Source organism: Cibotium barometz, chromosome 25 (genome assembly GCF_041138505.1).
Source record: "Cibotium barometz isolate CiBa-2024 chromosome 25, ASM4113850v1, whole genome shotgun sequence".
NCBI classification, from domain to species: domain Eukaryota; kingdom Viridiplantae; phylum Streptophyta; class Polypodiopsida; order Cyatheales; family Cibotiaceae; genus Cibotium; species Cibotium barometz.
Genome location: NC_141070.1, coordinates 16,718,053 through 16,790,141, shown reverse-complemented (window position 1 = coordinate 16,790,141; position 72,089 = coordinate 16,718,053). Strand labels below are relative to the sequence as shown.

The 72,089-nt window shown below is 42.7% G+C and overlaps 1 protein-coding gene across 5 annotated transcripts; it reads left to right on the top strand.

Annotated features, from left to right (window-relative positions):
- The first annotated feature begins 18,975 nt into the window (after positions 1-18,975).
- Positions 18,976-61,041, top strand: LOC147624310 (phosphatidylinositol-3-phosphatase myotubularin-1-like). 5 transcript variants are annotated; one of them, XM_086819295.1, is made up of 19 exons: positions 18,976-19,353; positions 19,784-19,852; positions 34,989-35,063; positions 35,158-35,229; positions 35,359-35,428; positions 35,509-35,558; positions 36,190-36,485; positions 36,619-36,692; positions 36,781-36,844; positions 42,474-42,536; positions 43,222-43,321; positions 43,405-43,518; positions 43,604-43,773; positions 50,211-50,295; positions 59,241-59,474; positions 59,571-59,630; positions 59,737-59,801; positions 59,992-60,304; positions 60,452-61,041. In XM_086819295.1, exons 1-19 carry the CDS (start codon positions 19,303-19,305, stop codon positions 60,989-60,991), a joined length of 2,565 nt encoding a protein of 854 aa, XP_086675421.1. In that variant the 5' UTR covers positions 18,976-19,302; the 3' UTR covers positions 60,992-61,041. The 5 variants fall into 5 exon arrangements, with proteins under 5 accessions (XP_086675421.1, XP_086675420.1, XP_086675422.1 ...); XM_086819294.1 differs by having other exon boundaries at positions 35,353-35,428; XM_086819296.1 differs by lacking the exons at positions 18,976-19,353; positions 19,784-19,852 and adding an exon at positions 32,314-34,692 and having other exon boundaries at positions 35,353-35,428.
- The last annotated feature ends 11,048 nt before the right edge of the window (positions 61,042-72,089 follow it).

Here is a 72,089-nt window from a genome sequence, read left to right as displayed (position 1 = left end):
GTGATCCAATAAGTAAAAAGAATATCTTGGGTGACCCAAGTGTGATTAATTTGGTTTGTGAGTGAATCCAACCAAGTGTGACATGTGTGACTCATGTAAGAAATGTGTGAGTTTGATTGTAAGTGAATCCAATCAACTCTTTTGAATTAATGAGGGTGACCCTAGTTGGTTGTGAGTGAATCCAACCAGCTGTGACACGTGTGAAACGTGTGGTATACTTTGTGAATACGTGTGACACATATGAAAACATTGTGAGTGAATCCAATGTAGGAGTTTGATTATGAGTGAGTCCGATCAACTCTAAGACACGTGTGATGCATGTAAAAGTTTTGTGAATTTGATTGTGAGTGAATCTGATCAACTCTAAGGCATATGTGATACGTGTGAGGATATGTAGAAGTAAATCCACTTAAATACATAATGACATTGTGAGTGAATCCAATGTGGGAACATTTAATGTGTTTGATCACTCATGTGTGCTAATAGTTATAACCGAGGATGGTTGTCTTGTCAAACGGGAGGACTACACGAGAGTGAGATTTTTCAGAATATTTTATCATGGGAGTGAATCCAATTAATTATGTGTGATGCATGGTTCATATGTGAAGCATGGTAGTGAATGATTTCCATTTGTTAAAATTAATTTTTATGAGTGATTCCAAAGTAATTGTGATCTAACATTGTGGATTATGTTGAGTATAGATCATGAGTTTGGGACGACCAAGGTGGACATTGGACGAGATTTTCTAGCCAAGCACATGTGTGCTAAATATTTAATTTTGTATGGTTTGGCCCATTGTACATATGTTGGGCAAGGTTTATTTTTGATGAGATGCTTTAAAAGCATTGGACTAAGGTTCAATTTTGTAAAAAGCCCAATTTTGGAAAAGCTATGTTATTTATGGCTCCAAGGGCTAAATTTATGAACATGATTTAAAAACTGCATGTGGGAGTGAAACCACACACGTTGGGGGAGGAGATTGCACCCAATCGTGTGTTCTTTGATCTTTCATGCTCTTGATTTATGCTATGATGTTATGGTTAATTTCTTTTATCATTTAATTTTGTGGAATAATCTAATCTCCATGTACCATGGTCCTGTAACAGTGGTATCAGAGCACGGTAAATTCAAGAATTAAATTTGGGTAATGGAGAGTTGAAGAAAAATTAAGAAATTGATTTTTTCTCAAAGGCTATTGGCTTGGAGCAAATTTGAAGACTTTTCAACAAATTAAAAATACTTACACAGGAAGTGGAGAATCGGACAGAAAGCCTGCAAAGGTACTTACATGAAGGTCAAGCTCAAAAATTGAAGAAGAAGCAATAAGATATGAGAAGTTGCATTTCTTTTATCCAAAGGATAAGAAAATTACTAGTGGTTATTGACCAAAGGAGGGCAAAGAAGGGTGGAAAACCACTCTACAAATCCACCTCTTCTCAAGCAGTTTTTTGAACCTCTCATCTTCTCCCTAATCCAACCGTACGGATGGAATCAGCAGAGGAGGAGCATTAGAACCCATAACAAGATTGCCAAACCAGTAGGAGTGTCTGAATTCCATAATCAATGGTGGGAGATTAAAATTTTCCTTATTTTCTCTTCAACTAATAAAAGTGCTAAAAGACTCTGCAGGGAGAAACAAAAACCATATATGTATCCCTTTTTTCTTCATTGTTTGGCCAGTGGTGGGCAGTGAAAATTCGAAAAATTCAGGAACCCTCGCACTGCATGAGATGTGCGAGGGTACCGATTGAGGTGTCATGGTTGGTGGATTGAGAGGTGGTGTGAAGATGATGATCATTTTTCTTTTGTATTAAACTTTTGTACATGTTATTTTTTATTTGATAATCAATGTGACGATCACCAATTTTGGTGTCGCATGAGTTTTCTTGTTAGTTTCCATTTCCATAATAAGAACCTCTGAGCCATGTTTGGACCTCTGAGTTTACCTTATGGGTTATGACATCAACAATCTTGTTCTCTCAGCATTTTTCTTATGCAACTAAGGATAGTTTCTTCCTCAAACGGGAGGACTGTTATTACAGGTATATATTTTATCATATTTTTGATGAATTAATAATCATACAAAAATATGTTTAATTTAATTTGTGCAGGATTCGTCTTAATGGAATGTGCAAGTGAGCACAAGATTAATATATATGTGCAAATGTGCACAAAGTCATTTTATGTAACAAGGCCTAGTACTAATTTTATTTGGGCAAAGGTTTTTATATGTACAAACCTTAGGGATTTTGGTATGATTAAAAATATATAAAGCAATACCCCAAAAGTGGGAAAAGCAAGCCCAATTTGTACGCTCATCTATTCTTAGCTCCTTGGGCTATTTTTATGAATAAAATTCTCTAAATACTCTAGTTGTGAAGTGGAGCTACACGCTTGACGGGGGAGATTACACCCAATCTAGTTTATTGTGTGGTATTGTCTATCCTTTACTTTTGATAGTGATGTTATTCTAATTCTTTTGCCTTGTGTTATGCTAAATTATTTAATCATCAATTTCAATTCAAGTCTTATATAAAGCAATACCCCAAAAGTGGGAAAAGCAAGCCCAATTTGTACGCTCATCTATTCTTAGCTCCTTGGGCTAATTTTATAAATAAAATTCTCTAAATACTCAAGCCATGGAAGTGGAGCTACACGTTGGAGGGGGGAGATTGCACCCAATCTGGTTTACTGTGTGGTATTATCTATCCTTTACTTTTGATGGTGATGTTATTCTAATTCTTTTACCTTGTGTTATGCTAAATTATTTAATCATCAATTTCAATTCAAGTCTTTGTTTCAATTATGATATAATTTGTGAGATTTTTAATTAATTCTTCCTCAAGAAGTACAAAAGGATCTCATGACAGATGATTTGCCTATGATCTTTGTCGGCATAATGTTTAGCACGGTCTTGTTCTCTCTTAACATTATCTTTTGCAATTTTCGTCATCTTCTGGAGATCTTGAAGAAAATCTATAACCTTTTGTATCTTTTCTTTCTCGAGTCTCATGGCCACTGGGGCTCGCGACGGTTGAAAACCATACATCAACATAAATGGACTAAATCCTGTTGTTGAATGTTTGGCACTATTATAAGCAAAATCCAATATGGGTAAATATTCTTCCCAATTGGTTTGCTTTTTGCTTACAGATGCTCGTAGCATATCTTCTACTAAGACTTGGTTGACTCTCTCGGTTTGACCATCACTTTTGAGGATGATCAGTTGTACTCATACTTAGCATGGTGTCCAATCTCTTGAACACAGCACACCAAAAATGACTATTAAAATTTGTATCTCTATCACTAAGTATGTTGGTAAGGTAAGCCATATAGTCAATAGATATTCTCAATGACAAGCCGTGCGCTAACTTAGGCATAGTCATTGTTGTTTTGGTCAGAATAAACCAACATATTTTAGTCAACCTATCCCCACGACCACCCAAACCAAATCATGGCCTCTGTTCATTTAAGGTAATCCAACTATAAAGTCCATTGAGATACTCTCCCACTTGCCATTTGGGATCTCTAGTGGACTTAGTAAACCACATATCTTTAGGCGTTTTGCTTTATTGAACTGGCACTTTTGGCATTTAAAGACATAGTCCTGGACGTCCTTAGTTAAGTTAGACCAATAAAATTGTCTCTTAACTAGTGCATATGTCTTCCGTATTCTAGGATGACTAGCACTCAGACTATCATGACATTCATATAAAATACAGTGTCTAATGTCGGAGTCTGAAGGTATACATACTCTACCTTTGTAAAGTAAGTAACCATTATCGATGGAAAATTTCTTCTAATGATTTCTTTCATCACTTGGAAGTGACATGTCTCCTTGAGACATCTCTTGAGACTTACTGCTAGTGGGAGTGTCTATCTAGTTAACGGGGCTATCTTTATTTATAGTCAAGGGATCCCTCTTCTCTATGACACTCCACACGTGGGCATAATGCAGATCATCAACGCACTTCCTTTTAAGTGATTCCAAAAAAACACTCTTAATTTGAGTAAAACTCAACTCATTAACTATGGGCATAATGCAGATCATCAACGCACTTCCTCTTAAGTGATTCCAAAAAAACACTCTTAATTTGAGTAAAACTCAACTCATTAACTATGGGCATGCAACTCAATGAATTAGCTACACATTGTAATGTCCTTTTCTATATCTCGGTTGAAAGTCAAACTCCTGGAGCAACTCTGCCCATCGAGCTTTACGTCCTTTCAACTCTCTTTAACTAGATAGCCATTTGATACTCTCATGATTAAAGACTATCTCAAATCTGGCACCATATAAATAATTCCTCCACTTCTTTAAGGCATGAATTATAGCATATAACTCCCTTTCATAAGCTAAATAATTTTGTTGAGCTCTGTCCAACTTTTTACTTTCAAATGCAATAGGTTTCCCCCCTTGTAGAAGGATTGTGCCTAGTGCTGCATCATTACTAGCATCCATCTCTACCACAAAGGGTTGATTCAGATCAACAACTTGGAGAACGGGAGTTGTAGCTATAGCTACCTTAAGTTTTTCAAAACTTCTTTACTGGGAATCCCCCCAAACAAAGGTCTTTCCCTTTCCCTTAAGCCGATCCGTCATTGGAACAACTATCTTAACATAATCTCGAACATACTTTCTATAGAATCCAGACAAACCAGAGAAAGATTTGTAATTCTTTTAAGTTTGTGGGATGTGGCAACAATGCTTCCTGAGTAACTCAAATACTTTCTGTAAGTGTTTGAGATGTCCTTTCTTAGTATGACTATAGATCAGGATATCGTCTAGGAAAACCACGACAAATTTCATAAATAAGGCTTCAAGACACTATCCAAATGAGTGTCATGAATGTGGCCGAAGCATTAGTCAAACCGAAGGGCATAACTAAAAACTCATAGTGACCAAACTTAGTTTGAAAAGCAGTCTTTTGGACATTCGCTTCTTGAATTCTCACTTGATGATATCTGGATCGTAAATCGATTTTCATAAAGTACTTTGCCCCTTGAAATTGATCAAACAACTCATCTATTTGTGGCAAAGGGTACTTATTCTTAATCGTGATTGTGTTTAAACCACGGTAGTCTACGAATAGTTACATAGACCCATCTTTTTTCTTCACCAATAGAATTGGTGAAGTCCAAGGCAAAGTGATTGGTTGAATGAATCCACTTTTAAGGTATTCCTTTATCTGTCGTTCTACTTCTTGTGCTTCCTTAAAACTAAGCCAAGAAGGAATCTCACTTTTACTGGCTTTGAGCTAGGTATTACTTCGATTGGATGCACAACATCGCGGACAGGAGGTAATCCTTCTAGTAATTCATTTGGAAACACATCTTTAAATTGTTGTAACAATTGCTTTAAGGATTCATTAACCTTTTTGTTGTTAACATGCTTTGATTGAAAAGAAGTCATGTAAACACTGTGCTCACTCAAACCACTTATGTTTTCACATGCAGAAAAGGAAGAATCATGTAGCATGAAAAGCTATTTTCTACTTCATTAGCTTGTACAAGGCAATTGAGTTCCATAGAGCATATAAGAGGTGAGGAGGGTACATTATGTTCACCTTGCAAACACACTTTCTTGCCATCTACTTCAAACTCAAAAGAATTATGTAAACAACTTCTAGACAAAGATGGACCAATGTCATATAACCACTCACGACCTAGAATAACATCTGCTTAAGTGATATGCATAACTTGAAAATCCAAATGCATCTCATGACCTTGAATGAATAATGGGACATCATGAACTACTGTATCCCAGACATCTTTACCATAGCCATTAATCATAGAAACCACATACTTATGGTCACTTGGTCTTTCTGGAAACTTTAATTTCTTGACTAAAGTATAGCTCAAGAAATTGTGTGTGGCCCTATCATCAATCATAACTCGTACCTTGTGACCCTTAATGTGACCATACATTTGAACCAACTCATGTGGTCTAAATGTTGACACCCACATTGATGACGTGACACAACACGCATGAGTAGAATCAGCATGATAAACTTGAACCTCTTTAAACTTACGAGAAGTCTCTACGTGAGCACTTGAATAGTGTGCACTTGTTTATCTTTAATTTGATCACTCTTATTTTTCTCATTTTCTTTAAGTTTAGGACACTGTAGTTTACTATGACCCTTTCCCATGCAATGAAAACATAAATTTTCTTTTTTAGCTCTTTTAAAATCTTCATGCTTCAGAAATTTGTGTGGTCCTTTAGACTGGTCATTCTTTTGGTTAAGTCCCTTTCTTTTATTTTGACCTTACTACTTTGCAACCCTAGGACACACTAGATGTCTGTTGTGCATTCTGCGCACGCTTTTTCTTACTGATAGTGTCATCAAAAATCTGAACAAACTTAATTGCTTCTTCTAAAGTTTTCGGCTCATTTTGCTTAACTTGATTCTTATAGTCCGAGTATAATCCACGAATCTTTTGAAAGTCATCCATTCCTTTCAACTTGAGAATGATTTCTCTATATTGGAGATATACTGAGTCAATGTGAGATTTCTCATCTCACAATTCTCCCACTCTTCCCAATTACGATCCATCTCATTCTCATGAAGAAATTCCTTCATGAACGCACTTTCAAATTCAGCCCACATAGGAGGCCGAGTTCCAGACTCCAAGCTCATCCACCACTTGTATGCTTTACCTCCTAGAGTTAAGCTTGCTTCAAGCACGCATATCTCCTCTGGAGTTTGGTGCAATCAATGCAAATCCTACCACTTTTATAAAAAAGTGTTAACCGCATCCTTATTGTTGTGTTCGTTCTCCTCCCCATTAAAAGTCGAAGGTTTCAAATCTTTTAGAATAGCAGCAGCATCTCTAGGATGAGATGTACTGACATTCATATGGCCCCCTTGGGCGGGAGCTACTGGCGTCCCTCCCACTGAAGCACTTACAGTGGTAGAAGCTTGCATCTTATCCTTTAACTTCTGAAGAAAGAGAAGTATCTTGTTGTACTTGGCCTCAATGTCCAAAGTATGGGACTCTAGAGCCTTAAACTGTTTAGTGCTGACCAAATTATTATCAAGGAGGTCATCGTCTGTCATTGTGACATTAGGATCGGCCACTACCTTTTCCATGTCCAACAAATGACTGGGATCTCCACTCATAGACTCATTAGGGTTATTAGATTCCATATGGACTCTCTAAATGCGATGCACGAGAATGATCACAGGAACCAACCTCAAGTCCAAGCTCTTGGAAATCAATCAAATTGTTAACTTGAAGAAGTGAAATCATTGGTGGGAGATAAAATCTGAGAGTTGCATTGAGAAGCACCTTCCAATCTTCAAAGAATAACCTCGAAACTCCACTTGAAAACTCCATCAAGGGAACAGCCCCTTAGGTACAAAGGTATAAACCTTTGGAAGAATATTTGATATTCTTTTATTTTTTGTTAAAAAAAACATGATTCTTGCAACGCTTACAACGTGGCATTTTTTCCAAATCCTGCAACTCGGCTTTGGGATGGCAATCGCTATCTTGTAGCCTAGATGGAGGAAATAAATAGAGGTAAGTTCTCAGAATGCTCATACTTAGAATGCTCATACTCTATTGAGATTAACTAATTGATTAAGTTATAATAAATCAAGATTGTGTCCAATTAGCATTTAAATAGAAAGCAGAGTACCACCCTTGTGTGGATACAATTCTCCTAGACATACAGGGAGAGAATGAGGGAGAGATTCTCTCACTTATAGCTAGATTGAATTGGTATGCCATTGTTTGTTTATAATCTATATTGCTGCTATTGTTATTTGTAACTCAAGTAATGCCACTTTTATAGAGTAAATGAGGTGGGTTATATTCCCTCAACACCAATCGATAAGATCTGTCTTAGGGAGGACAACAAAAATAAGGAAACCATAGGTACACATACTCAGAGTTAAAATAATCAATGAGTGTAGAGGTTTTTACAGAAGCAGAAACAAAGGGGACAACCTTCTTGGTATAATTGTTCTCTTCCGATCATGCCACAAATCATAGTCCAGGTAATAGTATGGCAATTTCTAAAGTATAAAGCTATATAGCAATGCAAGATAAGCATAATACTTATTGCTCAATATGTAAAATGAGTACCTTTCTGCCACTAGAGAGATATAAATATTAAAGAGTTCTATCAACAGCAGTGAAGAATTTAAAGGTAGGTAGAGGAAAGCTTACTATAAAAACAATCCCATATTGAAGATACATCTAAGGAAAATGGTTGTGGTAGCAAATCCAGAAATAGGGAAAGATTGGTTTAGGTAAAGTCTCTCGTTTTATGTGACATATGTATATTAATTCTTACTTTTAAACTCGTATTAATGTGATATTTGAATGATGATGTAGTCTAGTAGCTCAAATTAATTGGATGAGAAGCCAAATTACATTAATGAGGAGAGACTCTATACCCTAGCTACTTGCACATTGCCTAAAGAGCACGATGTTAGTATTTTGTCAAGAATGGTGTCCGCTTAGAAGAAGAGGCTACAATTGGTAAAACTTATGGAATGTAAGATGTTAACGCTATGCTATATATTATTTAACCACATTTGCGATCTATTAGGTTTGATCCAATGCTAGCACTGATCGATTGCATGTCTGGCTAGAAATTGAGATTCTGTGGCATCTGATTATGGAGTACGGCATGAAGCTCATCATAGAACTAGAGGATGTTTACAAGGTGAGGTTTCCTCATTCATACACTATGGACACTATGGAGCTAAAGCGCTTGCATTATGGTAGCTTGTTTAAGGAGTATGTCGGGAAAATAAAAAGTATCCAATCAATCAAACAGCATCCTTGGGTTAAACTGGCTACCAAACGAGTTGGATACAAGTGCATGTGTAAATTTATACGGTAATTGCATTAAAATTTAATGCATAACTATTTTCTTATATAATATGTAGACATTCACAGATGGATATGTAAATGCATAACATAAAAAAGCATACAACACACACCTATTGTATAGGAATGGCGGGACCTTGATCATGAAAACACCATGTCTTAAAAGTGATATGTGTGGATTTAACTAAATATATTCCTTGACCACTATTCCTTAACTAACCCAAGGATGAGTATCCACCAAAAGATGAGAAGAAAAGATAAAGATATCTACAGGCATTGCCAAAAAAACAGGCAAGAGTGGTAAGTTGTATTTTAATGATTTGCTATATTGGTAAAATAAGACGAAATTGCTATATGGGGTTTATATCCTTATATGAAAATAAGAATCATTTGTTTATATTAAATTAGACATTGTTATTTTATGTGAAAGGAAAAATGCTAAGGAGTCAGTAAGGAAAAATGCTAAGGAGTCAGTCCGTGGCTCTTGGAGACAACGGCAAAGACAAGCTACCTTTGAGTGAGGAGGGAGAGGAAAAAGATAACAAAGATGCCAAGGATCAAGACAAAGATGAGGAAGATGGCGGGGATCAAGAAGATAAGGAAAAAGTTATTACCAGTGGGTATGAATCAGATGAAGATAGTAGTGATGGTAACCCACAATCTCCCTCTCAATGCGTAGCACATAGATCACAGATCCCTACATAGGCAAGAGAAAAAAAATCGCATTTATCGCTCATAGTCGCAATAACATGATTCTAAGTAAGAATGATAGTTAATAAGAATGCTTTGTATACAAAGAAGTAATGTAGTAAGTTGCAAACGGGTAAACCTCCTATGGCTCTGTTTGCGAGTGAAGCTACTTTCATCATTGAAGCCTTTGACACCAATCAAGTTCAAAATCCCAGGTATTCACATATGAACTTCAATAGTCAGTGGAGAGAGAGAGAGAGAGAGAGAGAGAGAGAGAGAGAGAGAGAGAGAGAGAGAGAGGAGCTTGGTTGGAGGGGAGGAGCTAGGAGGTGGTGGTGGAGGGAGTTAGAAAGAGTGTTCAAAGTAGAAAGAGAGAGAGGTAGCCAAGAAAAGCTCCCTTATAAAGTTCTCTCTACTCCCTCATTGATAATCCCTATGGTGGTGAAACGATTGTCGAGTCTTTTGGCCTTGATAATTGTGGAAAAGATCTTGAAAGTAGAGATGTTGGTGGTGAAACAGTTGCTAGAGTCTTTTGGCCTAGACACTTCAACCTACCTCTACACACCCACAAACAAATTCGACCTCTTATCTTGACTATTGCTACAACCTTGACTTAGTGGGCACTTAGCCTTGGCAAGTAGATGCTTCCTACCCACTCAAACTTTACCCACAAATAGTCATGGTGAGAGAGCGGCACAATGTCACCCCGTACTCAAGGTTGTGTGGGTATGAAAAATGACCCTCCCTAATCAATAGATAGGAGGCAAACACTTCTTACCAACACCCTCTCTTCTTGGTATATATGTATGTAGCATGAATATATATATTAAGTATAGTTTAAATAATTATTTAAATAATAAAATAGGTTCATAAAAAGTAATTAATCAAGAGTGTACTTTTATTATTAGTATTTATTAAAAGTTATTATATTAACATGTTTATTAAATTATTTAATTTATTATATTTATATTAATATATATTTTATCACATGGTTGATTGTAAAAGAAAAGTTTTAAAGATTTTCTTTTTAGTTAAGGTTTTATTTTGTTAAGAATATGAGATGATATACTTTTTTTAATGATGTCAATTATGGATATGGATTAAAGGTTAGAAGGAGATTGTGTTGCGGGTTTTATTCATAATAAAGTAAAAGTGGGCAAAGGTATGGTTCTATAAACGTAGGTAGAAGGGATTTGGTTCATGGTGTTAAACTTCCTCACAATCATGTGGGTGTTACTTGTGACTTCTTGTGAGGAAAAAACTATGCCACTTCTATTTCCTATAGAGAATGGAGAGATTGTGTATCTTCATGATGCAATGAAAAGCTTTATCATTCGGCCTATAAAAGTTCTAGTAAGATTTCATCATTCACTTCAATACTATATTATTTTACGAAAAATTGTGAAAAGGTAACATTTTTATGAATTGTGCTTAGGTATTAATACAAGGATCAAGAAATTCTTCGAATGTTGAAGTATGGGAGAAAGAAACTCTGAATGTATCTATTTGCGTTGAAGGATAAAGAAACTATGAATGCATCTATTGCACCTCAAGAAAAAGTCAAATCGAAGATACCCAAAAGGAGTTTAGAAGTATCAATCAACAACACACATAGAAAGCGCAAGGCCGCCAACGATGAAGATAAAGACTAGGTGCCTCTACAATGACGCTAACAAAGAAGGCCTAAAAAACAAACTGCCCACAAAGAAGAGGATGAAGAAGAAGAAATTATGTTGAGGCCAAAAAAGAAGACCCCAAAGGAGGTGATGCAAGAAGACAAAGATGAGTCGGATGTACAGAAAGATGCTGATGAGGTCCACTTTGTCACCTAGTTTTAGTAACCCTACAGTAAGAAGGGTTCACTATAGGTACCAAAGGTTATGTGTAGACTATTTCATGCATGGATAGAGAAAATTTTATTTGCTCTCTCAAATCATCCTAGTATACTATTAATGTAGACAAGCATAGCTAGGATGATATATAAAAAGCAAAGAATTAAAAAAAATGAAGCTAAAATATGAGAATCTGAGTATACCCACACAGATAGTCAAGGTGAGAGATCGTCACAATATCAATCTCCACTCAAGTGTGTGGGAGATGAAAAATGACACGCTCTGATCAATAAATGCCCCGTCTCTTAATAAATCTGAATGTATTCCCGTGCGTGAACCTATTGAAATTCCACAACCATGCTATGTACATCAAACTGAACCCCATGACCTTTCATGGCATCCTTGTTGACTAACTTAGACATAGAGGCCCCCCTACCCCCCTTAGTGCCCCTCCCCCCAAATCTAGCTTGAATCCATCATGTGAATTGATGTTGTTGGTTTGTACAAAACCTTGGGCAATTGTAGTCATGGAACCAATTGAAATAGTTGACTAAATCATAAATTATTCACTCTCTTGAGTTTAAATGCCCATTTAGCTCCAATAGGATGGTTTGAAATGTGTAGATTTCTAAAAGGAAAACCAGCCAAGGTCAAGATGTCTCTTTGTTAGAAAAATGTTTTTTTCTAACATTGCCATGGCTTTGGCAGTGAGCACTGTTAAGGGCTTTATAACTCACATGATAATGAACCTGCTAGCATTACTTTGATCGCATGCAGTTATACAATAGATATTATTACAGAATGATTAATGTCACTGTATGCTTGTATTTATGTACAATAGATATTAAGAATGATTAATGTTATTGTATGCTTGTATTTATATAAAAATAATTCATTAATTTAAACACTGAAATTGAAATATAAAACTATAACCAAGCTAAGTATTAAGCTTAGTCAAAATTTGAGATCAACTTTGAGATTTATCTCTTAAAAATTCAAGATTAAGTTTATCTAGGAGTATTTTCATTGACGAAATATTGTGATAATCCACCTAATTTTCTAATCAAAAAATTAATCTAGATGGAACTAGATTAGATTTTCTTAGTAAAGGATTTAAGCATGCCAATTAGATTAGTAAACAAAATGTACCAAAGCTCTTTAATGACACATCTAACGAACTATTAAATGACACTTTAATCCTTGTTGGTGAATTGTAATATGGGTATAGACAAAGCAAATGAATATTAATAAAAAAGAAATATTATGATTACGTTACATAATAGATTAACACTGGGAAAGAGTGTGGAGGCACAAACCTCTATGTTATGCCCATTGCAAGAAACTAAGCACATTAACACCTTTGCTAAAGCTATCTCAAAAGAAGACAAATCAAAACATGCAAACCCGAAGAGACATCTCTAAAGCTCTTTAATGACACATATAACCAATTATTAAATGACACTTTTTTTTCAATAATGGCATTTTTATTATTGAAGAAAATCGAGACAAGTTACAAAAGTCGGGCAGACATCAAATAGCGGTCAAGGCCATTCAGGCCGAGACTTCTCTCACTATCCTAGGCAATCAGCAAAGAGCAATGACCCTCTGGGTCTCTATCCTAGGCTTTAGAGGTATTGGAGCTTCAGCACATAGCTTAGATCCACGTTTACAAGATATTCTCTCTTCTCTTGAAGCTGAAGAATCTTGACCTTATCTGTGACATTCTTTGGAGTGCTTCCAATAGGGCCTACCAGTTTTGAAATTCTGGCCCAATGTCAGTGATCTTCCTCAAGTAGAACCTCTCCCCTGCAATGATAAGGAGACTTTTGAGGGAACAGGTATTCCGGGTATCACCGTTGTGTAGGGCTGCTAGTCTTTCAATCCAGAAGAACTAGAGGATTTCTGTTCTTAATACTGTCCATAGTTCAGTAGAGCAGCCTATGGGTTCCCCAATGAGCAGATGCTTCCAGGATAAGCAAGTTTTCCCCCAACTGGCCACATACTCATTGAGTTTCTTTACCATTGGTTCTATGTTAGGGCACAGTAGAAAAATGTGGACGTCATCTTCTTCCTTGAGGCATCTGGCACATGATCCATTTCCCTTGCCAAAGACTAGAGCTTTTTTCTATGTCCAAATGGCCCTGTACATGATAAGCCAAGCAAGACAAGCTTTCTTAGGTTCCACATGTATGCCCCAAAGTGATTTGAAGAGGAAATACCACTGGCTCCTATCTTTGAGGATATTCCATCTTTGATTTAGAATACAATGGATTGGAGGGGTATTCCACCTGGGAGGAATAGGCCAGATGCTTGTTTGGTTAATCCACTAGAATGCCTTCAGCTTAGGGGGGTCTTCAATTGTCATTAGCCACCAGTCTTCTCGATGCCATAGCCTTTTGCCAATAATGTCCAGTTGAGAATCTGAGAGGTTGTACTTAGAGATCAACCCTTGATATCCAGGTTTTTTTATCCCAGTCCCAAAGGTTACTCCATGTCTTAATGCCACCTAAATGAAGCTTCAGTGCCTCTTCCACATCTTGTGTATCTACTTGAGGCAAGTCAAGAGCAGGCCACCAAATGGAATCGATGGGGTGGATGCCCAGCGTGTCCTTGTAGTCTGGGGATGGCATCAGCTGGGCTTTTACTTTAAACCAAGCCTTCCATAGAGAGATCAATAGCTCTGATCCTTTAGGGGTTATCTGATACTTGCTTCCCAAAATGGTTAGAAAAGGGGGCTGTTTCCATCTGTAATGACCTTTAAGAGCAAACAGATGGTTTTTCCTATTAAGAAGCCAAGCCCAGTTCTCATCCGGGGACATTAAGCCTCTCAGAATCCATTTGGCTGCCATTCTGTCAGCCATATTTTCAATGTCCAAGATACCCAGACCTCTAAGATCAGTGGGAAGGCAGCAGAATTCCCATTTCACTTTGGCCACTTTCTTCACCCACAGGTCTCCTCCCCAGAGAAAGTTTCTACGCAACAGGAGATGAAGCTTTTCAAATCTTCTTCAGGAGGTCTCCAACAGCTCAGGAAGTAGATAACTGTGGGGATAATAAAATGGTTCAGCACCATCTTCCTCCCTGCCATGTTAAGCTGCCTATTCTGCCATTTTTTTAACTTGATCTCTATTTTTTGCATGATCCATTGCCATTTTTTCTTTAGTGAAACTCTGAACCCCATGGGTATACCTAAAATCCTAACTATTTCCCCATCTTGGATGACCTTGCAACCCTCTAGTAGCAGCCAGTTAGGCGGGGGCTGTATGCTAGTTCTGATACCAGTCTTGTTTATGGTTAATAACTGAACCTGAGGCCTTACAATAGGTTTGCAGACAATCCCAGAAGGCCCCTATACTGCTCTTCTCATTATCAACAAGTGCATTGGTGTCATCCGCAAACATTTCAGTGCAAACCTGCTTACTATTGCCAAGCAGAATTCCTTTCATTTCTCCTTTGTTGATTCTGTCTTGGACAAGCCAATTAAGTCCATCCGCAGCTATGGCATAAAGGAGGGGGCCAAAGGACATCCTTGTCTGATTGATCTAGTCAGTTGAAAAGCTTGAGTGAGGGCCCCATTGATGCATACCCGAGCAGTTGCATTACCCAGTAGTGTCTTTACCATACTGCAGAACCTTGAGCCACAGCCCATGTGTTTCAATGCATCTATCATATATCCCCAGCTCAGTCTATCATAAGCTTTGTCAAAGTCAATTTTGAAGAAGATGTAATCTTGCTCTGATTCTTTAGCGAATTCCATAGCTTCCCAGAGCGTAATGATAGTGTCTAGGATATATCTACCCTTGATAAATCCTTTCTATTCCTTACGAATCCAATCATTCATGTGATCTTTCAGCCTTAGTGCCAACACTTTGGCAAAAATTTTATATGCACAGTTTAGGAGCGTAATTGGTCTCCAATTGGTGATAACATCCTTATCATCCTTCTTATGTATCAGCTTAATGATGCCTGCATTGATGGTTCGGGGGAGGGCTTCAAAGAGAAGGGCTTCTTTCCAAATTTCTGACAGAGGCTCTATCAAAGTGTTTTTGAAGGTTTTGAAAAATTCCGATGGAAGACCATCATTTCTAGGGGATTTTTTGTCTTTAAGCATGTCAATAGCTCTGGATATCTCTTCTTTTGTGATTGGTTTGTCAAGCCACTGAGCTTGTTGTTTTGGCACTGTTTTAATTCTACACTGCTCTATGAGCTTAGTTGAGGCAGTTTGCTCCGCTTGATTTGTCGTAGATTCCGAAAAGAGACTTTGGAAGTGTTGGGCTATCCAAGCTTTATTCTCCTCATTGGAGCGCAATTGGATGCCTGAACTGTCTTTCAAAAGGGGGATGGTCTCTGCTGCATGTTTCACTTTTAGCATTTGAAACATTTCTTTGGATGGTCTGTCGGCTTTACCAGCCCACCACTCTCTGAAAAACAAGGCACTGTCCTCTAGTTCTTTGTCTTCTATTATATGGAGGTGGGCTCTAGTGTCCCTCAGGGCAGTCTGAGCAGAGACATCACCAAGGTTGACCCTGTTCTCAAGTTTTTCAATCTCTTCCAGACACTCTTTTTTCTTCTTCTCTCTTATCTTTTTGACTCCTTTCCTAGCACAAATGAGCAAGGATTGCGTGGACTTCACTGCCAGAGACCATGCCTTAGCGGGGGTCAATCCTAAGCTAAAGAAATGATCCATATTCTCATCACTTCTGCTTGTACCATGGGGAGTTTAAAGAGGGAAGGGTCCGTATGGAACCACTTGCAGCACTTTTTCTCATCAACTTTCTCCAAAGATGCTAGAATGGGATAGTGATCTGACAGGCAAGTGTCAAAAATGGCTTTGCATTCCACAGTAACAAACATTTTGCACACTTCCTGACTGACATAGCATCTATCAATTCTAGCCTTCCTTAATAGATCACCTGTTCCATAGTTTTGCCAAGTAAATTGTCCTAGTAGTCCTATGTCAACTAGGTTGAGCTGTTCCTTGCATTTGCTCCAAGCAAGTTTTTCCGCTCCTGAGATAAGCTTCCCCAGTTTATTGAATCTATCTTCCTCTAGTTCTACCATATTCAGATCTCCTATCAGAATGACAGGTTCATCATACTCCTGCATGACTGAATTCCAGATACGAGCTCTTTGAGTCTGCGGGGGCAGTTTGCATACATGCCTATCAGAACAAAATCCTCAAGTTCAAACGCCACCCACTGGTCAAAAAGGTCGACTTGGATATCTCTAATCTGATTCTCCCATCTAGGGTGCAACCCACAAGCTACCCCTCCAGAGCCTTGAGGGTGAGCGGTATAAATCCATATGAGATTTTTATCTATTGCATTCAGTCTTTGGATGAGATTATCTCCACTGACTTTAATCTCCGTCAACACTACAGCATCGACATTACCATGTTGTTTCAACCATGCCTTAACTTTTTTCCCTTTATTAGGGTATGTAAGACCTTTGACATTCAAAGACAATATCTTCATGGAGGGGGGGCTTGGTTTTGTTTCCTCTGTCTTCTATTCTTATTTGCATCTTTGGGGGAACCCTCCATTTGTACATGGTTTCTTTTGAGACCTATGGATATGTCCATGGAATTGTCTGAGGTAGAGGTTTGTCTTTGTTGCTGCTCCTTCGTTTTCTCTTGCATGGAGTTATCCTCTTCTTGACTTTGGGTATCTTCCAGTTTAGCCAGCTCAGAGGCCAAACGGTCCAGATTGAGCTGATTAACTGGAGTTGAATCTATAAAATCCTCATCTGAGTCTGAAAGATCAGGTTTGTCCAGAAGGGAATAGAAGTTAGCTTTGGGATTGGATGAGTTGTTCTTCTTCTGTTTGAAGGTCTTTCGTTTAGGGGGTGGAATAAATCCATCGTTCTTACCCTTCCCTATCTGGGAGTCGCTACCGGAAGGGTTTTCCAAGGTGGACGGGTTACCAGTTGAAGTAGAGGCTGCGTTAGCTTGCACATCCTTCATAGTTGAGTCCTTTTGTAAGGCAAATCCGAGGTTGGACTGTTTTCCCTTCTGATCTACATTTCTTTGTGGAGCATTGCCCTTAGATGGAGCTTTTGAGGGACATTCTTTGATGACATGCCCTTTCATTCCACAATGGAAGCATGCATTCGGGAGATGCTTATAAAGAACTTTTTGCTCTATACTGAAATCTCCACAGTTGATAGAAATGGACTCCTTTAAGGGCTTGTCCAGGTCTATCTCAACCAGCACTTGAGGGTGCCAGGATGGGTTGATAAATGACTTCGGTTTGTGACCAAGAACCCTTCCAAGGGAGCCTGAAATTTTTGTCAGTCCATGGGTACATGTGGTAAGGCAGATTCGGGAGCTCAATCCAAACCGGGCAAGTGGAGAGCTTAGGCCCACTTGCTGAGAACTCTTTTGTCCACCTGAAAAAGCAGAAGGGTGCGTTCCTCAACATCCATTGGCCTGCTCCCAGAATTTTGAGAGCCATTGATCTATTTTTGAATAGGAAAAGGTAGTACCCTTTAGGTAGGATTTGTACAGCTTCAATTTCTATGTCCAATGGCCTCCACGTATCTTCCATCCATTTTTTAAGGTGGTCCACCGGAGGTCTAGGGCCGAATAGTAGGCCAATAAGACATCTTCCTGAGTAGTCCGCTTCCACATCCCGAAGTAAATCTAGAGGGAGATTAACTTTTACAGTAGTGGAGCCTTCGTTGGTGAGGTGATTGGTATCTTGCTCCATGATATCCTCAGGGAGTATTTGAGTTTCCTTCTGAACATTTGCTTCTCCTATTTGGCTGTTGAGGACGTGTATTTGGCGATGGGCTTCCTCTAGCTGGAGTCTCTGATCCATTTCAGTGTCATTCGTCCATGGCCCTTTATCTTTGGAGCTGAGCGGGGGCCACGACCCTATTGGTTTCCTTAAATATTCTCCAGATGAGAAGGCTTGGACCAGCCCTGCTACTACTGAGCCTTCCATGTCTCTAAGAGTCAGAGTGGGTCTCGGCCCCGTCTGATCCTTGATCAACGACATATGGGACTCCTTATCCACTTCCAGCCCGAGTGCGGTAACTATAGGGTGGGAACCCCCCTTTACCGGAAGGTCTCCGAAAATCTCTTTTACTCTTGATCAAGGTATCCTTTGCCTTCTTCCTCCGTGGGCGACGAGCGATGAGCGATGAGCGATGAGCTAAAGATTGTTTTCACTACGTCTGCTCTTGCCTATATTTTAGAGTCGCCTTTATTAAATGACACTTTAATCCTTGTCGGTGAATGAACCTTGATTACGTTACAAAATTGATTGACACGGGATGTACAGATAAAGCAAATGAACCTTGATTACGTTATAGAATAGATTGACAGTGGGAAAGAGTACCTATGTTACGTCAATGGCAAGAAACGAAGGACATCACGCAAGAAAGAGGACGAGGAACCTCTGCCTCAAAAGAAGACAAAACAAAGCACGCAAACCCGAAAAGCGTCTCTATCGGTCCCACAAAATCACGACACACGGCACCCCGGATATATGCTCTGCGTTAAAAAAACAATTTCACAAATTTTCAAAATAAAAAGTATTCCTTTAATAACTAGTACTAGACCGACGAGCGACTCTAAAATCTGCCTTTGTAAAATTTATCCAACAAACCTTAATCTCAAAGGAAACATTTGTCCTGGCAGGAGAGAGAGAGAGAGAGAAGGGGAGAGTTGACAGGAGCGTTGCCTGCTTGAGAAGGAAAAATCAACAGCGGGAAGGATACGACCTTGCGCCCTTTGTTCGCAGTACACGCAGCAGAGCAGTTTAGGGTTTCGCGTCAGAGATACAGGGAAACCTTCCCGATTAGAGATAGAGTTTACACGCTTCTTTTTGCTTTCCTCAAGAAAAGAATTATGTTTCTAGTTACAATGTTCGGATTCAGCGTTTCGTCTCGTTAACATAAGGCAGGGTTGGAAATCCTCCGATCTTAGCGATGGACGGACCAGAGACTTGGCTCGGTGGCTTAGATTGGACTTCTGTAGAGGTACTTGCTAAACTCCTCTTCTCCAAGCACTGCAAGTTCAGCTTTGCAGTTTAAAAGTTGAGCCTTTAAATGCATGTTGACGCCTGTTTTTATATGTCAATGGAGCATTCCAAAACCAAGTTTATGGAAATGGGTTATTTGTTTTTCCCAGCAGGACAAATTAAGCTTTGTTTGTCATTCTAGATTAAGCTTTGTTTGGATAAATTGAACCTTTGCAGATGAAGAATTGACCATGGTTGCATAGTCTTAATGCCGTAGTGCAGTCTTTGTGTTGTATAAATCCCACCTTGCCGCCAGCGGCCACCATGATCTATGGTGAATCGTGATATTGTTGTGATGATGACCTGTTGTAATAGTACTGTAGTGCAGAATTTATTTGTTAGGTTCCTGTATTTTGCTTAGCCAATGACCCTGTTAACCGGGCTTGCAGCCGATGACTGGATCTTTCTCACACGGAATGGAAGATCTCCTTTTACAGGAGGAAGGCGTCATTGTGGAGGTACTCATTTCTTTTCTAAGCTATTTTTGTAGGCCACATATATATTCTATGGTTTGATTGTGAACAAGACTCCGTATGTGCTGTGAGCTTGTTGCAAACTGCGATACTCATCCTAGAGACAATCGGTGGCAGGGAACGCTGTTTGAGGCCCCCCTCAAATTTGTTCTTTCTGCTCCTCTATTCTTTGCTGGTGTTGGTGATAGTAGAGGATTGGAGGCATGGGAAGACTTCTTTTGCAAAGCTCTCATCTTGGCGATTCATAGTGGGTGGCTCACTGATCTGTTCAGAGAACGCATACAAATAACCCTTTGGAGAACTTGAGTGGGTGGCTCTACGGTTTTTTTCTGGAGGATCACATACAAAGAGTCCACCTAAAAAAAAAGGTGTACCTGTCTCAAGATAGCCTTAGCTCTGATACTAGTGTAGAAAGGGTGCAAAAGACATGATTAATGCTTGCAATTGTGCTTTCATTTCAATACCGAAAAGGAGAGATCACATTGGACACTTCAATGGGTCCCAATAACCGAGTGAAGGTCCCCCACCTTGCAGTGTGTTTGCTTTATTATGATATTGAGTTAGAGTACAAATCAGATTTGATCCTTGACTAGAGAATATGTTCGTACATGTTGGGTTAAGTGTTGGCTAGTTAATGTGGGTTGGACAATGGGCGAGAACTTGTTGTCTCTTGAGAGTTGGAGTTGTGGATTTGTGTTTTGTAGGGCTGAAGTTAAACGTTGACTTGCCTATGCTGCCCATACACATGCAAATTACTTGGCCTTTGCTTGGCCTGCTCCATGAAGGCTGTTGCAACTAGGAAGAATGTCCACATGGCACACACACATGGGTGATGCACGTGATGGTGACATCCCCTCTTGCCAAACTTAGAGCACTGAGGCAAATCATGCACCTTTGCTCCACTTCTGTCCCGGTCCAATTGTAGGCTCATCTCTATATTCATCATCTTGATCTTGAAGCACTAGAGCTCGGGTACTGGATCTTCTGCAAGAGATGCAACCTCATCCTCCTCCGTATTGGAATCGGAAAGAATCTTTGGAAGCTCCACGTATGCTGGTAGGCTAACCTCATCCTCCTCTTATGATTTGGAGAGATCTACCTCCATGGGAACCTGTTGGCTCTTGGGTTTTGGCTCTATCATGTGCAACTCGAGCGATAATATCTCTTTGGAAACACCTCCTTTTGTGATCACATCTTCTAGGAGCTCCTCGTGTCTTGGAAGCTCTCTATTACTTGGGCCAATAATGTTGGGTAGGTGTGCCAATATGGTGTGCACTGTTTTCCTGCAATAATTACAATGTTTTTTCTTTTCAGGCTTGTCCTCCATTTTGGGAGGATGCAATGGGCTAGGTTTAAGCCTAGATCGATTCCCACGAAAGGGAGCAGCCATTGCTGACTCATTAGACATCATGTTGTTCTTGTTGGAACGGGATTGCTCTTCACTTAGCAAGAGAGTCACAAGGTTGTCAAAAGTGACCGCATTAGGTGCATTGCCAGCCAACAACCGCAAAGTGGTGCCAAATGTCTAATAAGAGTCGAGCAAATTACGCAAGACTGTTTGAACAAGATAGCCATATGTCAAGATCTCATCAATGTTAATGAGTTGCTCTCGAAGGTCTTTCACATGCGTAAGGTATCGATCGATAGAGTCAACTTCAAGCATGCGGTCAGTCTCAAGCTTGCCAAGAAGGTGAGCTACACGAGCCTCATTGCAACCTGAATACAACGCCGCCAAGGTATCCCAAGCACCCTTTGCGGTGGTGCAGGAACAAATGTGCGGAATGATGTGTCTATGGCATGAGAGAGCAATCAACGCATGGGCCTGAGCATCCCGAGCATCCCAAGTACGCTGTTGTTGGGTAGGAGGAGGACGAGAAAGTTGACTTGCAGGAGGGTGAGCGGGAATCACTTCACCTCAACAAATACTCTTGGTCTTGGGTTGCTCCTCAACCCTAGGGGCTTCAATCTCGACCTTTGCTGATGCTGCCATGAACTCTGCCATCCACTCAACTGCAAACATTGCAACTTTATGCAAGTGTTCCACCTCTTGTCAGTGCCATGCTTGTCGCACTTCCTCCTCTTGTCATCGTAGATCCCGCTTCCATTCGGCCACAACTTCTTCTTCTTGCCGTTTGAACTTTGCTTCAATCTCTTCAACTCTCTGTCGATGGTGGGTGTTTATCTCTTCGCATTTTTGAGAGTATCCAAGAGAAGCCATTTCCTACTTAGGTTAGACCTAGGCTAAAACTTTTGGTGGTCTTAGCCTACACACACAAAATTTGATGAAAAAGGTGAAACACGAACTACTTTGCACATTGAAGTTGAGTCTGAAAACACTGTTGCAAGGGCTGATCTGATGCAAAACAAAGAAACCCTAATTTTGGTTGCAAACCGTAAAATGCGAACCCTCATTTTAGAAAACCCTAGTTCATAATGCACAAACTCTACCTAGGATGAACCTATGCTCTAATTCCAATGTCACATAAGTGATGCAGTGGAAAGACTTAAACATATGATTAATGCTAAGCACATGAGAGATTAATGCTAATAAAAATATGAGCAAGACAATAGAGGAAGAGGGAGAGACCTAATGTTTTGTATATTGCAAAATATGCTACATTTACAATGATGAACTTGGATCTTGACCTAGATCCTCGTTATGCATACCTATGTACAGATGCATACAAAGATGAGTTGCTTATTGACGGCTTCTGTGATGATCTCGATGTTAGGTTTAGGGTTAGTAGCCTGTAGTCAAGACACACGCAGGGTGCAGTAAATACAGTCGTGAAGCTCTTGGGAGAAGAGAAATGTACCACTCGATAATGAAAAGTGTTGTACACAAAGAAAGTACGAAGGATAATAAGTACACCCAATAATAAGTGATAGAAGAAAGTACAAAGGATAATAAGTACACCTAATAATAAGAGATAGAGGGTATTTCCATGCTAGGGGGAAAAACCTCCTAGTGAGGAAAAAATGCCTCGTCTAGTCCCAGAGTGTTCACACACCATTGCCCATGACATAGATGTCTACACTCGAGATGCTTGTATTTTGGAGTTGAGGACTGCCTTCTAGCAAGTGGTGCCAACACTTGTGTGTGCAAGGATGAGATGCCTATGAACACCCATTGCAAGTCATATTCAGGTTGGCTAGGGCTTTTATGACCCCAAAAAGGGCCTTTATTGTGTTTATGTTGTGCCCAATTGTCACATGCACTCTGCACTCAGTGCATGGTGACAAACTGGCTCATCATCAGCAGGGCAACATTTGTTCAGTATTAGAACCCAGTAGGATGATATTTGTCGTATGCCGTGACCCCATTGTACATCCTCAGTCCAGGATAAGTCAGGCACGAGCTACGTAGGTCATTCCTCAGCCTTAGCGGGTCAGTCAGTCAGTCAAGTCCCTTATCCCACTTGGAGAGAATCATTCATGCATGTAGAGTCAGTAGAAGCCTTAGGGTTTGCATCAGAAAGAACTTTGCATCCTGCATAATATGCATTCATATGCCTGTGCATCATTTAGAACATCCCAGAAGCCTTAGGGAATTTACTAGGATTTATCTGGTATTTTTTTCATATTTTTTGGTATTTATTTAGCATTTATTGTCATTTATAAATATAAACTTTATTAAATAAATGACCAGCCAACTTGACCAGCCTCTAGTTAGTATAAATAGGCTTGCATAGGGCTTAGTTTCCCATTCAGTCTTCAGTGTGCTAAGAGCTTTCCTCCTCAGCCCTAGGAGTTCCCTTGCCTTCAGCACTGGACTAGTCTCATCCAGCCCTTGGAGTGCTTGAGTTTGCTTCAGCCAGCCCTGGTTCTCCAACGCATGCAGTTCAGCAGTCCCTACAGACATAAGCGCAGCCATACAGTACATCTACAGGCCTGAATCAGCAAACACACCTGCGTTTTCTGCATATAAACCAGCCGCCTGCAGTTCAGTCCCCTACAGTCTGCGTTTACAGATCTACAGCCCCTACAGTCTGCGTTTCTGTCCAGCAGCAGCCCCTACAGTCTGCGTTTCAGTCCAGCATCAGTCCTACACCAGTAATCAGGTCTACAGCCCTGCGTTAGCAGTTTTCCAGCAGTTTCAGCCTAGATTCATCAGTATACATCAGTATCCAGCATTCAGTGCATCATCTAGGCATACACCAGTCATCTGGTAAAGGTATTCAATCATTCATAAGCATTTACAGCATTCTAACATAGCTTAGAATAGTCCACCACCTTCTTTCTCAGCCTCAGATGTGCAGCCCTTCCTCATGCCCTTGGGAAGTGTGCATAGGCTCGAGATCAGTTCATCGAGGTGTTTCTACAGCCGTGTACAGTTCAGCCAGGCTTCCGATCCTCCGAGATCTTGTGTTTGGCTTATCTACAGTCCACAATCATTCTCTCTAAAGTAATAAAGCAAATACTATCTCGTTATTGGGATAGGGGGTCCTTTAGTGGATAATTTGGGACCCAATCTGAGCATTTGTGTGACAGGATCTTCCAATACAAAGACTTCCGCTGCATAGTACATTGGTATCAGATTCAGATTGTCCACACACACCGTATCCTAGCATGGGGGCATCCTTGGATGGTTAGATTGCGTTCCGGCACGACTACCGACTTCAGCATCATGTCTACAGAATAGAGTACTCATCAGTCGGAAGACGTCTCCCCCGAAGGAGACCATGTTCTTCCGCCTACAGCAGACACCATAGCTCTTCTTAGAGCTCAGAATCAGCTGCTCATGGAGCGTCTCCAACTCTTGGAGGCAACAGCAGCACGTCCTTCTGAGTTCTATGGACTCAGACAGAACGGATCCCCAGTGCTTCAGTTTTTCGGTAAGGTTATTACTTTAGCACAGCAGTTAGGGTTATCTGAGCAGGCTAAGATGGAGCAATTCATTCGTGGATTGGACTCTAACATTCGGTTCACAATTCGTAACTTTGAACCAAGTACATATGACCGGGCTCTGACTCTCGCTCAGAATGAAGAAATGAAGCTGAATGGGGGCAAGCCCAAGCAGTCATCTCCGTCCAGTACCAAACCCCAGCAGCAGCAATCAGCTGCACAGACAGGGAAAGGTAACGCTTCTTCTAAAGATGCTAAGGACGGCAGTAATAGCTCCAGTTCAGGGGGTAAGAAAGATGAAGAACCTAAGAAAACCCCTGATGAAAAGGCTAAAGCAGGCATCATTGGAGGTTATCTTCCTCCAGAAGCACCAGTCAGAAAATAGATGTTTTTTCTGTCATATTATAGGGCATGGTAAGAAGGATTGCCACAAATGGCAAGCGGCACAAGCCGCCAAAGCGCCTTCTGCCACAGTTGCCACAGCCTCCCTAGCTCCTCCAGCCCCGCCTACTACCTCAAATGCAGTTCAACTTTTACCTTCTATGCATCCTATGTCATCCGTGGTATTTGATGCTAAGCAGGAGGGTGAGAGCGATGCTGCTCAGAAGAGTCTCATCCGAGCTTATGGCTCTGCCCAGGGCCGACAGTTTGTAGTCCTTTTCGATATGGGTAGTTGTGAAGACGCCATCTCTCCCCAGTTGGCTAATAAATTGAACTGCACATTAGTCCCATATCATCTGGATGTGGACGGGTTTACACCTGGTCTTCGCACCCACATTTCCCAGAAGGCACAACAATTTGCCTTTGAAGTTCAGAAGGCCTCATTTCAACGAGATTTCATCGTCTCACCTCTGTTGGGGTGTGACCTTAGGAATCCAGTGGTTCCGTCAGTATCCCGCCCTGTCTCCCACCTTCTCGCCCTGAGGACCATCACATTGATTTGGTCCCTGGATCGGATTCTCCTAGCAGGTTTTCCTATCGTCTTTCCAAGACTTTAGAGGGCGAGTTAGAAAAGCAGTTATCTGAGCTTCTCCGAGCCGGATTCATTCGGCCTTCTTCCTCCCCATTTGCTGCACCTATCATATTTGTCGAAAAGAAGGACAAGTCTGCACGCCTTTGTGTAGACTACAGGGCATTAAACAAACTCACTATCAAGAATAAGTTTCCTATGCCAAGGATAGAGTACATTTTGGAGCGTTTAGACGGTGCTAAGTTTTTCACTAAGATCGACCTCAAGAGTGGTTACCATCAGGTCCGCATTTTGAAGGTGACATTCCAAAAACAGCTTTTCGGACAGAGTGTGGTCACTACGAGTTCGTAGTCATGCCTTTTGGGCTTACAAATGCACCCGCAACCTTCAATAAGATGATGTCTAGGATTTTCGCAGTCCACATTGGGAAGTGTGTTTTCATATTCCTTAATGACATACTGTCTTCTTAGCCACTGCGGAGCAGCATGAGAAAGATGTGGAGAAAGTCTTGCAACTTTTGCGAGATAATCAGCTCTACATAAACGCCAAAAGTCTGTCTTTGGTATTAAGGAAGTTCAATATTTGGGCTACATCATCGGTTCCGATGGGATTAGACTGGATCCATCAAAGGTTCAGGAGATCTTAGATTGGGACATTCCTAAGACCGCCCAAGAAATCTGTTCATTCGTAGGTCTTTGTCAGGCCTATAGTACCCATGTCCATCAGTTTTCCAACCTTGCAGAACCTCTTACTGACTTGCTCAAGGGGGTGAAGACTCGCAAGCAGAAAGTCTTAGTTACAGGCAAGGCGCTTGATGCATTCTGTGCACTCCAGAAAGCTGCCTCAGAAGCATCTGTATCAAAGTTAGCATCATGGGACGAACCTTTCGAGGTCATCACCGATGCCAACAATGTAGCCATAGGTGCAGTTCTCCAGCAGGACAATAGACCCGTGGCATATTATAGTAGAAAGTTGGATGTTGCTGAAAAGAATTATTTGGTATATGACAAGGAGCTTTTGGGTGTGATCACAACGCTCAAGCATTGGAAGCCTTTTCTTTATGGACAGGCTTTCACAGTGAAAACAGACCACCAAGCACTTAAGTGGCTTTAGACTATGCCAAGTGCCCAATGGAGTGATCGACAGGTCAGGTCGAGTCAAATCTTCCAAGAGTTTGGAGATATGATTGAATACATCCCTGGTAAGCATAACCCAGTAGGCAGATGCTCTTAGTCGAAAGTCCAGCATCCAGGCAGTCCAAGAATCTACCATTCTCGAAATCACGGGGAAGGACTTAGATAGTATGAAAGACCAATATGTCGACTCTCCTGAGTTTGGTACTCAGTACAGTTTGGCCCTCAATTCTGAGCCTGGCCACTATTCAGTACAGAACGGTTGGTTGTTCTACAAGAACCGTCTCTGTGTTACTTGGGAAAAGCGTTCCGCTCTTCTCCACGATGCCCATGACTCCTTAGTTGGAGGACATAGGGGTATCAACAGTACCCTCGAGAAATTAGAACGGTCCTTTTATTGGCCAAAGTTGAGGCGTGATGTCTATGCACACTGCACCCTAACTCACCTCCCAACCATGACAGCCGTGGGCAAGCCCACAGTCTTGGCTGTCCCCACCGAGCCACGAGCTGAGCTAACTAGGATGACGTACCGACCAATCTCCTCTTCGCGACGTCCCATACCGCCACGAAGCTGCCCTCACGGGCCTCGAGACTGCTGCCGGCCTCGGCTGCGTAAAGCAGGTGCACGTCTGCACTAGATCCAGGCTCCAAGACCATAGAGCTCTCACAAACTCGCGAGACTCTCTATAATACAATAACTAACCTTGGCCACCCTTTTATAGGCTCTTGGCCGGTCATCGGACGTCCACACTTGGGTGCCCGCCCGTCCATACTTGGGTGCCCGCCTGTTAGTATTTCCCTAACTCAGCTCGTCAATCAGCCTGCCTAGTTCCAAGCTTCCCCAAGCCTCGAAACTAGTCTTGCATGCGTATAGCACACGGTAGATACACACTGTGCACATGACATACTCCCCTTCCTCTAAGAGCTCACTCCTGAGCTCACTAAAAAGCCAGGGTAATCTCTCTGAAGAGTAGTCAATGTCTCCCATGTAGTGTCCTCCTCAATACGATCCTTCCACTTGATCTTGTATTCCGTGATAAGCGTATTACGCAATCTTCGTTCACGAAATCCAAGAATCTTTTCAGGTTCGTGCGGAACAAATGTCATGTCCTCGACATCTATAATTTCTTGAGGAGTAACTAACTGATCTGTTCCACCCAGTACTTCCTTAAGTCTACTGATATGAAATACAGGATGAACTTTCACATGAGAAGGCAAATCCAATTCATATGCAACTGAACCAATCCGTCGTGTAATACGAAATGGTCCACAGTATCTAGGGGATAATTTCGGAGATCTACCTGTCCGTAAAGTCTCGGAATCTTTCGGAACTCGCAAATACACCATCGTTCCTTCAGAGAACTCTCTAGGTGAACGATGTCTATTAGAATAAAACTTGTCTCGGTCTTGAGCACTTCTAATAGATTCCTTTGCAACTTGTAACATTTCCTGCATATCTTGCAAAAAATTACATGCTGCATCATGCTGAAGTCCTGAGAATCCTACTGTAACAGGTGATCTTGGTTGAAAACCATACATAAGCATGAAAGGACTAAACCCTGTACTCGTATGCTTAGTATTGTTATATACAAATTCTAACATAGGAAGATAATCCTCCCATGAACTCTGTCTTTTGGGGATACATATGCTCGAAGCATATCCTCCAAAATCTGATTCACTCTTTCAGTCTGGCCATCAGATTGAGGATGATCTGAGGAACTCAAATTCAAAGTTGTTTCCAACTTCTCAAAAACAAGTTTCCAAAAATCACTCGTAAACTTAGAGTCCCTATCACTGACTATGTCCTACGGTAACCCGTACAATCTAAACAATTGCTCGATAAACTGCCGTGCTAATTGCGTAGCTGTAATAGTCTTCCGGGTCGGTAAAAATCTAGCCATTTTTGTCAAGCGATCTACCACAACCCAAATAGAATCGTGGCCTTGATGTTTTCTTAGCAATCCGGTAATAAAATCCATGGAAATACTTTCCCATTTATTACCTGGGATTTGCAAAGGATGCAACAGCCCAGCCTGTCTAAAGCGTTCAGCTTTATTTGCCTGACAAATCTGACACTTGAGAACATAATCTTCTACATGCCCTTTCATCTTCGGCCAATAAAAAGTGTGTTTCACTAATGATAGTGTCCTGTGTACCCCAGGGTGTCCAGTAGAAGGGGCGTCGTGACACTCCCTCAGAATCTTGGACCTAATGTCCGGGATCTGTGGTACACAAATTTCGCCATTACGGAATAGTAAACCATTCCGAATCATCCACTGGCCTCCTGCAGCCTGAATGGTAGACTGCTCAGTCATCGAGTCTTGGTCAATCAATGAGCTCCTGTCCTGGATCTTCTGCCAAAATGGACCAAAATAACTATCAGTCCTGCAAAGCCCTCTCAATGACTGAAATAAGTCAGTAGAAATCTCGGTGAACGACAAAGTATTCACCTCTCTAATCCGACTAAGCGCATCTGCAATACTATTCATGGACCCTTTCCGATAACGGATCTCAAAATCAAAATCTTGCATTAACTCTACCCAACGAGCTTTCCTGCCTCTCAAATCATCCACATCACACACATACTTGATTGACTGATGATCAGTCAATACCACAAACTTGGAGCCATATAAATAATGTCTCCAAACCTTGAGAGCATGAATCACAGCATAAAGCTCCTTCTCAAGGGTTGGCCAACGAGATTGAGTGTCGTCTAGCTTTTTACTTTCAAAAGCAACCGGTCTACTATCTTGAAATAGAGCAGCCCCGATAGCATAGTCACTGGCATCAGTTTCAAGAACATAAGGCCGACTAGGATCAGGCAATGCTAAGATAGGTGCTTCCTTGACTTTATCTTTCAAAAGTCTGAAGGCCATATCCAAATCGTTATTCCAAGTGATAGGCTGATTTGACTTACGTCCACGACCTTTCAATAAGTCGGTCATCGGTAGTGTGAGCTGAGAGTACTCCCGTACAGATTTCCGAAGAAAAACAACAAAACCCAGAAAAGAACGAAGTTGTTTCACTGTTCGCGGTATAGGCCAGTCCAAAACCTTCTGAACTCGGTCATAGTCAATGCTCAATCCATCTCTAGTGATCTTGTGTCCCAAGTAAATGATGTCGGTCATAAAGAACTCACATTTACTTAACTTAGCATATAGTTGATTCTGTCTTAAAATAGATAAGACAATCGTGAGGTGTCTAACATGATCCTCAAGAGTACGACTATAAATCAAAATATCATCCAGGAACACCACCACAAATTTCCCTAAATGTTCACGAAAAAGATCGTTCATCATTTGCTGGAAAGTGGTTGGAGCATTGGTTAACCCAAAAGGTAATACGAGAAATTCGTAATGGCCATACCTAGTCCGAAAGGCGGTTCTTTCGACATGCCTTTCATGAATACGTATCTGGTGATAGCCAGTACGTAAATCTATCTTCGTGAAATATTTTGCTCCTGCTAACCGGTCAATCAGGTCATCTGATCTAGGGAGAGGATAACGGTTCTTAATGGTCAGCTTGTTCAATCTCTTGTAATCTATACACATTCGCCAGGTATTGTCCTTCTTTCTCCTAAGCAACACAGGTGCACCCCAAGGTGATTTACTTGGACGGATCTGGCCCATCCTCAAATAATCTTCGAGTTGTTTAGCCAACTCATCTTCCTCAGCTTGGCTCATCCTATAAGGTGGAATACACACAGGATGAGCACTAGGGATAAGTCAATACGATGATCTACTGCCCGTTCAGGTGGTAAACCCGATGGCAGTTCCTTAGGAAATACGTCTTGAAACGAATCAAGTATCTTCTGTAATTCTTTGCTTTCAAACACACTTAATTTATTTACATCCATGGAAGGGATGAGAAAAGAAGAAAGTGAAATCAATACACAATGGAAAGCGGTATACAAAGAAGAATTCATTATATTTCCAAAATCAATTGTATTTACAAGAGGTCCCTGAGAGGGATGGATACAATCACCTAAAATACTATACTTGGTGTCCCTATGCTGAAAAGAAAAAATATGACTAGACCAATCTATCTGGACGTCAAGAGTCTTAAACCACTCAATCCCTAATAACAAGTCTACATTTTCCAGATGCATAACATAGCATTCCAGAGTGTTTTTGTAGTCCTGAATCTGGAGTGGAAGCATCTCCACCTTGCGATCCCAAACTTGTCTTTCCGCAGGTAGACGTATCTCATAGGTATGGTCGCTAAGTGTCGTATCACGACTCAATTTCTGCACAAGTTTGTAGTTAACAAAGTTATGCGAACTGCCAGGATCTAAAAGAATGTGAATTTTATGGCCATTCACTTCTCCATAAACTCGGAGAAGATCATGTAAGCCAAATACCTTAGAATTGAATAGACAATCAGAACAAGTACTAGGGCGAGAAAGTACAGTAATTGACGTACCTGTCAACTGGTTAGCTGCCTTTGGCTTGGGTCCTGCGTTTGACTTGGTACCCTTTTGCTTCGGGCACTCGTTACGCATGTGTCCTTTTTCTTCGCAGATAAAACAACGTCCTTCCTTCTTGAGCTTTAAAGCCCTAAGGAGTCGTTTCTTCTTCGCTGGTGTCGAACTTGAATTCTTCGAAGGTTGGTCCGAAGACTTTCCCTCTGTCGTGTTAGCCATAGGTGCGGAGAACTTTCTTTTATGCTTGTTCCCCTGCTCGGTAACGGATTTTGACTTGGAAGAGACCATCGTATCATCATAGATACGAGCTGAATGAATGGCCTCGTCCAGAGCCAAGGTATCCATACCCGAGAAAGTAGAGAGGGTAGTGGTCAATAGAGCGATGGAGTTCTGCAAAGCTTGCATCTGGGCTGCGATTTGTGCCTGACGTTCCGTCGAAGAAGCTTCGAGAGCTACTTTGAACTCTTGGAAATCTGATTTTGACACAAAATCGTCAAAAAGATCGACATCGGTACCTTCCATAGCCAGCAAGCCTTCGCGTTCCACAAGGGGCTCCAACTCTGATTCTTGGGTCGACATCGTGAAGAGGGTACGTGGAGAGAAAATTCGATCTTTGCACAACAAAAGTGCGAGCGAACTTGAGAGCTTGAGAGCTTGAAAACTTGAGAACTTGAGAGATGTGTGGCAAGAAGCCCACTTGAGGGGGTTTATAAAGGTTTCCCAAAAGCCAAAAATCTCCAAAAGCTACGTTTAGCTTTTGCTTTGCTTTTGTGTTTTTTTTTTCTTGAATAAATATATATATATATATATATATATATATATATATATATATATATATATATATATATGGATATATATATTCTTTTTTCTAAAAAAAATAAACACCTTGGAAACCTTGGAGAGGGGGGTTCTTTTAAAACTTGGAAAATTTTAAACTAAAAAAAAAAACGAAAGCTAAAAAAAAACGTGCTTTCCTTGTTTTTTTTTTCTCTCCTCCTGGAATAGCCGGTCGGCGAGCTGCCATCAACTGATGTGCTGCCGGCGCATGTTGTCCTGCCGGCGCTTGCACGCCTGCCACCGACGGCTGCTGACTGCCTGCGCTTACTCGCCATCCTGCGCCTGCGACAACCCTGCATAGGTGTGGCCACCAGTCCACGTGTACCTGGGCGCCCGCCTGCTGTGCGTGGCCTGGGCGCCTGCCCGGACTGGCGACGTAGCCTGGCTTGGGCGCCGGCCTGCTTGGCCTAGGCGCCGCCTGGGCTGGCTGCGCTAGTTTGACCACAAGGCCACGTGGCCTGGTTGCTTGGCCGCCTAGCCTTAGGCGCCTTCAGCCCGCCGGCAGCCACCGCCTGCAAACGTGCCAGCGCATCAACCTGCCCGCATATCCACCTTCTCACACGTGCTCTCTCGCTCATGCGTTCAACGAAAAGCAAACATGCTTTTTTTTTTCTGTTTCTCTCCCTGCAGTTTATGCGACTGCACAACAAGACTTCTCTTCCTTGCAAAGCAAGCGACCCTACTAAACCGTAAAAACAGCAAGTTTTTTAACACATACCGTTCTTCGACCTCTTTTTCTCTACCTACCGACTTGCTCGTTCACGAGGTATGCTCTGATATCACTGTCAAATCCCCACGGATCCCCTTGTGTTTGATCTTGGTTCGAAACTCGAATCCTACAAACAAACGAACAAACAAACAAGCAAGGGGGGTGCAGGCCTGACTCACCTCCCAACCATGACAGCCGTGGGCAAGCCCACAGTCTTGGCTGTCCCCACCGAGCCACGAGCTGAGCTAACTAGGATGACGTACTGACCAATCTCCTCTTCGCGACGTCCCATACCGCCACGAAGCTGCCCTCGCGGGCCTCGAGACTGCTGCCGGCCTCGGCTGCGTAAAGCAGGTGCACGTCTGCACTAGATCCAGGCTCCAAGACCATAGAGCTCTCACAAACTCGCGAGACTCTCTATAATACAATAACTAACCTTGGCCACCCTTTTATAGGCTCTTGGCCGGTCATCGGGCGTCCACACTTGGCCGCCCGCCTCTCCATACTTGGGTGCCCGCCCGTTAGTATTTCCCTAACTCAGCTCGTCAATCAGCTTGCCTAGTTCCAAGCTTCCCCAAGCCTCGAAACTAGTCTTGCATGCGTATAGCACACGGTAGATACACACTGTGCACATGACAGTGTCGGACGGACTCCATATGAAGCAGCCTTTGGTCGCCGTTTTTCTTCTCTTTTGACGACCCCATTGTACATACTCTGTCCAGGATAAGTCAGGCACGAGCTACGTAGGTCATTCCTCAGTCTTAGCGGGTCAGTCAGTCAGTCAAGTCCCTTAACTCACTTGGAGAGAATCATTCATGCATGTAGAGTCGGTAGAAGCCTTAGGGTTTGCATCAGAAAGCACCCTGCATCCTGCATAATATGCATTCATATGCCTGTGCATCATTTAGAACATCCAGAAGCCTTAGGATATTTAGTAGGATTTATCTGGTATTTTTCCCATATTTTCTCGTATTTATTTAGCATTTATTGTCATTTATAAATATAAACTTTATTAAATAAATGACCAGCGGTGTGAGCATTTGTGTGACAGGATCTTCCAATACAAAGACTTCCGTTGCATATCACACCAACTTGTGTCCCAACTATCGGTCCATGTCCTGGCCACCTGTGGGCACCTATTGGGCTGCCAAAACAGCCCCAAACTGGCCATACTTTGCCACATAGGCTCATTAGAAGGTGTAGGAAGCATGTCCACATGGCACTCACATGGGTGATGCACTCAACCGATCACATCTTTGGCAACATTCTGTACTTGAAATTTTGTTCTGAAATTCGTTGTGCATAATACAAACAATAGGATATAGGGCTACGTGTAGAGTTTGAATTCCGCTGTTTACCCTGGCACATAGGCACAAATACTCTACAGATGCACTACCATTGTCTCTCATAGACCCTTGTTACCTTTTGTTAGACTTTAATAACGTTTTCTTTTTGTCTCATAGACCCTTGTCACCTTCCTCTTGCCGAAGAAAATGTTCAAACACCTTAACTAGACTCTAAAAGCCTCTTCCTACCTAAGCTCTCAATCCTGTCCCATATGTGTGCCTTGCATGGGGGTTCGAAATGTTCACATCTCGTATTGCTTACACATTTTATGGTTTGAAAGAAGATTCTTTCCATTAATGGAATTTGAATGTGTGTGAGGTGCACAAGATGATATCTTGAAGGGGCATCAAAGGAAAGCACATGTCTGATGATTTTCATGAATGATGTAATGCGTGAGGACGAAAGAGAATTTTGTGAAGCTTTGGTCACTGCACTGCGGTTCGTTGATTTGGAGAACTCATGCATCAGAAGCTAATCAATGAAGCATGATGCATTTTTCAACTTCTATGGATACTACTTGGAGGCCCTCTTTTTGGGTGGGACAAGCTCCTTCTTGGTCCGGTAATTCTCTGGGTCTATCGTGCTGTCTTTCTAGTTTTTGTGTGGTTTTGTGTTTGCTTTATGGTGCTTCTTCTAATTGGTGTCTTTCCTTCTTGTTTGAGAGCTTTTAAATTTTGTGAATTCCATTTTGAGAGTTTCACCAAGCATGTGATGCCTGTGGTACTGGTGCATCTTATGCATGCGGTATTGATGAAAGAGGCTTTAAGGATGACTTAGAAAACAGGAGTTGGGGGTGGCTGTGTGTTTTTATTTTTCTGAATTGCATGATCCTATAATTGTGTCTGCATTTTATTCAGGGAAGAGGGGTTGTTCTGGTTAACATGGACATAGCTGGGACTTTGCTGGTGACAAATTTTCGGCTCATGTTTGTGGTTGGTCTTGTGTTTTCAACCTATAGTGCTTGTTGATTACACTGATAAAATTCATCCGTTCAGGTACATTTTATAATTATTGGAATTTTGGCAGAGTGAAGGGCAGAGAAAGGTGGTTCCTCTTGGTACAATTCCTCTGGCTACTATTGAGAAGTTCAATAAACTGGTAAGCATTGGTGATAGGTTGGGCAGTTATATATAGTGTCTATTTTTGTTTTGCAAAATGTGCACAAACCTTCAAGAAAGAATCTAATTACTTGGTGTATACTCTTGATGTTACTAACAAAAGATGCAGCCTGTGCGTGTTTCCCAAGTTCCTTGTGCACGTGACAAAACGGCTTCACAGCGACTGCTCCAAGTTGTTGGTATGCTTTCCTTAGAGTATCCTTGAGCATTTCTCCTCAATATCTATGCATTTAAGTTTTTACTGGGTTTGAAAATCCAGGAAAAGACATGCGAGTCATCTTGTTTGGATTTCGACCTCGAACTAAACAGGTATTTTTTCTCATCTCTATCTTGTTGCTAACATTTGTGCATTTTTATCCTATAATAGGTGGTGATTTTTTGAAGTTGCCTTTTACGTGTGAGATGGAGTTGATGGTCTGAAGCCCAAGTAGCTTGATGAAGCAAGTCTATGCGCTTTGCGCAAAGTATGTTTTCTTAGCCTTGCATGCTTTCAGGGTTTCATCTTTATAGGTACATGCCCATACTCTTAGTTTATCAAAGCAAAGTGAAGAATATTAGACCTTAGAGCCAGTTTTCTTTTGGTGATTTAGAACCTTTATATCACACACTTGAGATGGGAGGCCTTTGGTGGTGAGATACTTGCTGAAGATGGAGGAAAGGGTGATTTTAAGGGGGAAGACTGGAATAAGAGATAAAGAAGGTTCCTATCAAAGTTCTGGGCCCTTCCGGCTGGCAGGATTCATGATCAAAGCGACGATACTGGTTAGTGGACATTATTGCGCCATGTCTAGTTCCTCGTTCATTAGGATGGGAAACTGAGCAGCTCATGCCTGGCACTTTTTGGGCCTGCTTTTGATGCCATTGTTTTTTTCTTGTGACACGTAGAATAAAAGGTTTGAAATCTTTTAAAAGGCTGAAGTGTGTCCTGTTTGACTGTCAGAGAAGGGCAGTATGTGATGGTCTAATGAGAGTGATAAAGCCAGCACGCTTATGGGATCTCTATGCTTTTACAAGTAACTCCACGATATTTAGAAATACAGATCCGAAGGTGCGGTTGCATGCAGAATATTTGCGCCTTCTTCATCTTCCTTCCAGCAGAAAAGGCTATGGAAGCGTTATTAGTGATGGAGTGAGACTAACAGACTCAAGTCAACGTTGGCGTATATGTGAAGCCAATTCAAGCTTTGCTTTGTCTCCCACATATCCTCCTCTATTCATAGTACCCTCTTCTATAAGGTATTCCGGGAGTTTGGTGGTGGATCTATTTGTAACACTTTTCTTGAATTATCAATTAATGGGGCTCATGTAATCCTGACACTTATATGATCTCTATCTCATAAGTATCTGAAGTAGATCTTGGATTTTGCAGCGATGAAGAAGTGCAACAGGCTGCAGCATTTCGAGCACGTGCGAGGCTTCCAGCCATGAGCTGGCGGCATCCTGGTTCGACTGTCTTGCAAAATTCATCTGCCATCTGTGTCAAGGAGCTTGTTACTGGTGATGTCTAACATCTTTTTTGTTCTTAGTACAGAAAATGGAGCAGTGCTTGCAAGGTCTTCTCAACCTTTGGTTGGACTCATGCTGAACAATCGAAGGTGCGTTTGGACTACTGTTGATTTAGGTCTATGTGAGAGAGAGAGAGAGAAAGAAAGAAAGATTTTATTAACGTCTTCCAAAAGACCGAACTCGGCCTATGAGACAAATCGGAGTACCTGTATGGGGTATCCTCTGTCATTCCAACAAAATGAAAAAGTATTGAACTAAAAAGCTGAATCTGGGTGTGCAAGAAGTACAGTGAGTGGTGAAGGGGATGGAGCTCTACTACTAGGAGAATGCAAAGCTATATGCATGGAGTATACAATCATGATATGCAACCTAGCTAGCTCCATCCTGTACCATAGTGGGTGTGTGTGTGTGTGTGAGAGAGAGAGAGAGAGAGAGAGAGTTGTATTAACGTCCTGAAAAGACCCGAGGGTCTATAAGATCAAGTAGTAGTACAATAGCTCCTCCATGAGAATACTGGTCCATGGAAAAATAACTGAAAACTGAAAGACAAATACCTATGCTGTGAACATGTGTGAAAAGTAGTACAAAGTAGCCATGTGGCTGATACGATATGCCAGTATGTGAAAAGAGTGCATGTCTCATCCGATAATATTACCATCCTCCTCCATGATAGATCATAGAGTGAAAAACTGTGAAGATGTATCCCATCGCCTGTGGTGGGGCCTCTTCATGTGGCCGCAGCATGTCCTGGATCTGCAACTGGCAGGTGGAATCCCCAGGGCGGGGGAGGCGCTTGCCTCTGAAACTGGACTGTGTTCTCTCTCTGGTGACTTCGCAGGTGTGTGGGTCTAAAGGGTCCCACAATCTGGTAGGAGGTTGATGGCAGGTGGAATCCCTCCGTCCTAGGGAAGTCTGAGTGGCATCCTCTGTAGCAGGGGGGTTCAGTCCAAAGAAGTCTTGTGTTGGAAGTCTGAGAGGCATTGTGCTGACTCTGACTCCTAGGATTCTGTTTGAGCAAGGCCTCCCTCTGACAACGAAGCTCTAGCAAGTATAAACCCGGGCATTTCTGATCCACTTACTGCATAACCTGGGAGAGCCAAATCCATCTCGGAAAAGGTAGCAGAATCTCCCACGTTTCTTAGAGTATGTGAACATGAATGCTCCTCGTTCTTCACCTCTCTGGTCGTGGTTACTCTGCATACCTGTGCCTCCTGGGGGACTGCCAGTCTCAATCTGCAGACGGTGTGATGATCCTCTTAGCTGGTCAATGGTGATTCGCATGGCATGTGACGTGTGTCTGTGAAGATACCCAGGGGTCTCGTGATGGCAGAGGCTATGACGGCATTGCCTAGGGGAAAATCCCCGGGAGAGAATGGGTTTCCAGTCTCGGGAGCCATGCCGGAGAGGCTGTCTGAGGAATTGATCCACTTGATTCCTGAGGAGGGTGGTGACAGATTGGAGATTTGGTAGTGGAGAACCATCACCAGGGACCGCCTACAAAATTCTAGCCAAGGCCATCAGCGGAGACTGCAGCCCTTCCTCCCCAACTTGATTCATGGTACATAGATGGGTTTCGTTCAGGATTGGAGCATCCAGGACATCTTCACTTGGGAGGCAACTGCTTTGGCCAAGATGATCTGATTGTTCTTCTTCCAGATTTTGAGAAAGCCTATGACAGAGTAGATTGGGGCTTTTTGAAGGGATAACCTGGATGGGTTTTCTGAAGCAGTGGGTCCGAGGTGAGCCAACAGATTTCCACTCTTTTGCCTAGTCTAGCAGGGCTGCCCTCTAGCACCTTATCTCTTCCTGTTTGTCGTGAGTAGTTTTCTCTCCGCCCAAGAGACCGGGCTCCAGGGATTGTGTCTTCCCATCCACGCGAAGGAGGAGCTGCTTGATTTAGAGTTCATCGATGACATGGCAGTATACCTGTCGGGGGGACGAGGGGAAACCCCAGAGATTCGCCGAGGCGATTGAGATCTTATGTCCTGCATCCGGAGCGCAGATCAACTGGCACAAGTTGTGTGGTTTTTGGGTTGGCTCATCACTCGCCTCGACTTGGCATCCAATTGAGGCTTTTCAGTGTGTCCCAAGGGGCACTCTCTTGGATGCTAGGTTGATTACATTGATATCTCCCCCGAGCAGCAGCTCGCCCCTCTTCTCTTGAGCATTTAGAAGAAGCTGCTATATTGGAGTTCTGCTAGGCTTTCTATAGTTGGCCAAACCAGGTTCTTCTCGCCACCATGTGGTACATCACCTCTTGCTGGTCTTTCTCTTGGGCTTGTATTGCAATGTCAGGTTCAATGTTTGATCCGCAACTTTCTGTGGGCTCGCAACGATGGGAGGCTTACCCAGGCCAAGGTGGCCTGGAGAGTGATCATTTCGCCACGACACAGAGGGGGCATGGGCCATAGTCACCAGAAACAGGAAACGGAAACATAAACGGCAACCCCCTCGGAAACGGAAACGGCAACCGTGGGAAACGGGAACGGCTAGGAAACGGCACATATACTTGATAAATTAAACTATAGAACCAAAAACTAGTAATTACAAACTCAACAGCGAGACTTTCTCAAATTTGCATAAAGGACACCTCAAGATGAAGTCAATTTCTTGTTGAATTAAGAATAGAAAGTACAATGCAAATACATCAGCCAAGTTTGGAACTCATGAGTAGACTCAAACTTGCGAGAGATGCACATCGTTTGAGCCCAAATCATCATGATCTAGAAAGTCGTTGGAGCCACTATCCCCTGCTTCGCCCAAAGTAGCTATCGGCGTAGGCGGTAAACTGGCATGCTCCTCTGCCTCTGAAGCCTTCTCATCTTCCTCTGACCAATGCTTCCAAGATTGGGGGTTCTCATTTCGCTCAAGAAGACGCAAATCGGCACTCACAAAAATTAGATCATTGGTCTTTTGAGTGCCAAGCCGGTTTCGCTTCTTTGAAGCGATATGGCTAAATGAGCTCCATAGTTGCTCCAAACAAGACGAACTGACCGCCTGGCTTAGAATCTTGATGGCCAATTGTTGCAACTCTGGAGTGTCTGCCCCATAGTCCTCCCACCGAACACATGGATTAGTGGTGAAGCGATCTGCCAAAGCATTGGCTCTTCCAAACCTAGGAAACCTGTCACACAACAATATGCCGGTTGATTTGTTCGCATTCTCTCCATCAGCTACAAAGTGGATCACTTTCTCTTCACCCACCGCTGGTACGGCTGCTGACCACTCTAGGAAGAGTGCTTCGGCACTTTTCCCTGTCTCGGATGCATCATGCGATGAGATAAAGTAAGATTGCCCTCTGGAATAGGCAATGACACCATGAATGGATGTGGACCGAGTGTCGCTCCAGCCATCTACAATAAGTGTGATGCCATTCCTATCCCAAGAGGACCTAACAATCTCTGTTGCTGCAACAACTGTGCCCTTCTTCGCTAGTAAGGTGGTTCTCAATGCCTCTGATGATGATGGAGGAGTGTAGGTGGATCCATACTCTGCAATCTTGCGCACCATGTCCTTGAAGTGAAGGACTGAGCAACCTAAAAGGCAATGGCATCATCGTAGAAGAAGCGCGCAACACCACCATCCACCTCCTCCTCCTCCTTTGGGTCCCATCTACCTCACGCCCACTGCTGGTGGTGGTGCACCAAATGGACTTGCAATGGGTCCAAAAAATGAAGGCATTCCACCATATGAAGACCTAGTGGTTCCAGAGGTTTGTCCTGAAGTGCCCACATATGTGGAAGGATCTATTCCCACCCCTGCTCTCCAAGCCGATGAAGATGCCTGGGGTGCTTCGTCTTTCTGACGAAGCTCCTCTCGTGCTTCACTAGTGATGTTGGTACAGAATGCAATGTCTTGTCCATGGTGATGAAGCATGTGTGCTCGAATACGAGTTGCACTACCTGACTTCGTAAGGAGACTATATTTGCATGTCCACTTTTTCGCTCCTCTTGTTTTGTAGGCACCCTCTGCCAGGACCTCATCCCACCAAGACCACTCCGTAGATTTAGACTTCTTTGAGGTGGAATGATCCATGGAGGCCATGGATGCAAAGACTGCAAAGAAGGACCGAGGAACAAGGGTCATTGCAATGGACAATAAGGACAAGGTGCCAGGAGATTCTAAAAAAAGAAAGTACACAATAAAGCCGACAAAGTTCGGAGAAAAATAAAATTCTTTATTCATTCAACAGTAGCAATAGTTACAACATGTGACTTTCTACATGGGCTTTATTGTCTTGATCCTCATGACTGGTAGGCGCATCAGCATCAACTAGGACCACAGCAGGTTCTTCTACAAGCTGTAGGTTTCACCATATGGAGGCTCGGCTTCGAGTGTGTCTTGGGATCATTTGCAATAGCAAGCAATCTTCATTATCCCAAAACCACATGGGAGGGCAATGACATCGTCGAGTCCTCTTAGAGATTGCCTCTTGCAATGTCAGGCTCTCTCGAAGAGGCAAAGGGCATCGACAATGAGCTGTCGATGTATTGTCGCTCAGCCACTCATGAACGACAACCACAACGCCGCTCAGAGAATGCCATTAGTGCAAACTATTGAATACATCACAATAAGAAGAGGAGAGGGATTAATGGGGGGGGGGGTGGGGTGGGGGGGTAGCTCATTTTCAGCCCCCAGTGTGTACTTTTGCATGGACACATATCACAAAGCATGTCGCATATCTTGCATATGTTTTGTTTTTATTTGGGAATTTTATGATGAATGGTTGTGTGTATATTAAAGCAATTAATTAAGGTCCGTGTGTTAAGAGTTACCTTTCCAAGGAATCAACTAAGAAGCTTGTTTGCAATAGTGAAACATTGTGATTTGCGCTTTGCGGAATTCGTGTCAAATTAGTGATTAAGTCTATACTAAATTGCTCTAGTGGCATGAGCAAACCTTGTATCTTATCACGTGGCACTTTTAAGCTCGTTGCAAATACGGCATTGGCCAGTTTTTGCCGGTGCATTTGAGACCAAATGTAGATGGCTTTTTAAAAATGAGGCTGCTTCCTAAAGATTTTGAGGTGTGTTGCTGTTGCTTTTAAGTTTGATGATGGGAGGTATCCGCCGCTTTAGATCCTTTGTTACTCTCCTTGCATTTTCTGTTTTTGGTGATGGTCTGCATTTTTTTTTTCCAGTTAACTGTGTATGGGGGCGAAATCAGACATTGTCAAATAGAATCCTAGTAAAAAGCATCTTAAGTACTGGAATCACTCGGGTCCCTTATGATGAGGGGGTTATGCTATATAGTCATTTGGGGATCTGGTGTGATGACCCAACGGTGTTGAGCTTGGTACATGAGTCATAACGTGTGATAGAAAGGCTCTCTGCCAGTCTTATGTGCTTTTTGTATTGTCAGTCACGTGGACGTAGCTAGGTGTTGGATGTCATGATAATGCTGCCCTGTGGTATATCATCATTACCAGTCGCTTTGCCTCCTATGTTGAAAAGAGAATGTGAGTGTTTTGCTTGATCGTGATTCCTCTTGACACCTAATATGTCTCATAAGTTTGTTTCTCTGTCGTTGCATCTCGTGTATGCAGAGGGCCACAAATCTTTTATCCTTGTGTGCACTGACCTGATGGAAACAATATTCAGCTCAATTATAAAGAGCTTCAATGAGAAAAAGTTGCGAAGTGGCTTTTTGGGAAGTTCCAAGAAATGCTCTGTACTTTCTTACAATTTTTTTACGAATGCAATTTTTTTGTGTTTGTAGCAATGCAGATGAAAGACTTGTGGAGGCTCTTTGTGTTCCTGCAACAAATTGTGAGGAACGCAGGTACACCCTTTTTCATACTTAAAATTTGTGTTCCATAAAACAGTTGAAACGAGGCCTTTTGTATTGAAACTTATTTTAATTATGTTCTAAGATAACAAAATTTAAGAATGCAAAAGACATTGGTTATAAGAACTCAGGAATCACAAAAGAAATTGCTTAATAGATGGAGTGTGTGAAAGAGTTGGCCAAATTAAATTGATGGATTTCGATGGGCTGGTTGTTGGTTGGCTAGCCATCCAATTGGCCGGCATCTTGCACCCAATGGGTGCTCCATTTTGAGTGCCGTTTTTTGGCAGGCCTTTGTAAACAGTGTGTGTGCACCTCTTTTGGCTGCCCTAGCAGGCATTAAAATTGCAGACCCCAACGAGGATGGAGCATGGAATACTAACAATGATGACGAGAAGCGATATGGCTATCTAGGGTTAGGGTTTCTGATGTAGAAGTTTCTTGTCCTCAGCCCTCCAGCAAAGCTCTCTTTGAGGTCATCCCTTCTGTGCACAATGGGGAAACACGTTAACGACCTTTCTCTGGACTGATGTATTTCAGATTGTTGTATTTCAAGTGTTGCTGTTTATTTTATAGGGCACTGTGTAAACTTACCACGGAGGCTTTTTTGTGGTGGCAGAGTTTTCATCAGTCATTGTCCTGCTTGCAGATTATGTCATATTTTATAGTGTTGATGCAGAAAACTATACATAGCTGATGCAAGACCAAGAAAAAACGCGTTAGCTAATGGAGCAATGGGTGGTGGATCAGAGTCATCCTCCAACTACTTCCAGTCTGAGGTAATCTTTTTTACTCTTCAAAAAAGGAGGTCCCTTAGAAGACCATATGCTACCAAAAGTAACTCAATAGAAATTATGTGCAGGTTGTTTTTTTAGGAATTGAGAATATTCATGCTATGCGTGATAGTCTCTCGCGTCTCAGAGATTATTTGGACACGCATGGTGCTGCTTCATCAGATGGATCGTCCTCTTTACTGGTAAAATTCTGACGGACTTATATGGTTACCTTGTGATGGGTATGTATGCTGCTCTTGAGATGACGGCATGCACTGCTCTTTGCAGAGAAGCGGGGGACTTGCATGGGGAGGTGGTAACCTTAGCAACATGTCTGCAGCTGTTTCAGCTCTTGGAGACAGTGGCTGGTTAGTGCATCTCCATAATTTGCTTGCTGCTGCAGCGTGGGTTGCTGCCCGTATTGCTCTCGAAGGAGCTTCTGTGCTGGTTCACTGCAGGTTTTTGCTTCAAACACTTGTAGTTCTCGAGTTACTAAAAAAGTATCTTTATGGATTTTTCCATGTTATTTCTGAGCTGGCTTTCTATAATGGCTACATGTCTTACTTGCATGGAGAATGTACAATTCTAACACATCCCAGGGGAAAACACAAGAATAGAGCACGTTTTGTTATGCAAGTGTTCTTAGACTTTGAAAGGATTCAGCTGGGCTAATGTACAAGCTGTAAATGGGTATGAATGAGCAGCAGGCAGGGTCCCAGGGGCAGGCAGATTGGGCAGCACATCTAAAAAAGCACGAAACTTTTCTAAAGTCTTCTGTTGCTATTAGCTGTTTTCTCTTTGTGGAAAACACTTGCATTTCAGACAGGTAGGCCTTACATATACTTTGAAACATATGATTGCAACTTTGCATCCAATTGTAGGTGCAGGCTTTATTTATGCAACAGCCTTCACATAATAGCTGCAGATCTTTGATTGTGTCTTGTTTGGGGTACAGCGGCTCTGCAGAACTACCTAATCTCCTGTTCCTACAGTCAGCTGATACATGTGTGGCATGCGTTTAAGGTGGCAATGTCAGTTAGATTTTGTCAGTCTTCAATAACCCTGGCATAGTCCATTGCAACTGCTTTAATATTTCAGGCTTAAAGTGTAAACCTTGGCTTTGCTATATTTTTCCAACAAACCATCTTTTTAAAACCTTGGTGTGCATTAAATGCCCCCCTTTTTTGAATATTTCTTTTAGGTTGTGGGGCCCACCCACATGCATTAACCACTATGTTTACAAGCAGCACGAAAACATGTCTAGTTTAAACTTTGAGTACTTTCAACAGGTCAATCAGCTCTCAAGATATTTATAAACGCAATGTAGTATAGGCTATGCATGATGGAGTTGGAGCTTTGTGAGGTAGACCCTCATGGAGGCAAGATCGCATTTTGGGACCTGAACTTTCCATTGGTATATATATAGACAGAGGAGTTAACTGGAGCTTTGTGTCAACCGATAATGCATGACTTGCCAATCTGATATCTTATTCAGGTAACTCAAAAGGCTGTTTTCCTGGTGCAAAGGTAGATGTTTGGGTCACCACTTGGGGCGATATATACATGTCATTAGTCCTTTGAAGGATACTAATGATGGTTGGCCCTAGCTTGTTGACATCCTTCACTTCCTTGTCTTACCTGAGATGTGTGTGTAGATCATGCCATTCTACGATGTGTTATCTACTGTATGTTGCCAGTAGCATGATGCATTACTGAGTACCAGAACCAGCAAATATGTATTGGGCTATTCTCCACCATAAGACTGACATGGTGACAAGGGGCAACATTTCTTTCACCTAGCAGGCAGTCATAGTAGATCTGGAGAAGCACCAGGATCAGAGATGTATGGGCCTTTTTTAGTCCATGTTTTTGTTTCGTAGCAAGCCAGTAACAATAGACTGTGAGAGGACCAGTTGGATTGATTGATGCACAGTATAGAAAGTTGATGAGGCAGTCTCAGTTCATGCTAATTGAGGATCCTTTCGCATTCAAAGGAGAAGTAAGATCATGATGATAGATAGTAGCATTTAAAAGGCTCAAAAACTAGAGGGGACCCCTTTGAAGGTACATTTGAGGAGTCGTTCTGAGATGGCCAAAGAAATCTATAATTGAGGTGTCCATTTCATGAATGGTGGCCTAAAGTGGGAGATTATCTTTGTTTTAAACATTTTCTGGTACTAGCTTGCTTTGTTCTTTTTGTACAGAGATCATGTTCTTGGACCATATGCTTTCAGCCCATTTTTACTTTGCATTAGGACATGCTTGTGCCTGGTCATTTGATGCAGGATTAGGAGTTGTTTTCCCAAAGTTAACGTCCTGAATATGCATTTATGCGTTCGTTGGAATCTTGCACATGTTTCTGATGGTTGATATATACTTCAGGCCTTCATCAAATTCAATTTTTTTTTTCTCTGGGAAAAATTTCCTTCTATTAGTTAACAAAAAACAGCCACAAAGAGCTAAATACAGCCACGAAGGGCTAAGTTCAAACTCGCCTCCATGTACAGGGTGAGGATCAAGGAATCAAGGGGTGGAGAAAGATGCACTTCTCCTCCGGCTGGCCGCTCTATGAGGAGAAGGCTATCTCATATAGGGGGAGGGGGAGGGAATAACCACATAGGTGGTTTGTAGTGCCAAGTGGACTCACCACCTCTATCTGTGAGAAAAGGGCCAGGCCGCCAGAGCCTCAAGAAGGCTTCCCACCGCTTCCGCATGTGGTCAAAGTCATCTTGCAACTTTCCCCATTGGCCGCGGAGGGTATGAATGATGTCAAGCCAAATGCTCCTGATGGATTGTGCAGGCGGAGTGTGGTGCCTTTGATGGCTTTGCAGCATCTAGCTCTCCAGATTTGCCAGGCTACAATGCTGCTACAAATCTCCCATCTTTGGCACGAACCCGGAGTCCAGTGATCTGTAGATGGGGCTGGGATTGGTATTGCCGAAATGTGAAGGTGAGAGGCTTGAAGGGCTAGCCCCCCACCTTCCTCCTCATAAGCCATGACAAACTCAGCCTTAGTGGCCCAAGTTACAGTGCCTGATGAAATGATGCGGTTTGAGGTCCTCTCCATTGTGAAAATGTGGAGAATCCGTTGCCAAATTTGCTAAGCCTTCGGGCAATCCCAAAGACAATGTCACTGAGACTGCTGAGAGTGGTTGCACCTCGGCCAAGCTGCTATGGTCAACCCTGTGCCAACCACCAAACTCCTGTGTGCGAGCAGCCAAAGAAAGAGGGTGATCTTTTGAGGTCAAAAGTTGTCCCAAGGCCTAATTGAAAAATCTGAGAGAAACTGTTGTGAGAGGCCCTATTGCTTCCGGGGTGCCCTCAACCTCGGGCATCTGGATCTTGTGGCCTAGCCGTGTGGTGTATGCGAAGAATGGGGTACCTAGCCTCTCCTCCTCCCTGTCAAGCAGAATCACGCCAAGTCCACTCCCCCGGGTCCCACTGGGGGTGGTCCGGATCTGGGATAGAGGTCGCCACTCCTGAGGAATAGCAGAGTCGATGTTGAAGCTGAGTCTATCCCTACCCTGCATCCCAACCAGGCCTCTCTCTTGAGCCTCGGGGGAAGCTTTCTGAATGCAAGCCAATCTCCAAGTGAATTGGTAGGTCCAATGCTCAACGCTCCCCAAGGTACATGAGGTAGGGCTCCTAGCATGTGGCCTCTGGGAAAACGAATCAGGGGGTTCCAGTCTCCAGATCAGGGACTGTCAAAGACGCTCCTCTGAGGCTATTGGAATTGACTGTTGGAGGGCCAACTTGAGGTGATCCCAAGCTCGGAGTAGGCTGGTGGCAAATCTGTCCTCAAAAGTTTGGCTAAAGCCGAGGTCCCGCATCTCTGTGAAGAACAATTTGGTGCTCTACGGCCAAGGGCCCCCCAAGCTCGGGGTGTGGCTTGAATTCTTGGCCAAGAGGAAGTCCTTCCAAGGCTCACCACCTGCGAGGAGTCCTCTAGCAGGGCACGACTCTGAATGGAAGGGTCAATGATGTCCCCCCTTTGTGTTTTTTGAATGATCACTCTCTAGGCCACCTTGGCCCAGGCATGCCTCCCATCACTGCTGCTGGCTCACAAAAAGTTGCGGATCAACTGCTGTACCTGACCAATGCAAGTTTGGGAGAAGGCCTAGCGAGAAGTAATGTACCACATGGTGGCAAGGAGGACCTGGTTCGCCACCACCACTCGGCCGGATAAGGAAAGCCTCGCAAAACTCCAGTACAAAAGCTTCTTCTGAATGCTCAGAAGAAGAGGGGCTAGCTGCTGCTCTGGAGAGAGATCGATGCCCACCTGATAGCGGACTAGAGTGCCCCTCGAGATCCACTAGAAAGCCTCAATTGGATGCCAAGTCAGGGTGGGTGTAGAGCCTACCCAAAAACCGCACGACTTGTGCTAGTTGATATGCGCTCTTGATGTGTGACAAAAGATCTCTATCGCCTTTGTGAATCTCTGGAGATTCCCCACATCTCCGGATAAGTATAAACTGTTGTGTCATCTGCAAACTCCGAGTCCAACAACTCCTCTTGAGTACGGATGGGGAGACACAATCCCTGGAGCCCCATATCCTAAGCTGAGAGAAAATTGCTCATGGTCTCGGCGACAAATAGGAAGAGCTTATGAGGGGGAAGGTGGGGGGCTAGCCCTTCAGGTCTCTCACCTTCGCATATCGGCAGTACAATCCTAGCCCATCTACTGATTTCACTGGACTCCAGGCTCGTCCCAAAGATGGGAGATTTGTAGCAGCATTGTAGCTTGGGACATATTGAGAGCTCGATGCAACGAAGCGATCGAGGATACCCACACTCTGCCTGCAGAGTCCATCAAGAGCATTTGGCTCGACATCATTCATACCTCCGGCGGTCAGTGGGGGAAGTTGCAAGGCGGCTCTGACCCTAGTGCTAGTGGACAGCCCTGTTGGACCGAGCGTCGAGCGAGAAAGGGGAAATTTGTCACCTCGGGCTCCCTGAAGGAGAACCTGGCTAAGTAGAGGCCTGAAACACCGCGGATCCACTCCATTGGGAAACATCGTGTCCTCTAGAAATCCCCAATCAACTCTATCATAAGCTTTCTCAAAATCTAGGAGGAGCACAATGAGGTCCTGTTGTCGCATCTTGGCCGAAGCTGTCGGCTCCTAGAAAGTGAAGATGTTGTCTAGAATGCTTCGATCCTAAACAAAACCTGTTTTAGTGTCATGGGTCAAGTCGGGGGGGGGGGGGGGGGGGGGGGGGGGGTGCAAGCTGACTCTCAATCCATGGGCTATCGGGGAAACTCTCCTAGAGACGCTGGAGAGAAGCAAGACCCCGCCGAATGCTCCTCTCCTGCTCACGGAATCCCGCCTTTCTGTTGTGCTGCCTCCTGCAAAAGGTTGTTGATCCCACCGAGGCCCACATCCAAGGTGTGTGCGACAGAACCTGAGTTAAAATCGAGTCCCTCCCATATCTGCTCTATCCTACTGCAGATCTTAGAGTCCTGTATGAGGTTGTTCGGAATCCTCGTGCTCAAGGGCTTGTCTTGCCTCCAAGGGTCCTCCAAGGACAAAATGACTGTTGCATGATCAGAGAAAGTAGTGTCCGCCAAGATACCAATCATGCCCCCACGATCACAAGCCCACTCATCCACATAGAATCTATCAAGTTGAGAGAGATTGGGGCCGGTGCTCCTCCTGTCAGATCGCGAGAAGTATAGACTCCCAGGGCTGCGCCCAAACTCTGGTAAGTGCCAAGGGTCCTACCCTGGCGCGGGCCAATGGTCTGCCACTCTCCTGCAGCAGAGTCATCTGCGGTCGGGTCCTCGTGCTTGCATCTCTCCCGGCCCCCTGAGGATGATTTGAGTTGGGACCCCTGAGGATGATCTGAGCTGGGACCCTAGAGGATGATTTGAGCTGGGACCCTTGAGGATGATCTGAGTTGGGACCCGAAAAGGGGGGGGGGGGGGGGGGACATTGGAGGCGGTCTCTTGGATTGGCGACGAGGACAAGCTCTAGTGCGATGTCCCATCTGCTTGCATATGAAGCATTGTCCTGGGAGGCTTGAGTAGTCTACTCTTTGTAGGATGGGGTCTCCCCGGAGGCAAGGAAGGGTATGACGTGAGGCACTGTCTCTGCCGAGGCAATACAGATGCGAAGGGAGGGAACCCCGCCCACCCGTGCGAGTGCCAAAGCGGCAGTAGGGGGGGGGGGGTTTCCATCACTCTCCCAATGGCTCCTCCAATAACCGGGAGAAGAGGAAGGTATTCGTTCTTGAGGCCGGGGAAGTAGACTGTCACGGAAAAGCCTGAATTGCCAGCCAGTGGGTCGGATGCAGGGTCGAAGCCGTGCTGCCACCTTGCAAAGAAGGCCTGGGCCGTATGCAGTGCAAGAGGGCTCAACTGCATGACTCTATCTGACGCTGCTGGCGAGTCAAACTCAACCTGATGGCACAGGCAGAGAGAGGGAGCGCAGGTGGACAGAGGGGGCAAGAAGGGGTGCAGGGGGGAAGGCGGGACGCAGTTGGGAAGAGGGGGCTAGAGGGGCGCAGGCAGAAGGAGGGGACACAGGCGGATGGGGGCAACAGAGGGAGCTGGGGCAGTGAGAGGGGGCGCAGGTGGGAGCAGTGTGGAAGGAGGAGAGGGGGCGAAGGTGGGTGCAGCACAGTTCGATGTGTGTGTGGGTGTGGGGGGGGGGGTGCTCACAGCTCCAAGCTCGCGCAGGTATGATCGCATTCATCAAATTCTTACATTGAAAACAGCTACGAGTGTGCTATAGTTCCTGCTCTTAAGAACATGCCAATTTAGTAGTGACAAACTGATTAAAGTAATTGAAAGAAGCTTTGGTTATAATTCTACTTTTTTGTGCAGCTTTCCCGGAAGGGGTTCATACTTTTTTTTTGAAATCTAGAAGTGGTTTGACTTTGAGCTTATTGGTTTCAGTGATGGCTGGGACAGAACGACTCAGATTGTTGCTTTGGCAGAGCTTATGCTTGATCCGTATTACCGTACTTTTCGTGGCTTCCAGGTTTGCTAGCTGATCTCTCTCTCTCTCTCTCTCTCTCTCTCTCTCTCTCTCTCTCTCTCTCAGCATTTTCTTTCCATGGTCTGACTCTAAGTCTCATGGTTTACATGTACTAGTTTGGTCTCATAGACCCTTTCAGTCTTTTGTAGACGTTAATCTCTCTCTCTCTCTCTCTCTCTCTCTCTCATGGTTTCTGCATTTCTAGGGTTTTTTGTAGGTGCAGGGTTTTGGGTTTCTGCATCTCTGTCCCTCTATGGTATGACAGGCAATAAACATAGATCACACCAGAACTTGTACAACAATCCTACATGTGCAACAATTCAAGGAGGTTCTTCTGAGAGAGAGTATGTTACAGTGAACGCTCAGGTTTACAAGGCAGCATTACGTCCATGCAATTCCAAAGCAGATGCCAAATGAACAAAAACTTGGGATCATGCTTGGGAGTTTTTTTTGTTCTATAAATGATATTTAGAGGGGCTGAAGCATGACATGCTTAAACATGTGCTCTTAAGTTATTTAAATTGTAGGTTAGGGTTAGGGATTGCACAGGTGCACCCGGCTTTTATTTGGAAAAGATGCAGAAAGCTAATTTTTGCAAAACCCCCAAATTTTTGTGATTGCAGGAGCTTGAAGGTGATGATTTCTACCTGCAGGTACAGGTGATGTGGTGGAGTTGCACAGGTGAGACGAGCTGCTAATGTGAGAGTGCAGGTACAGCAGAAGTACGTGCAGGTACAACATCAGTAGAGTGGCGGCGGCGGCGGCGGCGGTGCTCAGGGGCAGCAGTGTATGGAGGAGGCTGTCAGCAGCAGCAGCAACAGGGTGGCGACGGCGCAAAGGGGCAGCAGCGGTAGTGGCATGGCGCTGCAGAGGCAGCACACAGATAGCTGCTGCTCAGGCAGTGGTGCACAGGCGGCTGCTGCAGAGAGTAGCACAGGTCAGCACAGAATAGCGGAGACAGGCCAGTGCAGGTAGAGGTGGATGTACGGTGCTGCGGCAGGAGCAGAAGGCGGTGAACAGAAACCCCTAAAGATGATCTGATACCAATTGTAGGTTAGGGTTAGAGTTTGCATGGGTGCACCTAAGCTAAGGTGGATGGAAGATATCCTAAAATCAGAGGAACCCTAAGGATGATCTGATACCAATTGTAGGTTAGGGTTAGGGTTTGCACGGGTGCACCTAAGCTAAGGTGGATGGAAGATATCCATGTATAGAGAGAGAGAGAGAGAGAGAGAGAGAGAGAGGAGAGAGAGAGAGTATTGCATGACTTAATGATACACGAACAGAGGTTCACACACACGAGGGTACACACACACACGAGACCCTGGATCTCAACAGAAATGGTAAGGGGAAGAAGCACCAATCGGGATTAAATGTTTTAGTGAACTGTGCAATGAGACTTTCACGAGGATTGGCAGGACAATTGAGTAAAACACACCCATCTTTAAAGGGGGATAAAGGAAATCAGCTCAATAGAAAGGGTGAAAGAGGAAAAGCTCACTTTCTCCTACATTCTTTCTACTGTAGATGAAGTGGCTGATTTTGTGGATTCTTTTGGAGGGACTGGCCCGGAGGTGTACAAGTCCCGTACATGGTCTTGGTCAGGTGTGCATTGTCCTGCACATGAAGCAGTACCAATTTGTACTGTAAGTTTCCCTTTGGAATGATCTCAAGTGTTATGAGTATTTGGTTTGCAACCAGATGCCAGGCATCTGTCTAGAAGCATGTAGGTTGCATGTAGAAGGGGGTCAGCCCTTAGGGCTACCCCAGGAAAGGGATGGAATCTCTTTCACTTGGGCATGGGGTAGGCCTTAGGCAGCAGGCCACCCAAGAGGGATCAAGATGGCCCATGGGCTTGCCCACCAGCCAAGAGAGGCTAGGGCATGCTGTCGGCCAGCTCTATGGCTGCTTGGACAGCAAGGCGGCCAGTTTAGGAGGCCTGGGCAGCCCAGTCGCCCAGCCACAAGGTTTGGCCGGGTGCCTCCTCCTCTCTCTCCTCCTTTTTCCCACATCCCGATAGTAGATGCTCTTCCTGACAACCCTTATGAAGGGTTACGACCGCAGCCGAGTTCGACACTTGAGTTGCAGATGCGAGCATTGGAGATTCGATTGATGGAAGACCATGCGGCAACATCCCGTGCTGCCTCGCAAGAAGACGCCAAGTGACACGCGGAGCACGAAAGATTTCTTGCGGCCTTAGACGCAAGAGCTACACGAGTTGCTTCTTGGAGTCATCCTCTTGAGAGGATGAACTTCAGTAAGTCTAATATGGTAAATTCAACCCCACGACCCTTTATTCCTGGTTGCATGCTGTGAGAAAAAAATGACTCTGATAGAGTGATCTTGGCTAGTTGGTATTTAGAAGGTGAGGCCATTCCATGGTGGACCTAGTGGGCTCACGTCCACACCAGATTAGATATGGCAACTTATGTCTCTGGCGAGTTTGTTCGATATCTTAAGCGGTGGTTTCTACCGCCCCATTACCTTGAGCGACTCGAAGATGAGTTCAGGGGGGCACATCAAAACACGCAACCAATCCTATAGTTTGTTAATAAAATTTCGAACTTATGTTGGCATTTTTTGACAAGGACAAGAAAGGGCAGTTCCTTTATGGCCTTGACACGCAAATTCAGTGGAAAGTGCGCATGTTACGGCTAGCCACCTTCGAGGATGCACTCTCGCTTGCATAGAGTGCTGAAATGAAGTACAATGGCGGAAAGCCGAAGACTTCCCAGCCTTTGACTCCAAGACGGATATCTGCTTGGTGGGGGATAGGCCAAGCTGGACGGGTTGTTCCCTAGTATAGAGCACGGGAGCCTCTGGCTCCAGGAACTCGACTAATGCACCCAAGCTTACTCCAGACTAGAAAACTTAGGCAAGCAAGACCTGTGGGAAATTGAGTGCCGAAGAGATAGCTCAGAACAAGGAGGAGGGTAGGTGTTTCTTTTGTCACATAAAAGGACACACCTCTAAGGATTGTCCAAATAAGGCTACCACTCTGCAGACTACCACCCCAGCCTCCACGTCCTCCATGGTGAGCCCCGCTCCCACACAGACCCCAGGAACATTCCTAGTTTTTTCGACCCCAGTTCTTCGGTTGGTGCAATCGCCAAGAACCCGAAGATAAGCAAAAGGCGCCCAAGACCAGGAGTATGAGCGCACCGAACTGCTCAAGACCTTTGGCTACATAGGTGGCCAGAGAGTAGTCGTCTCACGGAGCAAGCTGCTCGGCGAGCCTGGTTCCTGATGACTTTGGTAGACAAGAAGGTTGAGGGATTTAGCACCGGCATGACGACGAGCATCAAGTTTGAAGCTCAAGGTGCCAAGCTAGTGATTAAGGGCATAGAGTTTGTGCGAGACTTTATGGTTTTCCCTCTTGTAGGAGCAGACATAATTCAATGGTTTCACAAGTTCCAGCCAGACGTTGATTGGGATAGGCACACTTTTCAGATCACCCGAAATGCGTCCAAGACTCCAAAGCCCCAATGACCATTAAGTGTGAATCAAGAAAGGCGCACAATGTGCGGGGATTTATATTGAGATTGGCCAGATGGTGGCCCGTGCTCTAGAGAAGTACCAAGCTCTCCATGAAAAGTTCTAGAGATTTTTCTTTAGGAAAATCTCCCTCCCCATCTCTCCCCGTCTAGACTGGAGGACCACAAGATAGATCTCCTCCTAGGCTCGGATTCCCCAAGCAAGTTTTTGTGCCGCCTGTCCAAGGCAATGGAATCAGAGTTGGACCGCCACTGTGTTGCAATTTGGCTTCATACGTCCTAGTGTGTCGCCATTTGCAGCCCCGATCTTGTTCGTCAAGAAAAAAGATGGTCCTTCCCGATTGTGTGTCGATTATCATGCACTCAATAAGCGGACTATCAAGAGTACGTTTTCGATGCCTCGAATAGATTACATTCTCTCGAGAGGTTGAATGAAGCCATGTTGTTCTTGAAATTGGATTTGAAGAGTGGGTACCACCAGGTTGGGATTGTTGAGGGGGACATCCCTAAGACAGTCTTTTGTACGGAACGGGCTCACTATGAATTTATGGTCATGCCTTTTGGCTTGAGGAACGCCCCAACAACATTCAACCGCATGATGATGCGGATATTCAGTGACGTGATTGGCAAGTTTGTTTCATATTTTTGGACGACATATTGGTATTTTCAGCTACGATTGAGCAGCATGACATCGATGTTGGGAAACTTTTGAAGTTGCTGGAAAGCAATGAGCTCTATGTCAATGAGAAAAAGTCGGGATTTTATTTGTTCGAGGTTCACTACCTTGGATACATAATCAGTGCTGAGGACATCCGACTTGATTTGGCCAAGGTGGATGAGATAGTCACCACAGACAGCATACAACATCCGATCCTTTGTGGGCATATGCCAAGCATATTTCACCCATATTGACATATTCTTTGACGTGGGCGATCTTACAGATCTGCTTAAGGGTATCAAGACTAGAAGGCAGCGGATCCACGAGCTTTGGAGGCATTCAAGAACCTCAAGTGGCTTTTTCATAACTCCTTGTCTAGCGCTTGCCTTGTGAGACGAGCCGTTTCAAGTAATTACCAATATCGTGATTTGGAGCTATGTTACAATAGAATGAGTAGCTTCCATGTCTCGTAAGTTACTGCCCGCAGAAAACAATTACTCGGTCTACGATCGAGAACTCCTAGCAGTAATTCAGGCCCTGAAACATTGGGAGCATTTTCTTCATGGCCGAGAATTTGAGGTTCGCACTGACCATCAAGCATTGTGCTGGATTTAGACATTGCCAAGTGCACAATGTAGTGACCGTCAGTACTGCTCGAGCCAAATTTTCTAGCAATTTGGTGGTATGATCGAGTACCTTTCAAGAAAGGCTAACCAAGTGATCGATGCTTTGAGTAGGAAGGAAACAATGACTTTGATTCGGAACACTAGACTTGACCTTGTTGGTACAGGACTAGATGACATGAAGCATACGTATGCGGATTCCGAGGAATTTAGTACACAGTGGGAACATGCATTGGATGCCACAAGACCATGCCACTTTTTGATACGAGATGACTGGCTGTTTGACAAAGGCTGACTTTGTGTCATGAAGTCGTTCAAGGCAGCTCTTCTCCATGACGCCCATGATGCCATACTAGTGGTCACTGGGACATGAATTTGACTTTGGAGAAGCTAGAGAGGCAATATTATTGGCTACGAATGAGGCGAGATGTGTTCACTCATGTGCAACATTGTGACGTTTGTCAGAAAGTGAAAGCTCCTCGTGGGAAGAAGATAGGGTTGTTACAGTCTTTACCCATTCCTGAAGGATATATTGATGGATTTTGTCACAAATCTGCCTCCTAGTCTGGGTAATAGATTTGGCAAATTTGTTATGCTTATTCCATGTAGGGTCAATGTGACCGTTGAAGATATTACCCATTTGTTTATTCGGCATTGGTATCCGATTGGTGGGATTCCTAGGACATAGTGTCATATCGAGATGCCAAGTTTACCGGTCATTTCTCGAGGGCATTGTTTGTTAATTTTGGTACTAAACTGAACTTTTCCGGTGCATTTCACACCCAACTAGTTGGCCTTCGACGTGCTGAAGTGTGATGTCTACGACCGGGAATCATATTTGCCTTTAGTTCAAGCAGTTTTGAATGATTCATTTTCTTTAGCTATTCGCAGGACTCCTTGTGAAGCAGCATTTGGAAGATCACTCCGGTCGCTATTGACCAGAACCTCGTCTTCAGTATTTGAAACGAATAGATTGATGGAGTCTTACCAAGAGATCTTGGAATCAATTAAAGATAGGTTGGCTAAAGTGCAAGAGGCCTACACTTGATAGTCCAATAAAGACCGAAGGGATGTGGATTTCTCAGAAAGAGATTGGGTTTATTTTTGAATTATGAAGCAACGAGGCAAGCGATGCCCAAAATTATTGTTCAGGATTTTCGGACCTTTTCCTATTCAGAGAAAGATCAACGAGGTTTCAATGAAGTTGAAGCTACCTCCGAGTTCGACTATGCACGATGTGTTCCATGTCAATTGGTTGAAACCATATGCATGTCCAATCCCTTTAGAAGTTAAAGACGAAGCAAAGCCAGACATAGTTGATGAAACTGAAGTGATGGTTCTCGAGCAGATCCTTTTGCGCCGCTTCAAGCACGGCTCTAGCCGAAGACAAAGACAGTTCCTCATGAAGTTTCAAGACCGAGGGACTCACGAAGCGGTTTGGCTTGACAAAGACTTCTTCGAAGACTATCCAGCTTTATTGATGGACTATCTAGAGGCTATGTAGCTTCGAGTTAAGTAGAAGGGGATGTCACGTGCATCCCACACTTGGATGCCATGTGGACATATCTGAACAGAAGGTGTAGGACATGGAGTGGAAATTGGGCCCCAGTCCAGGACGAATCAGCCAAGGCTCCACTCTAAGCGTCCAAGGTCAGGTGTACAAGTCCCATACATGGTCTTGGTCATGTGTCCTGAGTATTTGGTTTGCAACCAGGGCCTGCTCTCGGCCAGCACAATGGGGGCCTGGACAGCAAGGCGGCCAGCCTGTCGGCCAGTTTAGGAGGCTCGGGCAGCCGAGTGGCCAGGTTATTGGCTAGCCCATGGGCAGCCAGCCAGCATGGCTGGGCAGCCTGTGCAGGCTAAGACAGCCCCAAACAATGGTGGATCACTTTCTCTTCACCCACCGCTTGTACGGCTGCTGACCACTCTAGGAAGAGTGCTTCTGCACTTTTCCCTGTCTCCGATGCATCATGCGATGAGATAAAGTAAGACTGCCCTTTGGAATAGGCAATGACACCATGAATGGATCTGGACCGAGTGTTGCTCCAGCCATCTACAATAAGAGTGATGCCATTCCTGTCCCAAGAGGACCTAACAATCTCTGTTGCTGCAGCAACTAGCAACTGTGCCCTTCTCCTTCGTTAGTAAGGTGGTTCTCAATGCCTCTGATGATGGAGGAGTGTATCCATACTCTGCAATCTTGCGCACCATGTCCTTGAACTAGAAGGACCGAGCAGCCTGAAAGGCAATTGCATCATGGTAGAAGAAGCGCGCAACACTACCATCCACCTCCTCCTTCTTTGGGTCCCATCTACTCTGAAGTGTACTCTGCCTGGATCGAAGAGTACCCCTCACGCCCACTGCTGGTGGTGGTGCACCAAATGGACTTGCAGTGGGTCCAAAAAATGAAGGCATTCCACCATATGAAGACCTAGTGGTTCCAGAGGTTTGTCCTTAAGTGCCCACATATGTGGAAGGATCTACTCCCGTCCTTGCCCTCCGAGCCGATGAAGATGCCCGCGTTGCTTTGTCTCTCTGACGAAGCTCCTCTCGTGCTTCACTAGTGATGTTGGGACAGAATGCAATGTCTTGTCCATGCTGATGAAGCAGGTGTGCTCGAATACGAGTTGCACTACCTGACTTCGTAAGGAGACTATATTTGCATGTCCACTTTTTCGCGCCTCTTGTTTTGTAGGCACCCTCCGCCAGGACCTCATCCCACCAAGACCGCTCCATAGATTTAGACTTATTTGAGGTGGAATGATCCATGGAGGCCATGGGTGCAAAGACTGCAGAGGACCGAGGAACAAGGGTCATTGCAATGGACAATAAGGACAAGGTGCCAGGAGATTCTAAAAAAAGAAAGTACACAATAGAGCCGACAAAGTTCAGAGAAAAATAAAATTCTTTATTCATTCAACATTAGCAATAGTTACAACAGGTGACTTTCTACATGGGCTTTATTGTCTTGATCCTCATGACTGGTAGGTGCCTCAGCATCAACTAGGACCACAATAGGTTCTTCTACAAGCTGTAGGTTTCGCCATATGGGGGCTCATCTTCGAGTGTGTCTTGGGACCATTTGCAATAACAAGCAATCTTCATCATCCCAAAACCACATGGGAGGGCAGTGACATCGTCGAGCCCTCTTAGAGATTGCCTCTTGCAATGTCAGGCTCTCTCGAAGAGGCAAAGGGCATCGACAATGAGCTGTCTCGATGTATTGTCGCTTAGCCATGCATGAACGATAATCACAACGCCGCTCATAGAATGCCATTAGTGCAAACTATTGAATACAACACAATAAGAAGAGAGGGATTAATTGAAAAAGGACTTGTTCTACTACTAAAAAAGGTGCAATTTAATTAAGAAGCTTCCCATCTATTTTTAAATAGTAAATGATCATTAAAAAAAACAAGGTTCATTTACAAATTTAAAATAAAAAAAACACTTACTGATTAAAAGTTATTGATTGTGGAGGACCAAGTTGAGAAGTGCCTTGCTCCGACTTGAGCCTTGCTCCTTAAGGGGAGAAAGGGAGGGAAAGAGAGAGAAGGGGAGAGAGGACCGTGCTAGAGCTTTGGGACTTGTGTCACAGTCACAGGAAACAAGTGTTGTGTACAAGACAAGTACACTGTACAAAACAAGCTTCGTCCTAGAGATTATATGGTGTGGTGTTGAGACAAGTTGTTGAGACAAGTTGCAAGGAAGCAACGGGCAGAGGCGGTGATTGTTTTTTCTCAACGGGCAGCCAGCCAACGCTTATTTTTTTTTAAATTTAATGCCACGTGGGCAGCGCATAGCAAAGGTGTTGATCCATTGTTTTTTTAATTAAAATATGCCATGTAGGCGCACGACCAAGGTGGCCCGTTTAGCGCATAGCAAAGGCATTGATCCATCGTTTTTTAAAATTAAAATACGCCACGTAGGCAGCACGACCAAGTCTTACCCGTTTCTAGCCGTTTCGGTGAACTCGACGTGGGGAAACGGCGTTTCCCTCGTTTCCCCCGTTTCCTGTGACTATGAAAGAGACGTGACCTCTTTTTTTTTTTTTGGCATTTTAGTTGACTTGGCTTGGGTATACTGTTCAGTTCCTTGTATTATGGCTTCGTTAGTTGCATAGGCTTTGTAAAGATAGTTAAGAACTCATCTAATGGTCTTGCTGTCTTGTAGGTACTGATTGAGAAAGACTGGCTTGCCTTTGGGCATCCGTTTGCAGATCGATTGGGCATGCCTACATATAACAGCAGCAACAATCTTTTCTCATCAGAAAGCCCACGACAAAGTACAGGAAACATGGGTACGACCCCACCCATGCGAGTTACGCAGGGCTCTGCATTCACCTCTTCCTTAGCTAGTCACACCCCAGCAGCAGCTTCTAACAATTACTCCCCAATATTTTTGCAGGTATTGTTTGAACTTTGTCAAGCAAACTGCATCATAATACTGTGCATTCAGTGTATTGAAACATGGGAGATTGATGCCCTTACTTTCTTGTTACAGTGGGTAGATTGTGTGGCACAAATGTTGCGGTTGTACCCACGTGCATTTGAGTTCTCTTCGGTAATACTTCACACTGTATAATATTTCTCAGCTTTCCAAAAGAGTACACTTCATATTTTTAGTGCTTTGGAGGTACGAGAACGTGCTTATGAAGCCCTTTTTGCAGGTGTTTCTTGTGGAGATTATGGACTGCGTATTATCCTGCCGGTTTGGCAATTTTCTGTGTAACAGGTAATTTACCAAGTATTTTATGTACGTATGCATGCATGGATGTATGTATGTGTGTGCACACTTGTATGTATCTATTTACACACTGTAGAATCTCACGTGTGTCAAATGGTAGTGCATGTTGACATGCTGTAGTGAATCTCATTCAGGTAGCAACTGTTTTACTTATTCTATGGACTTCATGATGTTTCAGTGAGAAGGAGAGGTTTCAAGCTGGGATTGCAGATTCTTGTGGCTGCATGTGGGTGTATTTAGAAAAGCAGCGTTTTGCAAAAGGGAGGGAGCATGAGCACTTCAACATTTTCTATGACCGGGAACATCGAGATGGAGCGTTGCTTCCTCCTCCTGCAGCTCTTGCTCCAATGCTTTGGCCTAACTTTTTCTTGCGATGGGCCTGTCCATCTGAGACCAGTGCAGAAGGGAGCTTGTCTAGCAGTTGGGTGCAGGGTGGTGAGCTGGAAAATCAGTGCCGTGTTTTGGCGCAGTCGTATTCCGGGATAAAAAAGGTTTTCTTTCTCTTTTTGCGATTTGCAACATCATTCATTATGAATCCATCATTCAATCAACAGAGGATTTGGCTAGCAGTGGGGTTTCTGCTGCTCGGAATGATGAATTAACAGAATTTCTCTTTTTTTCTGCTTGTTGATGTGAAGGCCAAAGACACAGCTGAAACTAAGGTCCGGGAATTGACTTCAAGACTGAAGCTGATAAGTGAAGAATTGCGTGTAGAGAAACAAGCGTCCGTGTCAGCAGTTGCATCATCAGCTCGTCTTCGAAAGGAGAATGTTGTCATCAAGCGCGCCTTGCAAGCAATTGGGTGTAAAATCCGCTTTTCGGATTCTGATACTTTCCTCGATGCACAATCCTCTGATGATGATCCTTGTGGACCAAATGTGGTCTCTGGCGGAAAGGAGGAAAAGTTTAGTGTGACCGAAGCTACCTTGTCTTTGGCAAACCTAGAAGACCTTGCAGTGTCTGTTTCTGTTACGCCTGAGGCTGATTTGTCTGCAGATTTATTTAGAAGAACATGTGGAGATACTTGTGACTCGGAGAATGAGGAAGGCTGTAAATGGTCTGCAAATGGTTGTGTCCGCATGGGTAGTGCATTTTTGGGCTTGAGAGCCAATTTTGATGCACTGGAGCATCTCTCCATACTTGATTGCTATTTCAACATAGAGGAAGATGTCAAGTGAGACTCTTGTTCCCCACGTGGGGTCACTTGAAATAAATTAATCTTTATTTATGTGTCCGCCGTACACTGCACAACACCCCCCCAAAAAAAAGAAAAAAAAGAAAAAAAGAAAAAAAACACGTGCACGCACCCCCCAACCCTTGGAACATTATTATACTCATAGGTAGAGAACACTAATGCACAGGTTCATTTTTGGACCATGATTAATGAGGAGACAAGAAACAATGGCCTTAGGCCTAACACAAGTGGTTGACTAGCTGGCCTGGCTGATGCTCTGGCTGATGCTCTACCTTAAGGAGAGGCATAGTACCTGTAGAAAATCTTTATGTGCGGAGGAATTCATCTAGCTTGTATGGGTCCCAATCTTCATCCTCATATTGTTATTTGAATTTGCCAAGTGAGTGGGTAGTATATTACAGATTCTGTGCTCCGGTCTTTAGTTGTTCTATCACATGTGTCTGTTGTCTCACTAATGTGCCTCGTGAAGATTGACCAGCTGTCGGTGACGAAGGATGTTCACTTGATTGTTTATAGTAGCTGGTGGAGTCGCTGATTTCAACCATTGTTTGGTTGTCAATAGCTCCTCGTGCAACTTTCTGCGTTTGCTTTGTTCTTGCATGAGCTGCGTTTGGACCTTTTGCAGCTCCAACACTACCCTGGTAGCTTTTTCCAACTTGATGTCCTTTATCTGGATTTCTCTGTGCAGATCTACTAGTTGTTTCTTTACTACCTCTGTCAGCTCTTCCCGTTTTTCCAATGGTCATCTTCCTTGACAGCTTTCAAATCCTGTTGATTTTTTTTGCAGTTGGGAGGTCAGCTTGCAGTTTTCTTTTTTCAGACTGCGCAGCTGTTGTAACTTTTTGGTAGTGATGGTCTCCTGTTGGTCTCATAGCCTTTGGTCCTCTGTAGATGTTAACAAAACTCTCTCTCTCTCTCTCTCTCTCTCTCTCTCTCTCACACACACACACACACACACACACACACACACATTTGGGCAGTAAATTTAGGTATGCACAACACCGGTCATTTCCTTCTCGTTCCCTCTACAAAGTATCACTCACAAGAGGCCATCTTGCGTCTAGCATTAATTGTAATATGGCCGATCAAACCTCGTCACTCACGGATCAGGCAAGAGCATTTTCAAGAATTTGTTGTTGCATATACGTTAGCTTAAAACCATATGACCTATTGTGCCTCTGAAATTAGAGCAATAACACGGACTTGAAGACCAAGTTGAATTAGCTTGAGATAGCGTTTGAAGCTAAAAAGATATAATGTACTTACATGCACATGTACATCCGTAGAGGTCAACCTACATCTCTTAGCAATGCTTTAGATTTCACACATTCAAGCATTTGTGTCTACATACAAGAAGCTAGCTAAAAAGCATGTGGAATGTTCAAAATTATGTAGGCATGTGAGCCTTGAGCTGCAAACAATTTTTGCCTTTCATAACGAACATGCTCAAGCATCTCTGCCTGGATTTCAATCAATTTAAAACCATATTGCTATTTAAAAATCAAATGCGCCTCCTAACGCACTTCAACACTAACCTCAAGACCATAACAAGCTGACTAAAAATCGAGCTGAAAAACAATTGCGATAGAACTCAGCCTTCCCCCACATCAAGATAGAAAATGTAGCTATCTTCATTAAGCCAAAACAAAGGTAGGATACGAATGATTTTAAGGTGAAATGGACCAGCTAAAAATTGACCACGGAAAACTTGCAAACCATGGAACTGACCAAGCTAAAAAAAGAGATCTTCCAAGAAGAAGAAAATCGAGATGGAAATGAAACCAGAGGGAGCGGGTTGGCTCAAGCAAATACCTTCATTTTAGCGCAATAATAAACTTTTTGAACTATCCATTAGCATGAAACCATTTATTGGACATGACTAAACATATGCTGAATGACCACAGAGAAATCACCCCCATATTCATCAAATGAGATGCTCAAGAAGAGAATGTACATGTAATGACCAAGTAAGACATGCACTCTCAAAGACATCCCAAAGATGTAACGTTTTGTGTTGGAGTCTCATAATGAGTCCGCTCGCCTCTGACCCCGGCTCGAAAAACAAAAACAAACCCAAAGATGTAATAAATATTAATTGGAAATTAATTGATTGGTAGGTTTTGTGTATGTAGTTTTTGCATAATTTGGAGCCCATAGTTATCACAACATTGTGTTTTGAGCAATCCAACTTATTTTCATCCAAGATACATCCTTGAACACGTTTTTCCCTCTCCTATTTTATGTACTATGAACAATTTCTAACTTCTTTTCAAAATCTACCTGGAAAGTTTTAGCATAGCAATTCCATGAGAAAAAAAAAGGAAATGCCCTAATAAGGTCATGAGATGGAAATGTTTGTTGTGACTACTTGCATATGGTCTTCAATAGAACACCAACTGTATCAGTTGTAATTTTGGAATTTCTACGTTCCTCAACTTTAAAAGTCTCCTTTTTGCCAAAAAAAGAGAGAGTCTTTACTTTAACATGAATTTATTGTAAGAAAACACAATAGTAGAAGTAAGATCTTCACAATACAAAGCATTAAATTGCAAAAAAAGTGGAGAGGAAACAATTGCAAACTTTGAGTAGAAATTGATGGATGTCTGCCCAGTTGTGTGCTCCGAGTACGGAGCTTTGATGGCACGACTGAGACAAACTTTGGATGGAGCATGTGTTGCTTACAAGAGTTCTTGAACACAATGAACTCGATGTTGAACAAAGGTTGCCAAACTAGTAGTGTCACAAGGTCAACATGGACGTAGGTTGGCCAACCATGACTTGGTCAAAATGGCCAACCAACCACATCATCCAATTGGGACCATGATAGAAGTCTTGTAGAGATCCAACGCAACTCCCATGGCCATTTGAGATCGTCTAGGCCCTCAAATGGGCCCGCAACCTGAGAATAGTGTATTCTTGGTTTATTATTCAGCAAATCGTGCTAATATAATCACATAGCCCGCACAAGCATGCGTCTTACTTGGCAAAGTGCCAAGTCTATATAAGCTGTCTCCTAACCATCTCGCCTCATTGGGCCACCTTCCAATGTCTAAATTGGGAATTCCCAAGTGTTCGAGTGCTCACCACAAGCTACTTCTCATATAGGGGGCCTTACAAAATAGAGCACATCCATGACCTGTACTAACAACACGAGGGTGGAGCATTGAGAAAATGCTTTGTTGACTCTCCCCCTCAATGTCCACACATACATGAACTACATTCGACACCCAGTCGATGAAGATGGCACTCCAGTAAATCTCTCCTAAGAGCCTTTGTGAAAATATGTGCACAGTTCTCTGTCATTGGGCAGAAGACAAGCTCCATCTCTCCATCCATGATAAATTCACGCATATAATGATACTGTATCTTAATGTGCTTCATGTAGCATGAAACACTAAATTCTTAGCAATCATGCTATGCAAATCTGATTGCCGCACACACAACACCACTGTCGCTTCCTTATGAGCAACACCCATGTCTCCTAAAATCTTTCTTAACCATACTATTTCACATGAAACAAAGCATGGTGTCTTGTACTCAGCCTTTGTAGAAGAAAGTGCCATTGTAGGATCCTTGTTGATCCACGATGCAATTCCACATCCAATAAGAAAACAATAACCAGAAACATAATTTTTGCTATCACATTGAGCCACAAAATCTAGTTAGGAATTACCTGATATGTAAGTGATGCCATACTACCTTTGATGTACTCTAATACCTGCATCCTTGCCTTCAAGAGGTGCCTTCTAGTGATTCTCTTGGGGTTGATTTGAGAACTTGCTAAGGATACCAATTGCAAAGCTGATGTCAGGCCGTGTATTACACAGAAAGATCAAACTCCCCACCAACTTCCTGTATTTCTTCATATCTGCAGTAGAGAAGCATCTTCCCTAGAGAGGTTCACATCAACCTCCATGGGTACAACTTACACTCAACAATCCCATGCTTTCATAAATTCTCTTGTATACTTTTGTTGAGAATTGAAGATTCCATCTCACTCTCTTGCTAGACCTCAATCCCCAACATAAATTCTTAAGCCCCAGTTTTGTCATTTAAAACTCTGAACTCAACATCTCCTGTGTTTGATCTATCTTCTCTCTTCATGGTTTCTTGTCATAAGGTTGTCCACATATAGCATAATGATTATGTACCTGCCTTGCTGAGAGAAAATATACAAATTTGCATTCGACAAGCTTTTAGAAAGACCAATACTTACAAAGAAAGCATTTATCCCACTGGTACTATGCGATAGGGGATTGTTTCAGCCTGTATAATGCCTTTCAGAGTCTGCACACTTTGTATAATGAATCGAGTATCTCAAACTCGAGTGGTCGCACCACATAAATATCCTTGTTGAGATTGCCATTAAAAAATGTTGACTTAACATCCATTTACATTATCGATCACTTACCATGAGCAGCCAAGGCTAGTACTGCATGAATAGTGGTCAATCTAGTTGTGCAAGGAAAAAATGTCTCCTAAAATTCATACCCTTTGACCTGTGAAAAATCCTTCACCCACACGAGCCTTAACTTGTACTTATCCAATGTACTACCGCGGAGGACTTGTACTTGGCCTTCTAAACCCACTTGGTGCCAATAAATTTATGTTTTACAAAATGATCCACAAGATCCCAAGTGTGGTTTCTCATACTTGAGTCATACTTTGATCTGTAGCATGGCTTTCCCTCCAGTTTGGATTTGCTAATGTGTGGTTTCTCATACTTGAGTCATACTCTGACTGTAGTGTGGTCTCCCTCCATATTGGATGTGCTAGTTCTTCCTCCAAGCTGGCTGGCTCCTGTACTTTCATTATCTCAGCCACCATCAAGGCCATCCTGACAATGTGCGTGGAGGCCCTCTTCTGTTTCTCTATTCTCTGGGATTTGCAAACAACTACTAAATCTTCTGTGATTGATGGTAGAGCTTTTCCATCCAAAAGCTACTTCACTCCTTCATGATATGCCCCCTTTCTGTGGTGTGTTAAAAACCACTCCATAGGTAACATGGTTCACCTACCCGACCTACCATAAGGTAACATGGTTCACCTACCCGACCTACCATAAGGTGCTTTGCCCCGTGTTACCCTCTCGAACATGCACTCATCTTGTGTAAGACAATATGCTCGAATATGTAAAGGAGCCTTACCTCATGCTTAATGTCATATAGGAAAAGTCTATGGACTTCGTAGTTGCTTAAGACTATTAATAGAGGCCTATCCATTTTTAAGTTTGGAGGGCCTAGTATGAAAACTAGTTACTTATTTATAAGTCATTTTTGACAATAAGCAACAGAAAATCATTCCCTTGTAATAGTTTACTTGTGAGATCTCCTCTTCCCTCTTCTTGCTTGCGTGTATATACCATTGAATCTTGCTTGCTTGATATATGCATGCTAGATAGGTTTGGTTATAGGTTGTCTTTCTTCATTAGCTTCCCCTTTATTCCCCAACTTTTGTGAGAGAGAACCATCATGAGAACCATCGTGAAGGACCATCTCTTGTTGCCTCCATCTAGGATTAGAGGGCTCTCCCTCCATTCCAGTGTGACATTGAGTGAGGACTTGATGGAGGAGCTAGTGCACCTTAGGAAAGTTGTAGTTTGCGGCTCTAAGGCAAGACCTGATGGAGTAAGGATGCAACTGCTCTATTGACTAGCTAACGTGCTTACTACATAGGAAAGTTGCAGTTTACGGCTCTAAGGTAAGCTCCAATGGAGTAAGAACGCAAATGACGAGCTAACACACCCACATAGGAAAGTTGTAGTTTGCAGCTCTAAGGCAAGACCCAATGACACATGCTTTGGCAAGGCTAAAGTAAGCTCTTAACCTGAACATATCTCGAATTACTATCGAGCCTAGGGTTTAGCTCCGCCTATCCATCCATTCCAAGCTATTGGGATTCCCCAATATTCTCTGGTGTGTTGATTAGGAGGTCACACTCTGGCAAACATGTAGTTTTGGAGTCATTGGATTTTAATTTAAAGTTTATTTACATTAGGACATTCTAGCTTCGTCTATTAGAAGGGAAAAACCTTGGTTCATTGTTGGTGATTTGCATGAAATTGGAGCCCAAGAGGCTTAGATTTCATTCCTTCTTAGAGCCAAGGAATAGCTTAGCAATTGTGACTAGGAGTGAAATCCACTCCACAAACATAAGCATTGAGGTCCATTAGGGTGGATTAGAATAGAATAGTCAAATGTGTCCAAAAATTTTCATGGTCTTTTGATGCACTCTTTGAATTGGTACTTTACGAATTGGTAAAAAAACAATAAAAAAGATCTATTGGAGTGGATTAGAGTGTGATAGTGAATTGTATTCATGCATTCTTTGAATTGATAGCTTAGAGAAGCATACAAATACATAAAAAAATAAAAAAAAGGTACTTAATTACTTGCATAACAGCCATTAACTACTAGGACTAGGATCATTAGTCACACCCCATCAAGTCCAAAAAATCTCAAAAACCACTAAAAACTAGGCCAAACTAGCTCTCTCATGTTGCAAATGTGAGTCCATAGTCCTGCATAAAAAGACGACGTGAGCTTATAGATGTGAGAGTGGATATGTAAGTCGTGAGTCTGGACATGTGAGCCTAGAGAGGTGAGTCTAGAGGTAGGCAACATTGTACCGACCAATTATTACTACCTTTTTAAGACTCCAACGGACATATCTACTTATGTCCTTGGAATATTTCCCATCATACAATCTATAATAGCTACAAATTCCAAGGAAAATTTTTGTTATTCATAATTATTAGAAAAGTAAAGTATAATTACTATCCAATAAGTGCACACCAATCCTTTTGTAGGTCTAGTTCTTAACTTTTCATGTGCCAACAAGTAGGGTTATTTCATAAAAGAAAACTACCTAAATCATGTTCATATAAACAGACATGAGGGTGCACATGTGAGCCTATATAGATACATGAGCTTGTAGATCTGAGTCTAGAGATGTGAGCTAGAAAAGTGAACTTGAATAGATACGTGGACTTGTAGATCTGAGTCTAGAGATGTGAACTTGGACAGGTGGGCCTCCATAGGTGAGGTTGTAGACGTGAGTCTAGAAACGTGAACTTGGACACGTGAGCCTGTACACATGAGCCTACAGAATGAACCTACATACATGAGCCTGCAAATGCGAGTCTGTCTCAACGGGATCTTAAAATACCTGATTGAAGAATAGTATAAAATTCAAATAATACAAAGAATATGACCATTCAATTAAATACAAATTGACTTAAGTATGCATGAAATAAATTTGCACAAAAGAGATAGAGTAGAATGTACCACACAAGACAAGATTGGGTGCAATCTCCCCCCTCAAGCGTGTAGCTCCCACTTCCACGTCTTTATATTTAGAGAATTGTATTCCATAAAAATAGCCCAAGGATCTAATAATAGTTGTGTGTACAATTTGGGCTTGCTTTTCCCACTTTTGGGTTTTATTTTACATATTATTAACCATATCAAAGTTCCTAAGGTTTGTAAATATCAAAACCTTTGCCCAAATATAAATGCTAATGGGCCTTTACACATAAAATGAATTTGTCCACACTCGCACATATAATAACATTGTGCACATTCACACATTTAATAACCTTGTGCACATTCGCATATTCCATTAAGTCGATTTCTACACACATTAAATTAAACATATTTTTTTACGATCATTATGTATCAAAATATGATAAAATATATACCTATAGCAGTCCTCCCGTTTGAGGAAGCAACTGTCCTCAGTTGTGTAGAAGAAAATGCTACAACAACAACATTATGCTCGTAGCTATTGATGTCATAATCTGCAAAGTAAACTCAGAGGTCCGAACATGGCTTAGAGGTTGATTAGGCATGGCTTAGAGGTTCTTATAGACATGGAATACCACAAACAGACTCAGAGGTTCATTGTCCAATCATGGCTCAGAGGCACAAGGGCATGGCTCAGAGGCTCGAGTGAACATGGACTGCAATACCAAAACTTGTGCGAGCGACACCTAAATTGGTGATCCTCGCACTCATCATCAAATCACAAATAATATACACAAAATAACATAGCAACATGAAATGCCTATAGATGACATAAAATTCTAATACATGATTAACAAAATGATCTTCATCTTCATGTTCACTGCTTAATCCACTATCCATATGACACCTCAATCGGTATCCTCATAGTGTGACACCTCATTCGGTACCCTCACACATCTAATGCCATACGACACCTCAATCGGTATCCTCATATGGTGTGGGTACCTATACTCACATAGACGCAATCCATGTTAGTTAAATAATTAATTGAACACATAAATTAATCCCAATGTCGTTATGAGATATAGGCAACCATAAAATCAAAATACATGTACCAACATGCACGGCACACACGGATATAATTCCTAGTAAACAAGAGTTAATTCTCATATCATTCCCTCTTGTTGGGGTTTCAACTTTCTTCAGTTGCGTAAATCCATGAGAGGATGTCTTCATGATTAGTGTGGAAGACTAGATCAACACATAATGCATATGTAATGAACCAATCAAATGAATGTATGTGAAACAAGTCTAAGTGTCCCATACCACATAGGCGCATTCCACATACACACATAGGATGGTAAAAGATAGAAGAAATAAATGTGTTTGGAGTAAGTATATGAAACGAATATGATGTTCCATACCACTAGATTACTTCCACATATCACTCCTTTAGAATAGAAGTTTGAAACGGAGTAGCCAGTTCCCTCTGAAACTTAAATTTCGACACAAATTTTCTTTATCTTAAAAATTTATTTAAGTTACTAAATTTGAACTAATCTTAATGTTCAATTTATTAGGTTCTTACGTTGTAAAAATATTATAGAAGTTTTTAAAGAAATATAGTACAAAGGTAAAAAGTGTACAAAAGAAGTAAATATATACATACCTCCATCTTGCAAAAAAAAAATTTAACACTCCAAAGAGATGTGAATTGTTATGGTTTCTTATGGATAGGGAATATAAAGTTAAATATAATTCATAAGAAACTTAACATGATAAGAGTAAAAGATAAATTGATTATGTATATAAGGATAGGAAATACTAACCTTGAGTTGATTGAGAGGGTTTGAGATTGTAAATAAAGAATAGATAAAATTGATTTTTCAATACATCAAAAGTTTAAGCACAAATATAAATATGAATGACTAGTAAACAATTCTAACAATCTTGATTAAGTAAACAAGCCTAGATGATGAAAAGATTAATTTGCATTTGAAGTTGAAATAAACTTGAATAATAAATATAAAATTTGGTTGCTCGGGCTCTTGCCCCTTGAACACTCGAGTGACTCCTCCTCCTCGGGTGGTGGATCACCCGAGATAGGAGGATCCATACGAGACCCCTCCGCTGTTCCAGCGCTCGACTCATCGCGGTGGTCATGGGGGATGCCTAATTCGTGGCTCTTGCCCGATGGTACGTGGCCCTTGCCCGACCATGATAATTGGCTAATTGTTGTAAGGGGAAATCGGCTCCACCCACTTGAGTGGGCCCCGGGTGTGTACGAAAAAAAAATTAAAAAATTTAGTAATCATAAGGTTTAGTCAAGCGTAAGAAGGTCGTACCTTACATATATTCGATTGTGCAATGATGTTCTACATTGAGAAAACCTCATTAGAAATTAGAGAGAAAAATGAGAAAGCAATGCAAATGGATTGAAATATAATTATTCTTCTGAACCTAACTAAGGTTATATTAAATTATGACATTATAAGAAATAAAACTTGTAGTAATATGGTTTGAAATTCTACGCATAAATATTTAAGCATGATCACTATTGTAAGGATAGAAATCACTATTGTAAGGATAGAAATGAGAAGCTTACTTGCAAAGTACTTGAATCACTATCTAAAAGATAAAACTTTCATAGAAATATTGAAGGAATTATTTACTAAGGTATAGAGGGTAGCAAGTTACTTGCAAGTGTCGAATAGCTTTGCTACAAAATACATCATTAAAAGGACACAAATATCACAAGCATATGTGATGTTTTAATTTGGTGTGATGATTAAAATTATTGAAAATGGAGAAACTTGGGGACTGCAAAATATGAGTTAGAAGAAAACGAATTGACAACTAACAATTTTTATTTTATGCAAGCAATCAAATTACACAAGGTGAATACTTAATTTGTAAATCATCGGACACTTCAATTGTTAATTTATAAAATTTAGAAAGTGTAGTTATTACTTAGCTTTCACCTGCAATTCGTAAGAAGTTGAATGCTCGTATGTCGAAGAATAAGTGGAAAGAATAATATTTGTTGATGTCGAAGGTGGCTAATTTAATAAAACAAAGGACAAGGGAGTAAAGATTTAACTAAAATTTCTATCCTTTTTGAAAACTTTTAAACAAGAGAGTCTATGACTAATTATGCAGCCAAAGAAAATTAGGACAAGGGTTGAAATCTTGGTTTTTGAGGAATCTTGAGCTTAAGAGCTATAAGCTTTCAAAGCTTATGTATAAATATAAATATCTTTTCAGAGTTGTAAACTTTTATATGCTTATAAAGTTTGAATTTAAGGTTTTACACAAAGCTTTATAAGAATGAAAAAGCTTTTGATAATACAAAACTCTAAAGCGTAAAGGCTTTAGTTTTACAAAATAAATAAATTTTTTTAAAAGCTTCTGACAAGGTTATTTTTAAAAAAAAATCTCTCACTGAATTCTGTCTACGGCCAGAGCATAGGGTGTGTGGGGGGGGGCTCTCTCTTATTTTTTTGTAACTATTAAGTTGAAGAAGCTTTTATTTTAAAAGCTTGAATCAAAGCTTTGTTAAAGGGCTTGGCTTCAAGCCTCTCTCCAAAAATAAAATGGCACAGTGCCTTTGTAAGGAGGAACCCGTCAGCAACGCAACATGGTTGGAGTGGATAGGGAGGCAGCGAGCAGAGAAAGATGGAGGTGCAACAACGCATAGCTCTCCAACAAAAATAATATATAAATGAATTTATATCATTTAAATCCATCGCTTGTTGCAGCTTTGGTAAAAGAAAAAGAGCGATTAGCACTCAATGCAAAAAAGGGAAGGAAAAATAATAAATTGAAAGAGAAATATGT

Coding starts and splice junctions, on each gene's coding strand:
- LOC147624310 (XM_086819294.1), top strand. CDS start 19,303: ATGGACGGACCAGAGACTTGGCTCGGTGGCTTAGATTGGACTTCTGTA. Junction 19,354..19,783: donor TAGATTGGACTTCTGTAGAG/GTACTTGCTAAA, acceptor CCGGGCTTGCAG/CCGATGACTGGATCTTTCTC. Junction 43,322..43,404: donor CCAACTACTTCCAGTCTGAG/GTAATCTTTTTT, acceptor AATTATGTGCAG/GTTGTTTTTTTAGGAATTGA.